A 72,089-nucleotide genomic window follows, 5' to 3' on the forward strand; every position below is an offset into this window, starting at 1 on the left:
TTTAAATCTATCGGAAGGTGAGATCTGCACAAAAGCATATCTAAGGCACTGAAAGACATCACACTAGTCTCTGGATGCAGAAACTTGCTTCTTGCATCCCCTAATACTGCTTCGGGTGAGACTGTGAGCCGCGCTATGCAGGTTGTTGCCGAAAGGACCATCAATGTAGGGTTTTTTTGGTTGGCGTAACTTACTCCGAACCTGGGTTAGGACTGCTTAAGCCAACAAAAATTATGTTCATTCGATGGTATATGCGACCTATAAACAACTGTGAGCCATAACAAAAAGTATTTTATAGTTGGACATAAAATATATATATATATATATATATATATATATATATATATATATATATATATATATATATATATATATCTTAAATGAAATTGTAATTTTAAAATTTGTTTTTGATGTATAAATGAATTCAATGACCTTAAAAACCATTGGGGCAGATATTGTACTCTAGCAAATCTAACCATTCTAACAAACTTAGTGGGATGTATGGCAAAATTGACTAGAAAATATGTCCCAAAAAAGAGTCAAAACTTAGAAGAGTTAGGGTATGACTATATATAAAGAGCAACTGAAAGTAAAAAATTGTTTATAATTAAAAGATTTCAATAGTGTGTTACTCACTATGACAGAAAAAGATGTGTAATTCTTTCTATGCTCAACATGGAGTTCATTTGTGGCATATTAAGAATGAACATAGATCACAATTCCAGGAAATATTTATAGCTCCTAGGATTTAATTCTTCTTGGTGCATTGTGGTTTAAATATTTTAATAATGTGTTGCTCAGTATGAAAAAAATGTGTAGTTTCTTTTGTGCTCAACATGGATGTGACAGACTACTTTTTAAAGACTAGCATAAATCCACCTTGACTTGGAATCCATCATGTGCCTAAAGGGATCAAAATTTAAGGAAATGTTTGCACCTCTAAGGATTTGATCACTCTTGATAAATTTAGAATTAAGATGTATATACCCTAGTAGAGATATAAAAGCCAAGATAAATCAAAACAAAGAAGAATTTTCAAAAAAACACATCACTGAGATTATAATTTTTTTAATGACCTTATCAATAAAGAATATACTCAATACAATCAAATCTATTTTATGAAGTAGAAAAATACACAATGTACATACAAAGAACCAATAAATTGTCACTTGGACATAGCTAAGATGGTTGAGAGAAATATTGTTGTGTTTCTCACCCTAATTTAATATCAAATGTGATATGTTTGAGTTAATAATAATTATATCCTTATAATATTTTCAAGCCTTACTATTTAACCGTGTCCTTTTCAAGCCTTACTATTTAACACTTCCTAAGAAAACATATGTATTCCTCATATGCAATATAAATACTATTTAAGTTTTAAAAAACCATCATTTATTATTTTATTTTTTACATTCAGATATTCAAAAAAATTCAGATTCTTCCCATCCAATACAAATATTATTTAATTTTTAAAAAACTATTATATATTATTTATTTTTTCTACATTCAAATACTCAAAAGATTTCATAATATCCAATCATATAAAATGCAATGACCAAAATTTCTAAAAGATTTCATAATATCCAATCATATAAAATGCAATGACCAAAATTTCTAACCATTCTTCCCAATCCAAGCATATAAAATGCAATGACCAAAATTTCTAAGCTTTCTTCCCAATTCAAGCATATAAAATGCAATGACCAAAATTTCTAAGCTTTCTTCCCAATCCAAGCATAAAAAATTAATGCTAACTGCCCTCCGAACGGTTACTATAGTCCCTGCCGGATGCCAGATGGCGGGGACTAATAATAAGTATGCCTACTTTCGAGGGTAAGTTAAAGAACAAGATATATGCCATCCAAAAGTTGTAGGCCCTTGGAAATATGTATGCTGGGAGTTAATAAATAGAAGTCCTGTAATAGGTTCTGAAATTTTATTAAAGACGAAATGATGTAACGTGACGTCAATGTTACGAGCTAGGCTCACTTGCAATTCAGTTCCCTTTGGAAAAGATTTTGCAATCCATTATAGAGATTTGGTGAAATCACTAGTTAAAAGATTTTGCAATCCATTATAGAGATTTGGTGAAATCAGTAGTTAATATATATGTTGGTGGGGCACTCGTGAATTTGCAAGAAATGTCTTAAGGTACATGTGCAACTGAAACAAAAGTTACAAGAGAGTTAAAAAATAGTATCCACAACACAAAACCTTTGTATTAATAAAAAGCATCGGATAACATTTTTAGTAAAAGCTGGATTAATAGCCCCCTCATCGCATTTCATCATTCACCCACATCCTCTACTCACAAGCTGACATTCATTCCAACAAAAGTGATCAAGAAAAGTGTCTAACACGGCCTGGGAGGATAAGAAACAGGTAGAGCGGAACTTGAGTTTCAGAGAGGCTGCTCTTTCTCTTAACTGGGCTCCATGCTCGCTTTCCATTAACGACTTCACTCCATGTCCGATTTCCTTTCTGCTCACAAGCCCATGCTGTGTTGGCTTGTTGATCATGGCCGCAATCTGGAGGTCCTTGACGAGCAATTTGGCATTGTAGTGCTGATCTCCTCTGATGGGCCATGCCAAGATGGGAACACCGTGGCCGATGCTTTCTACTGTGGAATTCCACCCACAGTGCGACAGAAATCCTCCAGTGGAGGGGTGCGAGAGTATGAGCAGCTGAGGCGCCCAACCACGAATTATCAAACCCAGTCCTTCGATTCGATCTTCGAAACCCTCGGGAAGCATATCCTCTGCCCCTTCTCCTTCAGTATTACCCTGATCACAGGGAGGATGATCAGGAGGGGGAGGACGATCATGGTAGTGATCCTGTAAGACCCAAATGAATGGCTTCTGCGCAGCTTCCAGTCCAAGAGCGAGCTCTCTGGTCTCTTCAAGAGAGGGTCCGACTTCGCTACCGAAAGAAACGAAGAGAACAGATGCAGGCGCCTTGGAATTCAACCATTCCAGACATTGCTCTTCATCGATACTGCTTTTCTTGCCGCGGATTGCGCTATCATGTGTTACAGTGGTGCCTGACCCCGACTGATCTAAAAAAGACGAAGCGGGCAGAAAAGGCCCTGCCGCCCAGATGGGTATCTCTATTTCCTTACCTATGTATTCAATGAACGGAGATTCCAGCTCCTCGCACGTGTTGACCAAAATCCCCACGCAGTCTTTGATCCCATTCATCCATGGCGGAGAATGAGATTTCGACCCAGGAGGACGAGGCGGAGGCCTTCGTCCTGGCGGAAATTTGGGCTTGGAACCTCGAGGCCCACCTGCAGGAGGAGGTGGATGCCCTCGTCCAGGCGGCGGAGGAGGACCACCACCTCCGGGAGGAAAGGGAGGAGCGATATGCTGCAAATCGGAGGGAGTAATAGACATGGAAGGAGGGAAACCAGGGATTAAGAATGCGGCCTGCTTGTCATCATGCTGAAGTTGATCAAGGGAGCTTCGGTGCTTCCAGATTGCATATTCGAAGGCCAAAGAACAGGCCCCAGAAGTGAAGAACGAGACTCTGGGAATACCCAATTTTTTGCACAATTCGGGTACCCATCCCATCATAACGTCGCCAATGATGCAGAGAGGTGGAGTTGAGAGCTTCTTCTGTAGAATCTCTTCAATGGCCTTCTGCTGCTGCTGCTCCATATGATCGTGACCATGATGATCAGGATGTGGTGCTGAATCCCCCAATTCCTCCTCCTCCTCCTTGGATTCCAATTCGATGAATGTGATGCGAAGGCCCGAGGAGGAGGACTGATCAGCGACAGTGCGTAAAGTAGCAGAGACTGAAGAGTCCGCTATAATTGTAATGTGCAGCCCTCGAGCTGCAAGTCTCTTGCAAAGCTCAATGCAGGGGAAGACATGACCCTGCCCGTTGAAGGGAATCGCCACTATTTCAGCTCCTCCTTCCGCCATATTTTTGGAGATCGATAATGGTTTTTACCTTACATCCATACATATATATTCTGATGGACTGATTGATCCATGAAGGCTTAAGGACGAAGCAATGTGTGGAAAGCGTGTTTCCATGGGCTGCCTGGGGAATTTTGAATGGCAGGTAGAGAATTATATATTCGTTGAGAGCGGTGGAGTCGAGATACCATCTACACGTGTAGCGGCAGTTCGCAGGCCGTGTTGCTTCCGACAATAGGTGTTCTAGTAAAAAGGTCTCCGACGTACACCACAGCTTGACCGGCACATGTTTGTATGGTTTGATGACATTCGATGAAAAATGCCAAACAAGGCGTTCCTTTCAAAAACCTAATTTGGAAACGGTATGGATAACTATCTTTTGTCTTTGAAATTTGAGTCCTTCGTCATGGATAATTAACTTTTGTGTGGACCTATCTTCGAAATTTGAGTCCTTTTTAATTTGAAATTTTGTTCTAAAGTCTTTTGATATCTATCCACTTATTTTTTAAATTTGAGTCCTACCTAGTTTGAAATCTTGGTCTATAGTATTTTGGGTATGACTTCGTATTTTGGTATAAATTCTTATTATTTTTCTCGATTGGTTATAACCGAAAATAAAGTTACAATAAAATTGTACATTAATAAGACAAAACATTGAAAATCTAATAAGATATATTTCATAACATAAGCTAAAACTTCATCCAAAATAATTATAATGAAATATGAAATTTTCATATTACTGTTTTAAAAAACTAATTTAAAAATTAGTTATAAATTTTATTTTCTATAGAATATATTACAGCTATAAAAAAAAATTAAAATATGTAATTTTATTATTTATATTATAATATTTTTTAATTAAAAAAACACTATTTTAAACTTTTCAAAAATAATAGTTACAGTGAAATAATAAAAAATTAAAATTGATTTAAAGATTACTCATAAACTGTATCTTTCATAGAATATATCTATGGAAATATAATGAATCGAATTTGAACTTTTTATCACTTGTACCTTGATATTTGATATTAAGCAAAACCCCTAACTCCTAAACATTTTGCTATCTAAACTTAGAAAAAAAAATTATCATGGAAATTCCAAAATATTTAAATTAAATAAACAAAACCCTTAAATTAGATATAATAAAACAAATTCCCTTCACTGATATTATTAACTACAATGTGAAGCTTAATATGTTTATGTAACTTCGTTTATATATAAACTTTTAACCTCACCTACTGGTTAATACACAATTAAATGTTAATTTTAATAACGCCAAATAAGAGGAATTCACTACGTGTTTAAAGTGAACAAAGTTATATATGTTTGCTTTCTTGATTTATTGTTCGCTGCTCTTTTAAAGTTTTACAAGAGTTTGTGATGTAAATCTCAACCTGCAAAATGTATTACTTATTTTGTTGATGCCACATTTGAAAAGATAAGTATTTTCTATTTAACTTGTTAGTTGTTTGTTTATATCGTAAATTATTTTAATTTTAGTTATGTAGAACCTGACCATGAGTGTCATTGTGATATTTTGTTTATTATTATTTATGGTATAAATCTGAGGAAAAAACCATGATAGATTAATGAATAAGAAATGATTATTATTTCTGATGCCAAAAAGGATGATCTAATTTTGGATTTTGGTTATTGTTTTGTTGGTTGATTTGCTAATGAATGTGTGAAGATTTTATTGTATTTGAGTAGACTTTGAAATTTATTAATATTTATATTGAGTTTATGGTTAAGTATTAATTTATTAAGGTATTTTTTATTTGTTCATTATATCATACAATTTAGGTTGGGATTGATTTTTTATCTTACACATGTGATAAAAAAATTTTAAAATATTTTCTAGTTTGGAGTGTTAGTGGTTAAGTTTATTTTAAAAGATTTTGATACTTATTTAAAGTTAATAAAAATTAATATTTTGTTAATAATGCAATTTCAAGTTAAAAATAGATTATTTTCTTAATAAATGTTTTTTAATTTAAAATATAAAGAAGATAGTGTAATTCTTTAAATGTTTAAATATGAAGATAATATGTAACATTTAATGCTACGAAGATTGTTGAAACCTTTAATGTGCAGTCATGTTATGGAAAAATGCTAAAAGGATACTTTGCAGCCAAACACTGCCACCGTTGATGAGGGAGCAATACCATTCAGTCTGATATTATGACGAGAGAGAGGGGACCTACGTTGGATGGTGGAGAAGTGTTGATCGGTTGAACATTAATAACAACAAGAGCATCAATGATATCCTCAGAGTCAAAATCAAAATATGACAACACATACTTTTCCACCCTTTGCAAAAGCGTGAGTATATAATCCAAACATAAGCGAACATTCCTTAGGAGGCGTTTTATGTCCTTCCGTCCTGCAAAAATCTTGTAATTATCCACATGTTTGTCTCGGAGTACCAAACGAAATAGAATGTCCAATTGTTGATTTACTGCGACATAATGCAATTTAAAGTTAATAGCCATGTGTGGTGACACAAAATTTGTTGAACATCTAATTATTCTTATCATTTTAAATATGCTAAATATGGTCATTTAAATTTTGAATTTGCTCAAGTGCCTTGGTTTGTTGAGATGATAGAGAATGTTCATAACTTGAATGATGAAAATTGATGAAATATAAATTATGAATGCAAAGTGACAATGCAACAGTGTTAAATGATAGTAAATGTGAATAATACGAATTTAGTTGATTATAAATAGTCTTGATTATGATCAATCTCAAACTATTTTCCTCTACTTTTTTTATTGTCACACCTGTTAGTTTTGCCATCTTTTCATATCGATCATATGAAAAGGGTTGTTGAAATCACAAACCATTCAAATCTTTAACTTGAACTATTGTAGTAAACGTAATACTTTGCCTCTCTTTCTCTCCAATATTAATAGTATTTTTCTCCAAAGTCAGTCATTATGACAAATGGAATGTTAAACCTCAAGTAAGTTTCAATAATAGTTGTTTTCTATTATCTTGTTTGAATGCAAAGTGACTAACAATGTTGAATGATGGAAAATAGGAGTAATAAGAATGTAGTCAATTACAAATAGTTTACAATTTCAAGAAGCAAACATTCCAGGTAAGTGAACATTTTATTTAAGATGAAAATTCAAGTATTTTATTTATGGTTGAATTATTGTAACCTAGAAATCAAAGCACATCATCAATAATATTTTTGTGCTTACACTGAAATCAATGCACATTATTACTCTAATTACTTTTAGTGTACATCATACATCTAGTTACATCAAATTATAAATCAACATCTACACTGAAATCAATGCATCTAGTGCAAGTTGTTGAGAAATCAATGCAAGTAGATTAGGGTTTGATTCCTCTTGTTTGATAATTACTTGTGAGATGTGTTGGCTTATTTTACTTATTTATTATCTTATCTTTCATCAATCAATTACCATATTACGTGTGTATGAAAATCACAAAACAAGAGACACAAGATGTAGGCACTATGCCAGGGAAAAACCCCCTTCGAGGGGAAAACCTAGTAAAAAATTCTCTTCCTTTCAATAGTATTCTTTAAGACCCTTCACCTAGAAAAATACCAAATATTTCCTCCACGCCAAGTCAGCCTCTTAGATCTTCGACCCCTTTCCAGCAACACTTCCTTTCCACCAACTTCGACTATGTAGTAACTTCTGACATCAGGTAGCAACAAAATTTGGAAGACTTTGATCTCCCATACTAGGGCATACAACAGAGAGAGAGAGGCTCCAACATTTTGATTTTCTTATTCCCCTTAGACTTTACCCAACTCACACTTCCTTTTGCTTCCTTTTACCCACTACGCACTTCTCCAATTTCCTTAGAGATATCGAACTAGCTTGAGTTGAGATGCTCCAAATGAATTCGACTTCCTTCTATTTATAGGCTCCAAGTGAGGTCGAATTGGTGTGCTTAGGCTGACTTGATCTCTTCTAGGCCGAATTGATGTGAAGGTTACATAAATTATATTTGACTCAATAGTAAACCTTTTTACATGATTCAAAAGCCCAAGAAAGGTCTATTTGAATGTACAATGACTCTATAAATTCAATAGTAATCCGGGTCCACAATGGGGAATTTGACTAATATAATGATGACCCAAGCATGAAACCCATGCTTTAATAAGTCATTGATACAATAATAAAAATTCTTTTCTTTATTCTTTTGACAAGTACATTTCATGATGACTCAAATACATTAATGAAGACTGAACCTAGTTACATTTTCCAACGCTCCCTCTTAACTAGGGAGGTATTCATAATATACAAATACAATGGAAGATCTCAAACTATATGAACAATGAAGAACTTTAGGCACCGCAATGCCATGGACTAGATTCCTAACGAGGGAAATCTATCCATTGGTCTCTCATCAATTTAGGCACCGCAATACCATGGACTAGATTCTTGACCAGGGAAATCTATCCAAGTGGGAACAAGGTGGACTCAAGCTTTCACCCTCTCTAGGTACCATCAGACTTACTTTCTAACCACCAACCTAGGGACCTAGGTGTGTATCCATGGTCAAATCTCTATGACCCATGCCACCCTCCCTACTTTGGGACCTAGACATCAACACAAAATGTTGGCCAGGTGTCCTCCCAGGCAATGCTTCACTCGCAAAGCCTCAACAAATATCTTTCAATCTCTTATCATCAATACAATCAACAATATCTATTAAACCAAGCAAGTTCCTTAGATATTTAAACTTCTTATTAGGAATATCCTTTGTCAGTATGTCTACTACGTGTTCATCTTTCGAGACATACTCCAACTTCACGATTCCGTCCTGCACCTAGTTCCTAATAAAGTGGAACTTATTGTTGATATGCTTCGTTCTAGCATGAAACATGGGATCTCCAGACATCTTGATACAAATTTTATCATCACAATTAATCATAGTAGGATCCAGCGAATTCTTGAGCAAATCTATCGGAAGCTTCCTTAACCAAACAACCTCCTTTCCTACTTCACATGCAACCACATATTCTGCCTCAGCAACAGTTAAAGAAAAAATATCTTGCTTCCTACTCATCCATGAGATCGTAGCAGCTCCCAGACTAAAACATCCTCTGATAGTGCTCCTCCCATCAGTCTCACTGCCACCCCAATCAGAGTTTATGAAGCCAATTAGCTTTACTTCCGTACTATCATACTTTAGGCAGTGATGTATGGTTCCACGAAGATACCTCAATATGTGTTTGGAAGCTATCCAGTGATCATGATGAGGCTCCAACTGAAACTGACTAAGAATGTTTACTGCAAAGCATATATATGGCCTCATATTTATCAGATACATTAGGGAACCCACCAATTGATGATAGGAGGTAGGATCCATGAGACTAGCATCAAAGCCCCTCAATTTCTTGAGATTGGTGATCATAGGAGTAGTCATCGGTTTGGAATCCATCATCCCAAATTTCTGCAACAACTTGATGATGTACTTTCCTTACCCCAAATATATCTCCCCATGTCTCTGCCATACTTCTAGACCCAAGCAATAGTGCATCAATCCTAGATCCTTCATTTCAAATTCAGATACCAACATCTTCTTGCATTCTTGAATTCTACGCTCCACACCTATGATGAATAGATCATCCACATATAGTAGAAAATGACGGGCTCATTATTCACAACCTTGATGTGGAGATTCTGATCACCATAACTCTTTACGAACCCAATTCTAAGTAGATATGCATCCATCCTTGCTTACCATGCCCTAGGTGCTTACTTCAAGCCATATAGGGCCTTCTTAAGCCTGCAAATATGAAAGTCCCTATTATTAACTTCAAAGCCTTCAAGTTTTTCGATATACACTTCCTCATCTATGGTCCCATTCAGAAATGTGGTCTTCACATCCATTTGACGGATATTCCAACCCATTGTAGCAGCCAATGAAACCAAAGATCTCATGGTAGTGTACCTTGTTGTGGGTGCAAAGGCTTCTTCATAATTAATGCCTTCCTTTTGAGAGAAATCCCTTGCAACGAATCTAACTTTGTACTTGTCTATACTTCCATCAACAACATGTTTGATCTTATAGATCCATTTGGAGGTGACAACCGATTTGTCACTAGGTATAGGAACGATTTACCAAACCCCATTCTTCATGATGGATTGATATTATTCTTGCATTGCTTTCTTCCAAAACTCTTGATGAGAAGATTCCTTGAATGTATATGGTTCAATTTCAATTAACTTTGTCATATATGCAACATAACCAAAATATATTTTCGGTCTCTTACTTTCCCTAAAGGTTCATTTCGCAGCTTCATGTACTTCAACATCTTCTAATGTAGCTTTCAACTAATTTGGCATTTTCTTTGTGGTTGGGATGACCAACGATTGAATAGGCTCAATGGTCCTTCTTCTTCTTATTGATTTTTAGTAGGGTTTTCATGATAAACTTCTTCTTCTTCAAATATGTTCAATTTCAATTAACTTTGTCATATATGCAACATAACCAAAATATATTTTTGGTCTCTTACTTTCCCTAAAGGTTCATTTTGCAGCTTCATGTACTTCAACATATTCTAATGTAGCTTTCAACCAATTTGGCATTTTCTTTGTGGTTGGGATGACCAACGATTGAATAGGCTCACTTGGTCCTTCTTCTTCTTATTGATTTTTAGTAGGGTTTTCATGATAAACTTCTTCTTCTTCAAATATGGGAACTTCTTCGTCATCATAATTAATATGAATATCCTTTGATTTATTGTATGCTTGATTTTCATCAAATATGACATCCCTGCTCACTTCAATATGTCTTCCTTCCTTAATGTAGATTCTATATTCTTTTGAGAAGAGACTATATCCAATGAATATTCCCTTGATACTTGTAGAGTCCAACGTATTTCACTTGTCCTTTGGAACATGGATGTATGTTGGACTTCCAAAGATTCAGAGGTGATCCACACTCTGCTTCTTCCTTGTGAATACTTCTTCAGGTGTTATATTATTAAGACTTCTATGAGGACTTCTATTTTGAATGTACACAACTGTCATTGTTGGTTCTCCCTATAATAATTTTGGTAGATCTTGATCAAGGAGCATAGTTCGAATGCCTTCTTCAATTGACCTATTCTTCCTTTCGTCCACTCCATTTTGTTCGAGATAATAGGGAACAATGAGCTCCCTCTTAATACTTGCTTCCTTACAATATGCAATCAATTCCTTAGAAGTGTATTCCCCACCATTGTCGGACCTTAGAGTTTTTATCTTTCTTTTGGTTAGGGTTTCCACTTCGGACCTAAACTCCTCGAACTTATCAAATACTTCATCTTTTGTTTTGAGAAGGTAGAGGCATGTCTTTCTAGAATGGTCATCAATGAATGTTACATAGTAGAGATGACCTCCAAGTGATTTGTCAGACATGGGCCCACACACATCACAATGGATGAGGTCCAATATCTCTTTAGATCTAGTTTCACTATTCAGAAATGGCTTTCTTGTATGTTCTCCCAAAGAGCGTCCCTTTCACACACCTTCATGAAATAACTTCATATTGGGGATACCATGAACTAATTGACTAAGAGTAGGGATGACCTTATAATGTAGATGACTATACCTCCTATGCCATAGCTCAATGGGATTGATTTCCATATGAACCAAAGCTTGAGGAGGTGGTGTAATGACTCTATAAAGGATTCCTTCATGAACTCCAATAACCCGAGCTTTATAATTGCTAGAGTATTTTCCCCAAACCAATACTTTTCTATCAACAAAAGAAACTATTTCTCCTTTATCTTCTAAACAAGAAATCGAAACCAAATTCTTTTTCAAACATGGAACATATACAATGTTGTTGAGGTGCAACTTCGATCCGTTTTCCAACTTCAACAATGTTGATCCCAGGCCTCTAATAAGATATCTTTTGTTGTCACCCAATTCCACTTCTTGAGAAGATGGCTCCTTTGATAGTGTATGAATTTGTTTACTTTATCTTTCCATGTGTCTTGATTCTCCACTATCAATTATCCATGCATTGTCATCACTAAGAGAACTCGTAAGAGCAGCCAAGAATCCTTGACTTTTGACCTTGTGAATAAGTAGTGGATGAACTTCTTGATCCAGCTTCCAGCTGTGTTGATACCCATTCTTATGTAGTTCATCAAAGAGGTAGAATCCATGCCAACAAAGTGATCTTCAACTTTTCCTGACCTAAGCTCTGATACCATTTTGAGAAATCAATGAAAGTAGATTAGGGTTTGATTCCTCTTACTTGATAATTACTTGTGAGTTATGTTGACTTCCTTTACTTCTTTATTATCTTATCTTTCATCAAGCAATTACCATATTATTTGTGTCTGAAGATCACAAAACAAGAGACACAAGATGTAGGCACTATGCCAGGGAAAAACCCCCTTCGAGGGGAAAACCCAATAAAAAATTCTCTTCCTTTCAGTATTATTCTTTGAGACTCTTCACCCTAGAAAAAGACCAAACCTTCCCTCCACACCAAGTCAACCTCCTAGATCTTCGACCCCTTTCCAACAACACTTCCTTTCCAGCAACTTCAACTATGTAGCAGTTTTTTGCATCAGGAAACAAAACAACTTGGAAGGCTTTGATCTCCAAAACTAGGGCACGAAATAGAGAGAGAGTAGCACCAAAACTTCGATTTCTTCCTTCTCCTTAGACTTGATCCAACTCGCACTTTCTTTATACTTCTTCTTTCCACTTCGCACTTCTCCATCTTCCTTAGAGATATCAAACTTGCTTGAGATGATATGCTCCAAATGAATTCGACTTCCTTTTATTTATAGGCTCCAAGTCAGGTTGAATTGGTGTCCTTAGGCCAACCTTATCTCCTTTAGGCCGGTTTGGTGTGGAGGTTACATAAATTATATTTGACTCAATAGTAAACCTTTTTACATGATTCAAAAGCCCAAGAAAGGTCTCTTTGAATGTAAAAGGACTCTATAAACTCAATATTAATCCTAGGAGTCCACAATGGGGACTTTGACTAATATAATGATGACCCAAGAATGAAACCCATGCTTTAATAAGTCATTGAGACAATAATAAAAATTATTTTCTTTATTCTTTTGACAAGAACATTTCATGATGACTCAAATACATTAATGAAGACCGAACCTAGTTACATTTTCCAACACAAGTAATGAAATAGGATTAGGAATCAACATCTACGCTGAAATCAATGCATCTAGTGCAAGTAACCAATTAGGATTAGAAATCAACATCTACAATGAAAACAATGCATCTAGTGTAATCAATTAAATAGGATTAGGAATCAACATCTACACTGAAATCAATGCATCTATGTCAGTGAAAAACAAAAATATTCACGCCTTTCTAAATCCAATTTCTTTTACCTTTTGTAAAATCCTTACTTCTTCTTCCTTTATGGTTAATAATGTTAAATATTATGTAATATTTTTATATGTATCTGTGTTGTCTTTTTTCTTCTTCCCTCTCTCTCCTCCCTCCATCTCTGTGTTTATCTCTCTCCTTCTCTCCCTCTCCCTTTTTCCCCCATCTCTCTCTCTCTCTCTCCCCCCCACCATCTATATCTATATCTCCTTATTTGTCTCTATATCTCACCTCCCCCTAAACACACATGCTTTGTCTCTCCATATTTATCTCTCTTTTCCTCCCTCCCTCTCTTTGTCTCTCATTTCTTCCCTCTCTCCCCCCTCCATCTATATTTCTATCTCCTTCCATCTCTCCTTATTTTCCTCTCTATCTCACCCCCCACGAATTCACAGTCTCTCTCCATAGCTATCTATCTCTCTCTCTCTCCACCTTTCTCTCTCTATACATTTCTTCTTACCTCCCTCTCTCTCCCCCTCCAACTCCATCTCTCTCCCTCTCCCTCCCTCTCTCCTTCTCTCTCTAAAGTCCTCTCTCTCTTCCTTCCTCTCTCCGTTATGCTCTTGACCTGCGAGAAGATACCGGAATACCAAATATGCGAAGAAATATATCTAGAACACAGAACAATAAGAAATAACAACATATATTTTATTATTCAGAAAGGAGAGCAATGTTCACTTGCCTCTTCGAGCGGGCAACCTCTAATAGAGCTGGGTTCAATTGCAAAATAAGACACGACACTCCTCAAGGGGAGTCTCTATCCTTTATATAGGATTCATACATGCAATACCATGGGTCAGTACCATGGTTCTTATTAATACCATCTATCTAATACCATGGCCCATTTGCAACTAACTGTGGCCCCTTCTTTAAATGCGGGTCAACCACTTACAATTATTAATATGGGATTTATTGACTCTTTAACTAACTATAACTATGACTCGACCCTATTACATAAATAAGGGGGTTAGGGTTGGACCCTAACACTCTCCCTTTCTCTCCAACCTCCCTCTATCTCTCCCCCCATATCTCTCTCTTCGCCCTCCAATTCTATCACTATCTCCCTCCCTCTCTCCTTCTCTCTCCCCCCTCCATCTCTGTGATCTAGGTGGATATTGGTGGCCATGCACCTATTCCACTTGGATCCCCAACATTTTTTCTTTCAGTTTCTTTAATTGTAGCATAATTTATTATTTTTGGCATTTTTTTGGATCCTAAACTTTCGGAGCCGTTTTGAGGCCCTAAACATCATTTTCTTTAGAAAATGGGGAGACTCAAAACCTATAATAAGGGTTTGCAGTCGAAATGTGTAATCTTCAGATAGATCTTTCTTACGAGGTATCGTACACGTCAAACGAAGATCATATGCCAAAGTTACAACCCTAGAAGTTGATGTACCAATTTATCCCAAGGGGGCCCATAGACTTTTAGCACTTTATCTCCTACGATTAGGTTTTTAGATGTTTAAGGTTTTCCATTATTTCTCAATAATAAATAGGCCTCCAAGCCTCATTGTAACATAGTTTAGAAGGCATGTATCCGCACATCTATTCTCAAAGATAAGCTACCATCACCCAAATCTAATATATTTCCATTTTGCATGTAAATAATTTTTAGTACCTTGTTATTAATGAATTAAAGTTATGTTTTCACTATACCTTTGTGTTTATGTTCATATCTATATTTCATTTCGTTCCTTCATAAATCTATATCATTGGTATTAGAGCAGTTTTATCTTTGTTTTCTTTTTTGTGCATGTCCCCAATGACGTCAGGGTATAAGGAGTTAGGGATTGAACTGGTTGAACCTTTGCAAGACTGGCCTCGCCAACCCCGATGGGATCCCATGAAGGAAGAAAATAAAGACGATGGAGCATGAGATCCTTTCAAAATATTTCTCAAAGAATCCCTCAAGCGACAATGAAATGAGATGATGGACAAATTTTCCTAGATCCTTCGGCGAATGCCCACAGGTAATGCATCTTCATCTAGCAACCACCTTGGAGGCGCCACTCCATTTAAGTTACAAGTCAACTTTGACACCTTCACCTACACCTCTACCTCCACCTCCACCATTCATCATGGCAAACACAATGAAGATGCCAATCTTCAAAGGAATAGGAAGTGAAGATCTGGAGCAATTCTGGTTTGTTGCGAACACTGTATGGATAATATAAAGAAGGCGCAATTGGTTACCACCTTGTAGGATCATGCACTAACCTAGTACATTAAGTATTGTGCTGATAATCCTCAGGCATCGTTAGTAGAGACTCGGACAATTTTAAACAAACAATTTAGTAAGCCTAAATCTGAGGCGCAGTCGGTAATTGAATTTAAGGAGATCCGAATGAGAGTCGATGAGACACCTTGGGGCTTTGATTGGAGGTTGAAGTGCCAAATTAGGCAGGCTAACATGCAAACCTTAGATACCCAGCATTGCGACTTGATTATAGCATCGCTTTTTCCACACTTAAGAATAACTATGTCACAACAGAAGAAAGCAATGCAAGCAAAAGCCTTGGAGATCACGATGACTCTGCATGCATCACCTATTCAAGATACAAACTTGGGGGTACAACAAATTCAGTCGCAGTTAGAAAGCCTACACCTAGAATTACAGAGTCTAAAGAAAGAGAAGTAGACCAAGCCAGAAGTGTACGCAGAGGTTTGGTGCTTGAAGTGCAAGGGCCAATCCCCCTGAATCCAGAAGCCCCAGTCAGGTCGAGCATGGGAGCTTCGCCATGGTGTGCCATTTGTCAAGTTATTGGGCAACATGCGATGGATAACTGCCACTTACTTCAGAAGTTCGTTCAGACACCCCAACAACTGTTTTGCAATTTCTGTAAATCTGTGGGCCATGATGAGCGCCATTGTCGAAGTTATGAGATGATGATGGAAAGAACCCCTACTTACCATATGCAAGCATAAACTTGGTCTCCATATCAAGGCGCAGGAGGATCACGCGTGGTTTTTCAAGGTCAAGGACGAGGACAAGGAGGAGGGCCTGGTATAGTTTGTGGTTAGGTCATCTACTACAACTGCGAACAACTGGGGCACTTCGCGCGAGATTGTTCAAATCCTACACACCCTTCGTGTCAATATTGTAGACAATTCGACCATGCAATAAAAGACTGGTTGGTGCTAATAGCTAAAATGTAAGAAAATAAAATTCAGCCTCAGTAGCCTACGCAAAATTTACAAATGATGAGGGATGAGCCCCACGAGGAAGATCGGAGCATTAATATTGTACTAAGAAGTGGTATGACCACTAGTGCAGATAAAGGTAAGTAGCTTGAAGAAGATGGATGGGTCTGCAAAGCTCCTAAGAAAGAATTCTCCTTTGACCTTAATCACGTTAAGGAAACATTCATGGAAGAAAAGAAGAGTTTGACTGAGGCCTCCACCTCAGGAAGCCATGAAAAGACACCAAAGACCAATGCGATGCAAGAGGTTAATCCTTTCGTACTCACTACTTTCTTGAAGACCTGCATGAAGTTACTGCGCGATATAAAGGTTGTGGAAGGATTGCAAGAATTAATAAATAAATGCACCAATAAAGAAAAGATCCTTAATGAACAACATGTGGTAAGAAACATCGGTAAGCATAAGGCACGAATAGGACGCGAGATGCGGCTAACAACGCAGATAGGCGATTACGAAATGGACCAAGTATTTTTGGATTTGGGGTCCGATGCAAATGTTCTGCCAAAACAGACAAGGGAAAGGATGGGGAGGCCTGTGCTACAATGATCTCTGATTCAACTCCAAATGACGAATCAACATAAAATCAACCCCATGGGACGATTGTATGGAGTGACGGTTGATATTGAAGGTGTGAGTGCATTAACAGACTTCGAAGAGGGATTATTGTCGATGACATTAATCCCTACCCCACGCTCCTGGGAATTGTCTGGGTTATTGATATGAACAGGGTCATTAATTTGAAGAAGATGAAAATTACCTTTGAAAAGAAGTCGCTTAGGGTCGTAGTGCCACTGGATCCTACAGAAGGAGCACACTATACTGAACCTGTCCACGATTATGTAGAAAGTGACAATGAGTTGGATCAAATATACAAGATAACAACACAAGATTAGGATTGGATCAATCCAATGGTAGATGGACAGATCGCATGGGATCGGGAGAGTTCATGTACTTCTGACTCAGATGAGGAATTAGAGAATTGACAGAACCACTTACATGAAGTATCTACATTGCGATGCAATATGATGATGAAGTCATTGCGTTGTGTTTCGTCGGAGGTAAGGAAACTACCTTATTATGATGGTCTAAATGACGTAGATATGTTTTTAGATGAATTTGAGTGTGAAGTCCCTGAAGACCACAATTTTCAAGCATTAGAGTTGGCATTGTGTGCTACACCTACGCGATGGTGGGGTATGCACAAGGAAAGTTTTGTTGGATGGAGGGATTACAGGCGAATGATGAAGTTACGATTTGGGTATGCTTATACTAGAATCACTGAGAAGTATAGTCGGAAGGATGATCCGTGCGATCACCTGGCGAAGTAGACTAAGGTGTGGGGGATGGAACCACAACTAGAATGGGTACATATATTTTTCCATACCTTGGATACAATCCCCATGAATTGGTATCTTGAAACAGAGCTCCACCATGGCACTGCGGAGTGGGATGCATTGAGAGAAAGTTTCCTATTGACTTTTAGCTTCGAGGACGGGTTTGCAAGCATCGAAGGAGTGCTTCAAGAGATTAAAGCAGTTATCTTTAGGATGCCGAAGGATGCTATGGAATGGACCCAACCTGATTGGAGCACCTAGCTGCGCCACGCATTGGAATGCTATAATGTGACTGTTGAAGAGGAGGAAGAAGACTCGAGGAATATCAATATTCCAGAAATAGAAGGGCATCGCAAAATAGAAGGACCACAAGTAGAGAACCCAGACATCTATGCACCTTTGAAAATAAGACAGGTAAACATTGGCACTGAGGAAGAACCAAATTTCATGAATATTGGAGATTATTTTGACGATGCTACAATAGAAAAATTTGTTGAATTACTTCGCGAGTACCAAGATCTCTTCCCCACTAAGTTTTCATATTTAAAGGGCATACTTGGTGATTTGGGTGTTATGCAGATCACATTGAAACAGAGGCCTTATCGCCTTAATCCTAAGTATAAGGAGAAGGTTCGCCAAGAGCTGGATAAAATGTTGGATGCAGGAATTATAGAACCTGTTGAAGAGTCTGATTGGGTGAGCTCGATGGTAGTCCAAGAGAAGAAACAAAAGGGCGAAATAAGGATCTGCGTAGATCTGCAGAAGCTGAATGATGCATGTGTTCATGATCCATTTCCAACGTCATTTACAGATGAAGTGTTAGACAATGTTGGAGGGTAGGAGGCCTATTCCTTTACTTATGGGTTTTCCAGTTATCACCAAATTAAGATTGCACCAGAGGATCGAAGAAAAACCACCTTCGCGACAAAGCGGGGTTGCCTTTAGTACACTATTATGCCTTTTGGATTAAAGAATGCGCCTGCAATATTTTTCCACGTAGTCATAGAAGCATTTAAAGAATTCATTCATAAGTTTCTGGAAGTATACTTCGATGACTAGATCGTGTTTGGATTGGTAAAATGTCATGTAGCAAGTATGTGCCTTATGTTGGATACATGTCGAAGATACCAGATTGCGCTGAATTTGAAAAAATGTAAATTCTATGTTACTTTTTGGATCTTGATGGGTTATGTCATGTGCAAGCAAGGATTGATGGTGGACCCTGTAGAGATCATTGTAAATGTGAACTTGGAGGCCCCTAGGAATGTTAAGCAATTGCGCATGACGCTGGGACACACTGGATACTATATAAAATTCATTAAAGCCTATACTCAAATCATTGCGCCTATGGAAAAATTGCTGAAGAAGGATACAACATTCTGTTGGGATGAGGAATGCCAATGTAACTTACATGTGTTAAAAGAAAATATGGTGACTGCGCTAATCCTAGTATTTTTTTATTGGAAGAAGGAGTTTCATGTACATGTGGATGCTTCTTGCATTGCGCTCGGTGCAGTACTAAAATAGACAGGCGAAGGCGAATTGGACCATCCTATAGCCTTTGCAAGTAGGAAGTTATCAAAGGCTGAAAAAAATTATTCAACAAAAAAGCGCGAGGGGTTGGCCATGGTCTATGTGCTATAGAAATTCAGGCATTATCTATTAGGGGGACATTTCAAAATGTATACAAATCATTCTACCTTAAAGTACGTGGTCAACAAGCCTGTGTTGGGGGGAAAGATTTGTAGGTGATTGTTATTATTTCAGGAATATGTTTTTAAAGTTATTGTGAAGCCTGGTCGGTTGAATGTCGGTCTAGACCACCTATCAAGGATTGAAATAGGTGAAGAACCCAATAAATTGAAGGAAGGGTTGCCGAACACGCAACTCTTTATAGTACATGTCGCAGATGACCATTTTGCTAAGATTATTTAATTCTTAACTACAGGGATAGCACTTCAAGGATATCCAACTCAGGAGAAGAAAGAATTAGTCATTCACGCAACAAATGTTTTGGTCATTGCGAGACATTTGTACAAAATCGGGGCAGACAAAATAATGCGGAGATATGGGCCAGAATTTGAGCGTGATAGTATTCTTGTTGAATCTCACAGGGGAACTGCGGGAGGCCATTATGCAGGGAAATCAAATGTGCAGAATATATTTCACGCAGGATTATGGTGGCCAACATTGCACAAGGATTCCAAAGCATACTGTAAGGCGTGCAATGCATGTCAATGAACTAGCAAACTGTCGCGGAGGGATGAATTACCGCTACATACTCAAGTATCTTTGCAGGCATTTGAGAAGTGGTCAATCGATTTTATTGTTCCAATTCAGCCACCTAGAAATAAAATAGGCGTGCGCTACATTATCACTGCCTCGAAATATTTAACCTGATGGGCAGAAGCACAACCAGTGAAGGATTGTACAACGGCTACTGCAGCAAAGTTCTTATTTGAATATGTCTTAACACAGTTTGGATGCTAGAAAGTACTAATGAGTGAAAGCGGAACACACTTTCTGAATGAAATGATTAGCGCAATGACAAATGAATTTCAAGTCTACCATCAGAAGAGCACACCATATCACCCGTAGGCAAATGGAACAGTTGAAGCTTTTAACAAAATTTTGGAGAAGGCATTGAGAAAGGTATATAATGTGCAACAAAATGACTGGGATTTGCGTGTACCTGCAATAATATGGGCCTATAGGAGAACCTGTAAAAAGATGACAGGATAAACGTTGTTTAGATTGGTCTATGGTGTCGAAGCAGTGATGCCTATGGAGTACATTGTACCTATTCTACGCATAGAATCTTTGACAAATATGGTGGATCACAAGGCCTTGGGGGAATGGCTCACGTAGCTAATGGAGTTAGAGGAGGACCTATTTCTAGTGGGATTCCACCAACAAGTGAAGAGGGAACATGAAAAAGCATGGCATGTTCGCCATATCAAGCTTCACACTTTCAAGATAAATGACCTTGTGTTGTTATACGATAGCAAGTTCACCAAATTTTCGGGTAAATTCTAGATGCATTGGTTAGGACCGTATATTGTCAAGGAAATTACAGAGGGTGGCACAGTTTAGCGTGCAAAGCTGAATAGTGAACCTTGTTAGAAAATTATATATTACAGAGAAATGGGACACAAAATATATTCCAGAAATATAAACACATAAAATAAGAGAGACATAGATATATGTGGTTCACCCAATTCGGGCTACATCCACAGAGAAACACCCAGTATTTCCTTTATATTATCCGACAAAATGAATAAATACAACCTACAACATATCCGTTGTCATTCCCTCTTCGTTCTCACACAATCCCCTCTCTCTTTCTCGCTCAGAATACACATGTGCATAGATGCAATACAATTCCCTCATATATAGTGAGGGGTTACCTTTTAGGGAAAAAACCCTAAATTAAACATAGCTTCTACCGTCATATTTCTGCCTAATGAATGGTTGATATTGACTACGAAATAACACCATTTTACAAGGCAATTTTACATCTATTTTTAGCCTCGGGGGCACTGCCCCCGATCCCCCACCAAGGGGGGGCTCCAAATAATGGTTGTCACCCCCCTGGCAGCACACATAAATGGGCAACGTTGCCACCACATTACGAAATGGAGTCCAATGCGACGATACCTCTGAATAAAGAAGATAATAAGGTTCCACACCCAACAAACTTTTTTCGGGAAAAGTAAATGGGAGCTTGCTCAAGTTGTATATGGGGGATCCTGCCCCTGTGCAATGAATATATGAATGCATGATAGTCTTAGTGCTCCTGACAGTTGCAAGGGAGCACGGGACCATAAACTACACTGCCCAGCTAGGGGGACAAGGGTGCAATAGATGAAGCTGCACTCGGGATGCTATGCCATAGAGGAAGGTATCGTGAAACCTAGGCCAAAAATATCCATTGGGGTCATTGTAGCTGATTGGACTGAGAAAATCCCATTAGGAGGAGCAAGTAGGCATAAATTAAGGAGAAAATCTTTGAAATTTTTCCGCCAAAGGTGCATTTATGACAAAGTTATGGAGGGAACGGTAAGATTTGAATCTGAATTCATTCAAGCCTATACTCAAATCATTGCGCCTATGGAAAATTTTTTGAAGAAGGATACAACATTCTGTTGGGATGAGGAATGCCAATGTAACTTAGATGTGTTAAAAGAAAATATGGTGACTGCACTAATCTTGGTATTTTTTTATTGGAAGAAGGAGTTTCATGTACATGTGGATGCTTCTTGCATTGTGCTGGGTGCAGTACTAACATAGGCAGGCGAAGGCGAATTGGACCATCCTATAGCCTTTGCAAGTAGGAATTTATCAAAGGCTGAAAAAAATTATTCAATGAAAAAGCGCGAGGGGTTGGCCATGGTCTATGCGCTGTAGAAATTCAGGCATTATCTATTAGGGGGACATTTCAAAATGTATACAGATCATTCTACCTTAAAGTACGTGGTCAACAAGCCTGTGTTTGGGGGAAAGATTTGTAGGTGATTGTTATTATTTTAGGAATATGTTTTTAAAGTTATTGTGAAGCCTGGTCGGTTGAACGTTGCTCTAGACCACCTATCAAGGATTGAAACATGTGAAGAACCCAATAATTTGGAGGAAGGGTTGTCGAACGCGCAACTCTTTACAGTACATGTCGCAGATGACCATTTTGCTAACATTATTTAATTCTTAACTACAGGGATAACACCTAAAGGATATACAACTCAGGAGAAGAAAGAATTAGTCGTTCACGCAACAAATGTTTTGGTCATTGCGAGACATTTGTACAAAATCGGGGCAGAAAAAATAATGCGGAGATATGGGCCAGAATTTGAGCGTGATAGTATTCTTGTTGAATCTCACAGGGGAACTGCGGGAGGTCATTATGCAGGGAAATCAACTGTGCAGAAGATTTTTCACGTGGTATTATGGTGGCCAACATTGCACAAGGATTCCAAAGCATGCTGTAAGGTGTGCAATGCATGTCAATGAACTAGCAAACTGTCACGGAGGGATGAACTACCGCTACATACTCAATTATCTTTGCAGGAATTTGAGAAGTGGGCAATCGATTTTATTGGGCCAATTCAGCCACCTGGAAAGAAAACGGGCGCATGCTACATTATCACTGCCTCGGAATATTTAACCTGATGGGCAGAAGCACAACCAGTGAAGGATTGTACAACGGCTACTACAACAAAGTTCTTATTTGAATGTATTAACGTAGTTTGGATGCTAGAAAGTACTAATGAGTGATAGGGGAATACACTTTCTGAATGAAATGATTAGTGCAATGACAAATGAATTTCAAGTCTACCATTGGAAGAGCACACCATATCACCCGTAGGCAAATGGAACAGTTGATGCTTTTAACAAAATTTTGGAGAAGGCATTGAGAAAGGTATATAACGCGCAACAGAATGACTGGGATTTGCGTGTACCTGCAATACTATGGGCCTATAGGACAACCTGTAAAAAGATGACAGGGTAAAAGTTGTTTAGATTGGTCTATGGCGTCGAAGCAGTGATGCCTATGCAGTACATTGTACCTATTCTACGCATAGAATCTTTGACAGATATGGTGGATCACAAGGCCTTGGGGGAATGACTCACGTAGCTAATGGAGTTAGAGGAGGACCTATTTCTAGCGGGATTCCACCAACAAGTGAAGAAGGAACGTGAAAAAGCATGGCATGTTCTCCATATCAAGCTTCACACTTTCAAGATAAATGATCTTGTGTTGTTATACGATAGCAAGTTCACCAAATTTTCGGGTAAATTCCAGATGCATTGGTTAGGACCGTATATTGTCAAGGAAATTACAGAGGGTGGCGTAGTTCAGCTTGTGAAGCTGAATGGTGAACCTTGTTAGAAAATTATATATTACAGAGAAATGGGACACATAAAATATATTCCAGAAATATAAACACATAAAACACATAAAATAAGAAAGACATAGATATATGTGGTTCACCCAATTCGGGCTACATCCACAGAGAAACACCCAGTCTTTCCTTTATATTATCCAGCAAAATGAAGAGATACAACCTACAACATATCCGTTGTCATTCCCTCTTCGCTCTCACACAATCCCCTCTCTCTTTCTCGCTCAGAATACACATGTGCATAGACGCAATACAATTCCCTCATATATAGTGAGGGGTTACCTTTTAGGGAAAAAAACCCTAAATTAAACATAGCTTCTACCGTCAGATTTCTGCCTAGTGAATGGTCAATATTGACTACGAAATTACACCATTTTACAAGGCAATTTTACATCTATTTTTAGCCTCAGGGGCACTGCCCCCGATCCCCCACCAAGGGGGGCTTCCAAATAATGGTTGTCACCCCCCTGGCGGCACGCATAAATGGGCGGCGTTGCCACCACATTACGAAATGGGGTCCAATGTGACGATACCTCTGAATAAAGAAGATAATCAAGTTCCACACTCAACAAACTTTTTTCGGGAAAAGTAAATGGGAGCTTGCTGAAGTTGTATATGGGGGATCCTGCCCCTATGCAATGAATATATGATTGAATGATAGTCTTAGTGCTCCAGGCAGTTGCAAGGGAGCACGGGACCATAAACTACACTGCCCAGCTAGGGGGACAAGGGTGTAATAGATGAAGCTGCACTTAGGATGCTATGCCATGGAGGAAGGTGTCGCGCAACCTAGGCCAAAAATAGCCATTGGGGTCACTGTAGCTGATTGGACTGAGAAAATCCCATTAGGAGGAGCAGGTAGGCGTAAATTAAGGAGAAAATCTTTGAAATTTTTCCGCCAAAGGTGCATTTATGACAAAGTTATGGAGGGAACAGTAAGATTTGAATCTGAATTCACTATAATTATGTCATGTTGGTCTGCAAAGAAACACTTTGTTGTCTACGAATTTCTTGCATGCATCAAGAAGATTGGGAGGTTTTTTTCAAGCAACCAGGGCTCGCTCATTATTCTGATACATTGTGCCGAGTTTCTTTGGAGAGGATATCTGAGCCTATGGGTTCTAAGGCCATAGTGTGTGAGGCCCTAGATCCGGAAGCAGTGGGCATAGAAGCTACACTAGCAGTACCTATAGTGCCAAGGTCGCCTAAGCCAAAATAGTCTACTTCTAAGCCAAAGCAAAAGAAGTAGACTATCCTAAAAAGCATGATGGAAGTAATGTCGTCTTCAAATAAACCAATTTGCACTTATACTTCATAACAATGTCATCTTCAAATAAATGTCATCTTCAAATAAACCAATTTGCAGTTATAGTTCATAACATTATCATGTCAATTCCGGATAGCGTGAAACATAAGACAGTAAGATGCACACCCCACAACACAAAACCTTTGCATTAATAAAAAGCATCGGATAACATATTTAGTAAAAGCTGGATTAATGGCCCCCTCATCGCATTTCATTATTCACCCAGATCCTGTACTTACAAGCTGACATTCATTCCAACAACTTCGGACTGCTTCGGTAAAAGGTGATCAAGAAAAGTGTCTAATACGGCTTGGGAGGATAAGAAACAGGTAGAGCGGAACTTGAGTTTCAGAGAGGCTGCTCTTTCTCTTAACTGGGCTCCATGCTCGCTTTCCATTAACAACTTCACTCCATGTTCGATTTCCTTCCTGCTCACAAGCCCATTCTGTGTTGGCTTGTCGATCATGGCCGCAATCTGGAGGTCCTTGACGAGCAATTTGGCATTGTAGTGCTGATCTCCTCTGATGGGCCATGCCAAGATGGGAACACCGTGGCCGATGCTTTCTACTGTGGAATTCCACCCACAGTGCGACAGAAATCCTCCAGTGGAGGGGTGCGAGAGTATGAGCAGCTGAGGCGCCCAACCACGAATTATCAAACCCAGTCCCTCGATTCGATCTTCGAAACCCTCGGGAAGCATATCCTCTGCCCCTTCTCCTTCACTATTACCCTGATCACAGGGAGGATGATCAGGAGGGGGAGGACGATCATGGTAGTGATCCTGTAAGACCCAAATGAATGGCTTCTGTGCAGCTTCCAGTCCAAGAGCGAGCTCTCTGGTCTCTTCAACAGAGGGTCCGACTTCGCTACCGAAAGAAACGAAGAGAACAGATGCAGGCGCCTTGGAATTCAACCATTCCAGACATTGCTCTTCATCGATACTGCTTTTCTTGCCGCGGATTGCGCTATCATGTGTTACAGTGGTGCCTGACCCCGACTGATATAAAAAAGACGAAGCGGGCAGAAAAGGCCCTGCCGCCCAGATGGGTATCTCTATTTCCTTACCTATGTATTCAATGAACGGAGATTCCAGCTCCTCGCACGTGTTGACCAAAATCCCCACGCAGTCTTTGATCCCATTCATCCATGGCGGAGAATGGGATTTCGACCCAGGAGGACGAGGCGGAGGCCTTCGTCCTGGCGGAAATTTGGGCTTGGAACCTTGAGGCCCACCTGCAGGAGGAGGTGGATGCCCTCGTCCAGGCGGTGGAGGAGGACCACCACCTCCGGGAGGAAAGGGAGGAGCGATATGCAGCAAATCGGAGGGAGTAATAGACATGGAGGGAGGGAAACCAGGGACTAAGAAGGCGGCCTGCTTGTCATCATGTTGAAGTTGATCAAGAGAGCTTCGGTGCTTCCAGATTGCATATTCGAAGGCCAAAGAACAGGCCCCAGAAGTGAAGAACGAGACTCTGGGAATACCCAATTTTTTGCACAATTCGGGTACCCATCCCATCATAACGTCGCCAATGATGCAGAGAGGTGGGGTTGAGAGCTTCTTCTGTAGAATCTCTTCCATGGCCTTCTGCTGCTGCTGCTCCATATGATCGTGACCATGGTGATCAGGATGTGGTGCTGAATCCCCCAATTCCTCCTCCTCGGATTCCAATTCGATGAATGTGATGCGAAGGCCCGAGGAGGAGGACTGATCGGCTACAGTGCGTAAAGTAGCAGAAACGGAAGAGTCCGCTATAATTGTCATGTGCAGACCTCGAGCTGCAAGTCTCTTGCAAAGCTCAATGCAGGGGAAGACATGACCCTGCGCGCTGAAGGGAATCGCCACTATTTCAGCTCCTCCTTCCGCCATATTTTTGTAGATCGATAATCGTTTTTACCTTACATCCATATATATATACTCTGATGGACTGATTGATCCATGATGGCTTAAGGTCGAAGCAATGTGTGGAGAGCGTGTTTCCATGGGCTGCCAGGGGAATTTTGAATGGTAGGTGGAGAGCGGTGGAGTCGAGATACCATCTATACGTGTAGCGGCACTTCGCAGGCCGTGTTGCTTCCGACAATAGGTATTCTAGTAAAAAGGTCTCCCACGTACACCACAGCTTGACCGACACATGTTTGTATGGTTTGATGACATTCAATGAAAAATGCCAAACAAGGCGTTCCTTTCAAAAACCTAATTTGGAAACGGTATGGATAACTAACTTTTGTCTAAAAAGTCTTTGAAATTTGAGTCCTTCGTTATGGATAATTAACTTTTGTGTAGACATATCTTCGAAATTTGTGTCCTTTTTAATTTGAAAGTTTGCTCTATAGTCTTTTGATATCTATCCACTTATTTTTTAAATTTGAGTCCTACCTAGTTTGAAATCTTGGTCTATAGTATTTTGGGTATGACTTCGTATTTTGGTATAAATTCTTATTATTTTTCTCGATTGGTTATAACCGAAAATAAAGTTACAATAAAATTGTACATTAATAAGACAAAACATTGAAAATTTAATAACATATATTTCATAACATAAGCTAAAACTTCATCCAAAATGATTATAATGAAATATGAAATTTTCATATTACTGTTTTAAAAAACTAATTTAAAAATTAGTTACAAATTTTATTTTCTATAGAATATATTCCAGCTATAAAAAATTAAAATAATAATTTTATTATTTATATTATAATATTTTTTTAATTAAAAAAACATTATTTTAAACTTTTCAAAAATAATAGTTACAGTGAAATAATAAAAAATTAAAATTAATTTAAAGATCACTCATATACTGTATCTTCCATAGAATATATCTATGGAAATATAATGAATCGAACTTGAACTTTTTATCACTTGTACCTTGATATTTTACCTTAAGCAAAACCCCTAACTCCTAAACATTTTGCTATCTAAACTTAGGAAAACAAATTATCATGAAAATTCCAAAATATTTAAATTAAATAAACAAAACCCTTAAAATTAGATATAATAAAACAAATTCCCTTCACTAATATTATTAAACTACAATGTGAAGTTTAACATGTTTATGTAACTTCGTTTATATATAAACTTTTAACCTCACCTAATGGCCTAAAAGTTCATTAATACACAATTACATGTTAATTTTTCTAACGCCAAATAAGAGGAGTTCACTACGTGTTCAAAGTGAACAAAGTTATATATGTTTTGCTTTCTTGATTTATTGTTAGCTGCTCTTTTAAAGTTTTACAAGAGTTTGTGATGTAAATCTCAACCTGCAAAATGTATTACTTATTTTGTTGATGCCACACTTGAAAAGATAAGTATTTTCTATTTAACTTGTTAGTTGTTTGTTTATATCGTAAATTATCGTAAATTATTTTAATTTTAGTTATGTAGAACCTGAGCATGAGTGTCATTGTGATATTTTGTTTATTATTATTTATGGTTTATAAAATATGAATCTGAGGAAAAAACCATGATAGATTAATGAATAAGAAATGATTATTATTTCCGATGCCAAAAAGGATGATCTAATTTTGGATTTTGGTTATTGTTTTGTTTGTTGATTTGCTAATGAATGTGTGAAGATTTTATTGTATTCGAGTAGAATTTGAAATTTATTAATATTTATATTGAGTTTAGGGTTAAGTATTAATTTATTAAGGTATTTTTTATTTGTTCATTATATCATACAATTTAGGTTGGGATTGATTTTTTATCATACACGTGATAAAAAAATTTTAAAATATTTTTTAGTTTGGAGTGTTAGTGGTTAAGTTTATTTTAAAAGATTTTGATACTTATTTAAAGTTAATAAAAATTAATATTTTGTTAATAATGCAATTTCAAGTTAAAAAAAAATTATTTTGTTAGTAAATGTTTTTTAATTTAAAATATAAAGAAGATAGTGTAATTCTTTAAATGTTTAAATATGAAGATAATAGGTAACATTTAATGCTACGAAGATCGTCGAAACTTTTAATGTGCAGTTCATGTTGTGGAAAAATGCTAAAAGGATACTTTGTAGCCAAACATTGCCACCGTTGATGAGGGAGCAGTACCATTCAATATGATATTATGACGAGAGAGAGGGGACCTACATTGGATGGTGGAGAAGTGTTGATCGGTTGAACATTAATAACAACAAGAGCGTCAATGATATCCTCAGAGTCAAAATCAAAATATGACACCACATACTTTTCCACCCTTTGCAAAAGCGTGAGTATATAATCCAAACATAAGCGAACATTCCTTAGGAGCCTTTTTATGTCCTCCCGTCCTGCAAAAATCTCGTAATTATCCACATGTTTGTCCCAGAGCACCAAACAAATTAGAATGTCCAATTGTTGATGTACTGCAACATAATGCAAGAAGTGTTGTCTCCTTCTAAATTTCTTAGGGTTGGGAATCCACATAAGATCTTGAACACCCACCTTTGAATCAAGGAAATAGGCCTTATCGTCAAACTCTCTCGATTCCAGGTGTCGAATCTCCTTTCTAATATCCTAAGGAACTGAGTCCAACAAAGTTTCTATTGAATTCCATCCAAATAAATATCCGTGATGAGAAATAGAACTACTATTGGCACCTCCCCATTGGCTTGCATTCTCTAGCGAGGTGGCATAGTCACAAAGAGGTACGTAGTATTGACGCTAACTTGACTAACCCCAAGACTTGTAATTTGACTCTTAGAACAATAAATTGGACAACACCCAAGTAGAAATATATTGTCCCCAAAACTCACAATAAATACAATTTTACAATCTAGTGACCCCTTACAAAACACAGACCCAAGCATAGTTATATCATCCCCAAGACAAAAAGGAAAGTCGAATTTATGTTCTGGTGACCCTTGAAAAATCGCAATTACTTGTGACAGAAGAACGACAAGGAAAATGACTATAGAGTTTGAATTATACACTCTTAGAAACTAGGACAACTGAAATTCCTTGATCTTGTGGATACAAATTGATAAAACGAGACTACCCACAAAATACGATAGCAAATAATCATCGACTACAAACTGAATTTTGTTGCCAGACACCAACGTCAAACAATATAGTCCAAAGGTAACAACAATAAGCCATAAAACTCTCAATTTCTTCTTTAAAATGTCAAGGTAGAAGATATTGCTAAAACCATATAGAAAAAATCCTAGGATACCATACCCACAAAACAAAACAAGACAATTAAATGAGAAACCTAGAAAATCAAAACAGTGGAGCATTGATGAGGGAAGCATGACCACCAACTCAAAGACAAACCCTGAGGCTACATTGTGAAGAAAGAGGATAAATAACATTGACCTCTTTCAAGAATTCAAATACCTTTGAAAGCATAATCTCTTGAAACCTTCATTCCCTCCTTTAGGTGACTATGTTTCAATTTACCAACAAATGGCCTCCAAAACACCCAACGCACAATGAAAAACATGACATAGTAAACTAACCAGCAAGGGCAATAAAACCTTTCTTCACCTCCCAAGATTACGTTGTACCCTTGCCACCCTATGACTAATCTAGGACATTTATAACAATGGGAGGAGGATGAGTACCAAGAGGGCAAAATACCGTTTATTTGTCAGTAAGGACATAGAGAGCACAAGTGTTAATGTTGGCACACTTGTTAAGGAATACATTCCCTCTCTATTGCAGCGAGAAATGAATGAGCTCTGAGCTTGCATCATTCCCTCATATGGCTAAATGCATCAGAACCATTATCAAAACACCAGAAACCATGAAAAAACAACAAGAAATCTCGTCCCTCTCCCATTAACCTCAACCATCTTTGAGAAAGCACTGTCGGTTGTGGCATTCTTTCCATTTACTGTTGTGCTTCCACATATAGACACCTGGTGGTAGCATTACCCGTTTCAAGAAATATTAGGTTGTGAACACGTTCTCACCCTCATAGAGGAAGAAAGTATTCCAATGTCTTTGTTAAGTAAATATATCAATATTATTAGAAAGTTAAAAAAAAAAATAAAAAATCCTATTAAGTGGAAAGACACTTTTTACAGCCCCATGTGAGGAAAATGTATAACTCCTTTCATCCTTAAACCTCTTTTTTTAGTGCAAAACTTGAGGAAAGGTTTGCACCTCGAGATATTTGATCCCTCTCGATGCTTGATAGATATGAGGTTAAGATTTATCTAGGTTGGTTTTAGTCATGTGTGGTGACACAAAATTTGTTGAACATCTAATTATTCTGATCATTTTAAATATGCTAAATATGGTCATTTAAATTTTGAATTTGCTCAAGTGCCTCGGTTTGTTGAGATGATAAAGAATGTTAATAGCTTGAATGATGAAAATTGATGAAATATAAATTTTGAATGCAAAGTGACAATGTAACAGTGTTAAATGATAGTAAATGTGAATAATAAGAATTTAGTTGATTATAAATAGTCTTGATTATGATCAATCTCAAACTATTTTCCTCTACTTTTTTTATTGTCACACCTGTTAGTTTTTCCATATTTTCATATCGATCATATGAAAAGGGTTGTTGAAATCATAGACCATTCAAATCTTTAACTTGAACTATTGTAGTAAACGTAATACTTTGTCTCTCTCTCTCTCCAATATTAATAGTAGCTTTCTCCAAAGTCAGTCATTGTGACTTATGGAATGTTAAACCTCAAGTAAGTTTCAATAGTAGTTGTTTTCTATTATCTTGTTTGAATGCAAAGTGACTAACAATGTTGAATGATGGAAAATAGGAGCAATAAGAATGTAGTCAATTACAAATAGTTTACAATTTTAAGAAGCAAACATTCAAGGTAAGTGAACATTTTATTTAAGATGAAAATTCAAGTATTTTATTTATAGTTGAATTATTGTAACCCAGAAATCAAAGCACATCATCAATAATATCTTTGTGCTTACACTGAAATCAATGCACATTATTACTCTAATTACTTTTAGTGTACATCATACATCTAGTTACATCAAATTATAAAGCAACATCTACACTGAAATCAATGCATCTAGTGCAAGTTGTTGAGAAATCAATGCAAGTAGATTAGGGTTTGATTCCTCTTGTTTGATAATTACTTGTGAGATGTGTTGGCTTATTTTACTTACTTATTATCTTATCTTTCATCAGTCAATTACCATATTATGTGTGTATGAAAATCACAAAACAAGAGGAACCATTGAAGAGACACACCAGAGTTGAATGGCTGGGGGGGAGCGGATAGCGGAGGGCGAACAACGATCAGCGCAGACAGTGGCAGACAGAGAGCCCTATGAAGGGCGGTAGAGGAGGGGGCTCCACTCCCTCCTACAAGGAGGCCATGGCCAACAGAGGCAAGAAGCCTCTAGAAAATGCTAGGGGAACAGGGGTGGAAGGAAAAAGAATTACGGAAGAGGAAACAGAAGAACCCATAGATAAGGATCAATATGGCACAAAAGACAAAGAGGTAGAAGACAAAAAACAGGGAACTAAAGACAAGAAAAGCAAGGGACCCTGCAAACCCAAAGCAGATATAACTCCCAGGGTTATTTTAAATAATCCAGAGCTACAGGCGCACAGGGAGCACATGGGGATGTATGCCATCATCTGTAAGTTCATGGGACTATGGCCCACTGAAAAAGCTTTACAGTCGTGGATTAAATACCACTGGAAACCTAAAGGGAGCATAGATCTTCATCTCAGGTCTAAGGGATTCTTTACGGTGGTGTTCACAAATATTGAAGACAAGGACATAATATTTGAAGGAGGGCCTTACTTCTATGCTGCCGCAGGGCTCTACATGAGACCATGGATGATGAACTTTGTTCCAGAAAGGGAAACTTTTACTTCAGTACCGGTTTGGGTAAGGCTCTATTCTCTACCTCTTGATTACTGGCAAAATGAATTGTTAGCAGCCATAGGCAATAAATTAGGTCACTATTTTAAAGCCTCTGAGGCCACTAGAAGGGGAAAATTTGCTAGGATATGTGTGGAAATGGATCTATCAGGAGCTCTACCGGATGAGGTGATCTTGGAAGTTTTTGATGAAGAATGGGTGCAAACAGTAGATTATGAGCACATTCCATTCAGATGTCGCAAATGCCATGAACATGGACATCTTTTCAGAGACTGTCCGCTCAACAAAGAAATAAACAAAAGCAAAATCAACACAATGAAAGAATCAGATAGCTTCCAGAAAGAGGTTAATCGAAGTAAAGGAGGTAAAAGAGGACCGAAAAATCAGCAGCACGAAGGACAACAGTTCAGGCAGAACAGTTTCCAGGTGCTTCAGGAAGAGGAAGAGATTACTAAAGAAGATCAAGCAATGGAAGGGAGTTCTGCATAAAAGGAGAAGGAAGAAAACCTAGAACAAACACAAAATATTGAGTACTAGAAAGAAGCCACTATGAGCGATGCTGAACAAGAAATGGATCAGGAAATGACCTAGAATGATATGGACCCATAGGACCATGAACTACTAGAAATTCTTGACAAAGAAAACCTAGACCTAGAAGGATTCTTGAGGCAGGGAACTACGGGGGAGTGGATTCACTACCTCAAGAAGAACTCAGCAGAATACAACAACTGTTTCTATGGAAAACGCAGACTGAGGAGCTAGAGCGAGGGAACAACATAGATAAGTAGGACAACCGAGGTGTGAAAACGATGAAAACTACTATGGGACTAGCTACTAGAAACCCAGGCAAGAAAAGAGGTAGGAAAAAGCAGAATGAACTCTTGATGGAGTGTGGAAAGCTGATGATTGATTCAGGTAAGATGAAAGATCTAGCCAGCTACTCCTTTACAAATCTTTTATAATGAAGTTGACATCTTGGAATATTAGAGGTCTAAGGAGTAAGAGAAAGCAAAGAATGCTTAGTAACAGAATGAAACAAGAAACGCCGGATATAATGTTCATCCAAGAAACGAAATGTTCCATTCAAAAGGTAAGAAAAATTCACAGCAAATGGCTCAGCAGCTATGAGTTTCTTGAAGTAAAAGCAGAGAATACAACAGGGGGCATACTCACTCTATGGAATCCCCACAAAATAGGCATTCTGGATGCTGAGGCTTCCAAAAATTATTTATCGGTTGTTATTCAACCGGTTGGAGAAAGGGACACCTTTCTGGTCACAAATGTTTATGGTCCTCAGAGAATAGATGACAAACTTAGGTTTCTAGACACCCTGGTGGATCTCAAGGACAAACATGCAGATATACCCTGGATCATGGGAGGGGATTTCAACATGATCAAATCTCTTTCAGAGAAAAAATGAGGAACAAGATCTCTAAGTAAAGACTCCATGGCTTTCCAAACCTTTTCTGACAATATAAATCTTGTTGACACTAATTGGAATACTGGCCTCTTTACTTGGAATAACAGGAGGGGAGGAGATTCCCTTGTTGCCTCAAAGCTAGACAGATTCTTCATCTCTGAGAATCTTATGCTGAATGGTAAAGAGGTAACAACGCGAGTTCTTCCCTTTGGAGGCTTAGACCACTGGCCAATTCAATTGGAAATCAAGGGTATAGGCACTCCTAGGAACAAACCTTTCAGATTTGAAAATATCTGGTTGTCACACCTAGACTTCACAAGCAACATTGAAAAATGGTGGTCAGAAGACTTGCAGATTCAGGGGACCAGAATTTATCTTCTTCACAAAGACTAAAGCACATCAAGCTCCATCTTAAGGAATGGAACAAGAAGGATTTTGGTAATATTTTTGAAGAAAAGAGAGTAGTTGAAAACAAAATGCAGGTTCTCAACCAAGCTCTAATCAAGGAAGGCTTTGATAAAGATATTAGTGATCAAGCAGATAAACATTATCAAGAATGGGAGAATCTATGTAAACAAGAGGAAATATTTTGGAGACAAAAGTCCAGAGTTCAATGGCTCAAAGAAGGAGAGCGTAACACTAAGTTTTTTCATAGAACCACCATGGCCAATAGAGCTCACAACAGAATCTCTTCGATCAAGAATGAAGTAGGGGAACTTCAGATCTCCCATGAGGCTATCGAATCTGTGTTAATCCACCACTTCCAAGGTATAACACAGGAGAACAATTCAGATAGAGAGCAATCCATCAGGGAAGTTACTAGTAATGTACCAAAACTGGTGTCCAGAGAGGACAATTTCAACCTTAATAGACCAGTAATGGAAGGGGAGCTAAGTGAAGTCCTCAAAGACATGCAGAATGGCAAAGCACCGGGCTTGGACGATTTCAATGTGGACTTTTTCAAAGCTTGCTGGAATATTGTTAAGCAGGACATTTTGAATGTTGTGGAGGACTCTAGGTCAAACAAAACCATTCTGAAAGCGCTCAATACATCCTTCATCGCCCTGATCCCCAAACAAGAGATTGCTCATACACCGGATAAATACAGACCCATAGCCCTATGCAACGTAATCTATAAGATTATATCCAAGATTGTTGCTAACAGACTCAAGCCTTTGCTTCCGGTTCTTGTTTTAGGGGAGCAATCAGGTTATGTGGAAGGCAGACAAATTCTTGATAACATCATTCAAGCACAAGAAGTGGTGCACTCTTTAACTAGCAAGAAGTAGGCGGGTATGATCATGCAATTAGATATTGCCAAAGCTTATGACAAGGTAAATTGGGTCTACCTCAAGAAAATGCTGATTGCATTTGGATTTGATCATAACTGGGTTAGATGGGTAATGGCACTGGTGACCTCCTCTAGTTTTTCTATATTGGTTAATGGCTCTCCCTCAAAGATTTTCAGTCCCTCAAGAGGCCTCAGACAGGGTGACCCGCTCTCCCCCTTTCTTTTTATCATCATGATGGAAGGACTGGGTAGAGCTATAAAGCAGGCGAAATCATCAGGAAAGATTAAAGGTCTGCAGCTTACTGATAATGGTCAGGCCCTGACTCACCAACAATTTGTAGATGATACCATGTTACAGGGAATCCCCACAGTCCAAGAAGCTTCAAACTACAAAAAAATTCTGAATCTTTTTGCCTCAGCTTCAGGTATGGAAGTTAATCTCTCTAAATCAAAAATCTTTTTCTTCAATACCAATATTGCTATTCAGAAAAACATCTCCAGAATTCTTGGCTTTCAAAGGGATTCCCTTCCTTCAAAATATTTGGGAGTCCCTCTAACTGCAAAACCAATGCTCAAAAGTATATGGGAACCTTTGATCAACAAGTTGCAAGACAAAGTCAGTAAATGGACCATCATATCTTTAAACCTTTCTATCGAGTTAGTTCTTACAAAAGCAGTTCTTCAAGCAATCCCTATTTTCATGTTATCAGCCCTCCCAGCTCCAAAAGGAGTCCTTCAACAATTTAGAAATATTCAAAGAAACTTCCTTTGGGGCAGGGAGGAGACTAAGAGGAAATGGGCCTTGGTGTCTTGGGAAAAAATTTGTAAGCCCAAGAACCACGGAGGGCTAGGATTGGATGATCAGGAGATTCTCAGCAAGGTTCTAGGGGCCAAACTTTGGTGGCGCTAGGTTCAACATCCAGAGACTCAATGGGAAAATATCTGGAAAGAAAAATATGCTAGTTCCTGGCAGAACAGTGATCTTATAAGAATGTCAAGAAATATAAAGGGTTCATATATTTGGAACAAAGCTTGGGAGAATAGAAAACTAGTACAAGAGAATAGCTTTTGGGAAATTAGAGAAGGAAATCTTGTTCTTTTCTGGGAAGAAAAGTGGCAACAAGAATCAATTCTATTAAAAGAAGACTTCCTTGATTTTAAACAGGGGTTAGATTCCCAAGGTTTAATAAAGGTTAAGGATTTCTGGAATCATTCTCATCTTACGGATAAGTGGAGAATATGGAGAAACATAGATTGCAGAAATAACAATCTCCTGAAAACAAAAGCAGAGGAGCTCAGGAAAATAGTAGAGCAAAGGAAAATCTTAGTGGCAGAGGAACAAGACCAACTGAGATGGGGAAATAACAAAGAGGGCACCTTTAATCTTAAGGAAGCAAAAAGCATTCTCCTTGAGCTGGATCCCCTGGTTCCGGACAAAATATGGCAAAACCTTTGGAGGCACCAAGGGTGGATGAAAATCAAACTCTTCATGTGGGTAGTATACCACAAGAAAATTCTGACTTGGGATAAAATAAAGAAGAGAGGTGTTCAGGGGCCTTCAAGATGCTTTCTCTATGAGGCTTAAGAAGAAACTTTGGAACATTTACTCAACAACTGCATTTTCACTTCCTGGTTATGGGACTTATTTGCTACTATCTTTCAACAATTTAATAGAGATAGAGGAAGCGTCATTAGTACCCTCATCAATTGGAGGAAAAAAAAATCGGATAACGAAATTCTTAACTCGGCGTGGACTCTTACACCAAGCTTCATTATATGGAACATTTGGATGGAGAGGAACAAAAGAATTTTTAAGGAGGAAAAAAAGCCCCCACAACACCTGCTGGAGATAATCCTGAAACAGCTCAAGGAGACTGTGGGAACCACTGTTCGCAACTTCCCTAATAAACCTCCCTCAGATGCAGATTTAAATATTCTCAGGCAGCTGGGGATGCAGGGGCTCACCCTCCTAGGCCTAGACAGGAAGGTTATTTCTTTGGATACGGAGAAGGAATTTTGGCATCCTCCTCCGGAAGGCTATTTAAAATATAACATTGATGGGGCTTCAAAAGGGAACCTGGGAACAGCAGGGTATGGAGGTGTCCTCAGAAATGCAAAGGGAAGTATTGTTTTCATCTTCCATTGCCACCTACGTACATCCACCAACAACATGGCTGAAATAATGGCTATGGAACAATGCCTAGATTTTCTAAAGCAGGACAACTGTCTCAATGTCATGATAGAGGCAGATTCAGAGTTAATTATCAACTCAGTGCAAAAAATACATAATGGAACTGCGCCAGATAAAGTCTCTAAGCATTGGAAATTAATTCGGGTCTTCCAAAGAATTCAAAGCCATCTTCAGGGCCTGCGCACTGTCAGTTTCCACCATGTTTGCAGAAAGGCAAATAAGCTGGCAGATCTTCTAGCCAACCAGGGAGTTAGCTGCATAGAGAATAATGTGTCGATGAAGTGGCAGGAGTTGTGTCCAAGCAGACTGAGAGCTCTATGCTGCGAGCAGGCGGAAGAAAATAGGGAAGTGTTTAGACTCAAAATGATGGAGACTAGCGCGACATGATTTTCCCTTGCATGTGTCTTCAATTTCTGAGTTGCTGGTCACTGAAGAGAAGAGAACCTGTTCTGGTCGCCCAGACTCAAGGAGTAAGCGTGATGAAGATCTCAGTTCATCATGGGAAACGCTTTGATTCCCACAAGTCTTTGCTCGGTGGAAAGACTCTTACCCTCACAACATCCCAAATCAAGGCGAGGAAGTTTAACATTTGCAAGAGGAATCCGGTTATTCAGCAACTGGTGTTTTCAGATTTCGGGGTCCAGATTTGCAAAACTGCCTCCCAAGCGGTTTTCAACTAATCGCGCCGCTCTCTAGTAGTTTTGGTTTTGACGTTTTCGCAGTGATCCCATTCATCCTGCGACATGTGGCAGGGTGGGGGCTCCGAAAACCGCCCTCCATCGCTGACTAAAGTTGCTCCTTCTTGTCCCGCGTGAAATCATTCTCATCCGTTGGATTCGGTGGTAGTGAATCAACAGTTGACCTAGATTGAGCAACTTGGTGGGATAGGACCATTAATCATCGGTCTCTTTGGCTAAGCGTCTTTCTCCTCTGCCGTCGATCTTCTTGATTTGATGGGACGGATCTTTTGGTTTGGGTTTTCCGGAGGGGGGCTGCGCGAAAGTTCGCGGGCTTTCCGAGGGATAGACTTTAGTTTTGTTAGTTAATTCTTAGGCTCGAATTTTTAGATGTAAAGCTGTAAGGTTTAGCCCTTGGTGGCTTAAGCTTTTATTTCTTTTCTGTTTCTTTGGCGTCAGGTGGATGTTTGTATATACTGTACACTATTTTTTTGACTCAATGATATAGAAGGATCCATACTTGCTTCAACAAAAAAAGAAAATCACAAAACAAGAGACACAAGATGTAGGCACTATGCTATGGAAAAACCCCCTTTGATGGGAAAACCTAGTAAAAAAATCTCTTCCTTTCAATAGTATTCTTTAAGACCCTTCACCCTAGAAAAATACCAAATCTTTCCTTCACGCCAAGTCAACCTCCTAGATCTTTGACCCCTTTCCAGCAACACTTCCTTTCCACCAACTTCGACTATGTAGTAACTTCTAACATTAGGTAGCAACAAAACTTGGAAGACTTTGATCTCCCATACTAGGGCATACAACAGAGAGAGAGAGAGGCTCCAACATTTTGATTTTCTTATTCCCCTTATACTTGACCTAAGTCAAACTTCCTTTTGCTTCCTTTTACCCACTACGCACTTCTTCGATTTCCTTAGAGATATCGAACTAGCTTGAGTTGAGATGCTCCAAATGAATTCGACTTCCTTCTATTTATAGGCTCCAAGTGAGGTCAAATTGGTGTGCTTAGGCTGACTTGATCTCTTCTAGGCCGAATTGATGTGAAGGTTGCATAAATTATATTTGAGTCAATAGTAAACCTTTTTACATGATTCAAAAGCCCAAGAAAGGTCTATTTGAATGTATAATCACTCTATAAATTCAATAGTAATCTGAGTCCACAATGGGGAATTTGACTAATATAATGATGACCCAAGCATGAAACCCTTGCTTTAATAAGTCATTGATACAATAATAAAAAATTCTTTTCTTTATTCTTTTGACAAGTACATTTCATGATGACTCAAATACTGAACCCAGCTACATTTTCCAGCACTCCCTCTTAACTAGGGAGGTATTCATAATATACAAGTACAATGGAAGATCTCAAACTATATGAAAAATGAAGAACTTTAGGCACCACATTGTCATGGACTAGATTCCTAATGAGGGAAATCTATCCATTGGTCTCTCATCAATTTAGGCACCGCAATACCATGGACTAGATTCTTGACCAGGGAAATCTATCCAAGTGGGAACAAAGGTAGACTCAAGCTTTCACCCTCTCTAGGTACCATCAGACTTACTTGCTAACCACCAACCTAGGGACCTAGGTGTGTATCCATGGTCAAATCTCTATGACCCATGCCACCCTCCCTACTTTGGGACCTAGACATCAATGCAAAATGTTGGCCCGGTGTCCTCCCGGGAAATGCTTCACTCGCAAAGCCTCAACAAATATCTTTCAATCTCTTATCATCAATACAATCAACAATATCTATTAAACCAAGCAAGTTCCTTAGATATTTAAACTTCTTATTAGGAAGATCCTTTGTTAGTATGTCTGCTACGTGTTCATCTTTCGAGACATACTCCAATTTCACGATCCCATCCTGCACCAAGTTCCTAATAAAGTGGAACTTATTGTTGATATGCTTCGTTCTAGCATGAAACATGGGATCTCCAGACATCTTGATACAAATTTTATCATCACAATTAATCATAGTAGGACCCAGAGAATTCTCGAACAAATCTATCAGAAGCTTCCTTAACCAAACAACCTCCTTTCCTACTTCACATGCAGCCACATATTCTGCCTCAGCAACACTTAAAGCAACAAGATCTTGCTTCCTACTCATCCATGAGATCGTAGCAGCTCCCAGACTAAAACATCCTCTGATAGTGCTCCTCCCATCAGTCTCACTACCACCCCAATCAAAGTTTGTGAAGCTAATTAACTTTAATTTCGTACTATCATACTTTAAGCAGTGATGTATGGTTCCACAAAGATACCTCAATACGTGTTTGGAAGCTATCCAATGATCATGACGAGGCTCCAACTAAAACTGACTAAGAATGTTTACTGCAAAGCATATATATGGCCTCATATTTATCAGATACATTAGGGAACACACCAATTGATGATAGGAGGTAGGATCCATGAGACTAGCATCAAAGCCCCTCAATTTCTTGAGATTGGTGATCATAGGAGTAGTCATGGGTTTGGAATCCATCATCCCAAAATTCTCCAACAACTTGATGATGTACTTTCCTTACCCCAAATATATCTGCCCATGTCTCTGCCATACTTTTAGACCCAGGCAATAGTGCATCAGTCCTAGATCCTTCATTTCAAATTCAGATACCAACATATTCTTGCATTCTTGAATTCTACGCTCCACACCTATGATGAATAGATCATCCACATATAGTAGAATAATGACGGGCTCATTATTCAAAACCTTGATGTGGAGATTTTGATCACCATAACTCTTTACGAACCCAATTCTAAGTAGATATGCATCCATCCTTGCTTACCATGCCATAGGTGCTTACTTCAAGCCATATAGGGCCTTCTTAAGTCTGCAAGCATGAGATTCCCTGTTATTAACTTCAAAGCCTTCAAGTTTTTCGATATACACTTCCTCATCTATGGTCCCATTCAGAAATGTGGTCTTCACATCCATTTGATGGATATTCCAACCCATTGTAGTAGCCAATGAAACCAAAGATCTCATGGTAGTGTACCTTATTGTGGGTGCAAAGGCTTCTTCATAAGTAATGCCTTCCTTTTGAGAGAAATCCCTTGCAACGAATCTAACTTTGTACTTGTCTATACTTCCATCAACAACATGTTTGATCTTATAGATCCATTTGGAGGTGACAACAAATTTGTCACTAGGTATAAGAACGATTTACCAAACCCCATTCTTCATGATGGATTGATATTATTCCTGCATTGCTTTCTTCCAAACCTTTTGATGAGAATATTCCTTGAATGTGTATGGTTCAATTTCAATTAACTTTGTCATATATGCAACATAACTAGAATATATTTTTGGTCTCTTACTTTCCCTAAAGGTTCATTTCATAGTTTCATGTACTTCAACATCTTCTAATGTAGATTTCAACCAATTTGGCATTTTCTTTGTGGTTGGGATGACCACCGATTGAATAGGCTCACTTGGTCCTTCTTCTTCTTATTGATTTTTAGTAGGGTTTTCATGATAAACTTCTTCTTCTTCAAATATGGGAACTTCTTCGTCATCGTAATTAATAGGAATATCCTTTGATTTATTGTATGCTTGATTTTAATCAAATATGACATCCCCGCTCACTTCAATATTTCTTCCTTCCTTAATGTAGATTCTATATTCTTTTGAGGAGAGACTATATCCAACGAATATTCCCTTGATACTTATAGATTCCAACGTCTTTCACTTGTCCTTTGGAACATGGATGTATGTTGGACTTCCAAAGATTCAGAGGTGATCCACACTCTGCTTCTTTCATGTGAATACTTCTTCGAGTGTTATATTATTAAGACTTCTATGAGTACTTCTATTTTGAATGTACACAACTGTCATTGTTGGTTCTCCCTATAAGAATTTTGGTAGATCTTGATCAAGGAGCATAGTTCGAATGCCTTCTTCAATTGACCTATTCTTCCTTTCATCCACTCCATTTTGTTCGAGATAATAGGGAACAATGAGCTCCCTCTTAATACCTACTTCCTTACAATATGCAATCAATTCCTTAGAATTGTATTCCCCACCATTGTCGGACCTTAGACTTTTTATCTTTCTTTCGGTTAGGCTTTCCACTTCAGACCTAAACTCCTCAAACTCCTCAAACTTATCAAATACTTCATCTTTTGTTTTGAGAAGGTAGAGGCATGTCTTTCTAGAATGGTCATCAATGAATGTTACATAATAGAGATGACCTCCAAGTGATTTTTCAGACATGGGCCCACACACATCACAATGGATGAGGTCCAATATCTCTTTAGATCTAGTTTCACTATTCGGAAATGGCTTTCTTGTATGTTCTCCCAAAGAGCGTCCCTTGCACACACCTTCTAGAAATAACTTCCTATTGGGGATGCCATGAACTAATTGAGTAAGAGTAGGGATTACCTTATAATGTAGATTACTATACCTCCTAGAGCTCAATGGGATTGATTTCCATATGAACCTGTTGTGGCCAGCAACAACCCCCCCCTTTTCGTTCAATCTAGTATCAGCCACGATGCTAGAATGAATGGGGACCCTTAGTTAATTTTTGGAAAAGCAAAGATTTCATTCTAAAGTACAAACATGCACTTAGAAAAGGTTTCTTGAGTGACTTAAGCCTAAACCAGTGTTCATGGAAGCAAATCTTTAAGGTTGCATCACAAAAGAATGAGAAACACCTTCATTTCCCTTCTAAAGACCAATATGCGCACCGCCTTAGTATTAATAACAACATCGCATCGCAACATGCTAGTACCCATAAAGAAAAGCTTACAAACCTGCCGATTTGCGATATTGCGATCGCGCGATCGCATATCGCAGAAATGAGGCAGGCGAAGATTAACAAGCATTGAGTTATTGCGATCTGCGATATGGCGATCTGCGATATTGCGATCACTATTGTTTGCGATTGCGCGACATGCAAGGGTACATTGGCAGATCATAAAAGCACCTTAATACGAATCCCTCGGGCACACCACCCAAAGAAAAGCCACTTACTATAACCTGACTTGGAGTTATGCGCTTTTAATGATAGTAATAAATCGGTTGTCAGTTATTAAGTGGAATAAAGACGCGTGCCTTAATGCGGATTTGCTTCACGTAAGGTGGCGTATCTGATTTATCTCTTGCATTTAAAACTCTCCCATCACCTTTCTGATCAATCTTTCCATTTTACTCATAACCTGCAGGAGCAAAGTGTGAAGGCAAAATCAGATAGAAACGCTAAGCGAAATGGGGAAGAAGAACAAAGCTCAAAGCTCAGAAACAAGAGAGAAGACCAAGGAGATGGCGCCCCTGTACACAGATACTGCATGCAATAAAGATGCAGGTATATCAACATGGGAAGGCATGTATAGGCTGTTAGAAGAAGAGAACCCTAGAATAGTCAAGGTAACTGTTGCTGTCGCGGGTGCATCACATCCTTCAGAGGCATCCCTGGAAGACCTGGCGTGTTCTTTCCTCCATAGAATAGCAGCAAGGCCGAAGATTCTACCGTATACAGACATGATCAAATGGGTTTTAGATGATGCGGAGTTACATCATAGACAATTCAAAGTCCAGGGATATGGGCTCGTGGGATCGTTTGCTGCCTCAGACCTGAAGCTCATGTATCATCTTCCTGAACCACAAGCGACCTATAATGCAGAGTTTGTTAGGAAGTTTGCAGTGGAGAATCCGGACCTATCAGACACTACTAAGGAATGGTCAAGAAGAGATGAGTCGTTGAAAAAAGATAAGAACGGTATGTATAGCACTGGTTCCCTCACCTCTCCATATTGTTTTGTTGCAGCCATGCTCTGTAGGCTTTTTGGTAAGCCTGATATCAATAAGTTCTCATCTGAATGGTTACCGTTAATTGATGCCGCGACTAGTTCTGAGATAGTGGATTGGGCCAAAATCCTTTCTGACACTCTATACACGGTGGTTCTCCACTACCGTTCTAAGAGATCCTTCTCCCAAAGGACCTATCCTCCTTTTTATCTGTCTGCCTATATAATAGAATCTGTCTGTCTTGTATCGAAATTCCCTACTATGGGTTGGAAATGGACTACCCAAGACCCATTGCCCATTCACGTCTATCATAAAGTTTTATGGGATTCCCAGTTTGCCCCCCATTTTTACCAGATTTGCCATGGGCTCATATTGCCCATACATAGAATGATATATGATAAGGACCCCCCAAGGTGCTCTCCCGAGGCCCAAGTTGACATCCTCCCCATCGCGAGATGGTTTGGGGAAGAATGGTTTACCTATATTCGAGTTTTTGGAAGCACTGTACCTCCACATGTCCTACCTTTGTATGTTCCTGATAAATTGTTGGCCCGGGAAATTGCTTATCAAACTTGTTCTGAAGGCGGCTTAACAAAGGAACTAAAGGACAAAAAGAAGGCCATTTGGCCTCCATTTCCCGTCACTTGTGGGGTCTTCTCTTTGTTCGATGTGGGACACGCTTTTGATGAGGTGGAGAATGTGACGTGTCTCCAACTATTTAAGTTCTCATCGAGACCATTCGATCCACATAAAGTGGCCCAGGAATTTACAACCAATCTCAAGACAAGGGTATTCTTTGGGAAGAAAGATCTGTTTGATGATCTCTTCCTGAACAAGGACTCGCTCAAGGAAGTTTTGCAAGAAGCTCAGTCAAGATTGTCTCCAGACGACCTTCGGAAATTCACATTGTTCAGAGAGAGAAGACTGGCTAGTATTCCACTGGAAGGACTGCGAGTAGCTACTAGAGAACCGACTCCGAGCATCAGCCTTAGCGGAAATTCCAGCGCTTCCAGATCTAAGTCCAGCGCCGCAAAAGAAATATCTAAACATCCGAAAGAGTCTGTGCATGACAAAGAACTGAACGAAGAAACAATCAAAGACACAGCTCAATCAAGTGCGATGGCTCAGCAGCAAGTTATCGCCTCGCCACCAAGAGAGGTTCCCCCTCCTGTCGTCGAAACACCTCTTGTCACAGTAGAGTTGGATAAAGAATGGGACACCTTCAATGAATTAATTAATCTTGAAGGTCAAACCCCAAAGACACCTGTGAGCAATACACAGGTGGTGCAAGAGGCCGTCTCAACCATAGTCAGTAGTGCCGTAGAAACGGAGCATCTCCCTATATCTCCATCCTCAGAACTTCTACTCAGCATAGAAGAAATTCCTCCACTGGACGTATTCTACAGCCCCCAGCACAAAGCAGTTGTAAGGAGACAAAGAAAGAAGAGGAAACTTGAGAATGCACTATCTCAAGATGCTGAACATCTAGATGTCTTGTGGAAAGACCCGAATAGTAATCCAACCGAGAATCTTACGAAACTGTCTCAGATTGCAGGAGCATATGCTTCTGCAACCATCGACAAGGCCTCTGAAGTCCAGCAACTTCTAAAAGAAAATGAAAATCAAATACAACTGCTACAACAACAGTTGCAGCAAGCCAATGCGAACACTGAAGCCTCCAGACAGCTCGAAAAGCTACAAGAAGACTTTCGCCAGATGCAGGTGAGCTATCAAAGAAGTCTTGAAGAAAAAGAAAAGCAGCTGCAGACGGTGCAAGAAATGCATAAAGATGAACCTAAGCTGTCAGAGTTCATTTCAGAGTCCATCGGCTTGAACGACCAACTGTCACAGCAACAGGAAGATATGGTACGTAGAATATCACAATGGAGGCATTTTTGTGAAATAAGCGACAAGATCACCAACCAAGTGGTGGAATTGCGGAACGACTATGACCAGGCCAGCAAAAGAGTAACAGAATATCTAACTTGGCAAAATGATGAGGAAGGGAAAAGAGCAGGAGCACCCAAGATTAATGAAAATCATAAGGAGCTGCTCTTTAACAAATGGGACGAACAAATCACATAGGCGGAGCAAGCAGCAGAGACAGCGGCGACACAAGCGAGCATCCTTATCGACTGTGTAAATGAAAATTTACATAGGGCTAATTTGATTTCAGAAACCACCCCATGGTACCTACCGAGCACGTTGCAACTGGAAGCAGAATGGAGACAGAGAACGCAGGCAAACGGGAAAACAATCCAGGCATTGGTTAGACTAAATTGGGAAAGTTATTGGACTTACTTAGTTAAGCCACACAGCCAATGCATGACAGTAAGATGCATCATGAACGCAGCCGAGAAGGTAGCGCCAGCTCTTATGGATGCCGTTTTCGCAGCCCAGCTAAGCACAGAAATCAGCCAGCCTACTCTTCTCAAGCCTATGCTTGACAGCTGCAACTTCAGAGACCAAATTCAGAAGTAGTTTCATTTAGAATGTTGTTTTTTCCTTTTTTACTAAATTAGAAAAAGGGCGGTCATTTGAGAACCGTATCCTCAATTTTGTAAACATACTATTATTAAGATTAGGTAGTAGTATTTCAACCCTTCTCATTGCATTGGAGAAGGGTCCAGAAATTTGTCAAAAACTTGTCCTCAGAACATGCACTTCTGCACCTCAGAGGAGGGTTTGATGAATGGAAGGATCGGATTTATTTATATTTGCATTTTAATGTCTGCTACTGATGTTGCATTTCTGTACTCTTAGTAGGCGTTCGAAGTAAGTAGAAGTAGATCATTATTGCTTGAAGTTTGTGAGTAGAAATTAGCCATAAATGGTACTTTTATCTCTTGACGAATTTCTATTGATTTGCTTAAAGAGATATGCAGCTGATGTTATTTGTATGTTAATGTATAGATTTATGGTTACCATTTGGCACTTTTGTACGGTGGAATCATCTATTTACGTTTGACATATGAATGATTTATCATGTGATATGAAGTCCACAACTGTCCTGTTTAACTTCTTATGCAGAATGGTTTATCTTAAATGGTTTATATTCTTATAGTAGCTGAATAATCTTCATTACCAGTTATTATATGAAATCTTTTTAGATCGCATGATGGAAAAGATATATCCCGGGTTAGCGTAGGTTGTATATGTTATTTTTATTCTGATTTTAGCAGCTTATAGCCAGATGATGAGTTAGATTAAAATTAGTTCTCAAAAGCTCTCTAGAAACAGCATAAATCAAAACTTACACACACACACACCCCTTGCATCGGGAAGCTGGTCCCGTTATCCCCAGTCAGACCCGCTACTCCAAACGGGCAAGGAGCCACCAACCAGGCTCCGGACCGGGTGGGTATCCCCCTTGTTGTCGACCCGATTTCGGGGCCCTCAACATATTTGGCGCTAGAAGGAGGGCCTGAGCACATTGTCTGATTGGAATGTTTTTAATTATAAATCTTGAAACGGGATGGCTACTCACAGAATTCCTATTTGGAGTTGCATCCATGTTCCTGCCTTTTCCAACACTCCACCAGATGTGGTAAGGCTATTGTCTCAGGTAAAATTCAATGGTAAGAATAATTCTTCTGCATTTCATCATGCCCTGCAATCCATTCAAAGAGTTTTGAGTTCTGATATTCAAAAAATTGACGAAGGCGTTTTGTGCAGGATTTTTACTCTTACACTCACAGTGGAAGCTAGAAAATGGTGCAGAAGCCTCCCAGTTGCATCAGTTCACAGCTGGGACCAATTCATTAGGATTTTCATCTTGGAATTTGATTGCTATGAATACGACCAGGTATATGATGAAATCGACTATCTGCGGAAAGAAGACGAACCCGTAAGGGATTTCAATATGCGATTTCATCTTAAGTGTCTACAATATGACCTCGAGAACGAGCTCACAGATGAAGAATCTTCAGATTATGATGAGTATTTCCTACCCCCTGTACCTGACCAAACAGAATTCAGCCTAGGAATATTGCATGCTCTGATACCCGAAAATACCGAAAGGGAAAATACCTTAGCACCAGAAGATGACTTCGACATCGAGTCAGACAATATCATTTCAAATCAACAAATGCTAATGCCAAGGTTAGATCCCCCTACTGTTTCTCTTCCGAAAAGTATCGGCACAAAAAGGTATGATCTAAAACTCGATGCTTATAGTGAATCTGATGAACGAGATTTAGTTGATTCTGTTAAATGCGTTGTTCCATATTTACATTTTTCTCTTTACCCCAATGTTTTTAGTGATGACGATTTTTCCCCTCTTATTATTAAGCATATTTCAACGGACACAGAGGGTTATTCAAACGAACCATCATTGGGTTTTCAAAATAAAGAGACCACTTTAACACAGCCTTTGTCCCATATTAAACGAGAGCTGCCTCACCTCCCTCGTCTGAAAACATATAATGAAAAAGAGGAACCTAGGGGACACTGTAAGGTCTTTTGTGATAGTTGCTTTGCCGATCGTGATGATGATGAGTTATCACAAGTAACTCAACTAAGGTCAGACGATAAAAAACATCTTAGATCAGGAATTATACCAGCTGACCCTCACCTCAAAGCAAAAGCTCATTTGAATAATTTTACTATCCAAGACGATACTCCAATCTATGATTCATATCAAGATGAAAGTTTCATCCCTGTTCGCGATCATAACTCAGTTCCTGATTCACAAAACTTGGCCAGTTCTTGTGAAAAGCAAAAAATCACAAATAACTCCCAGTTGTGCGATACCACAATTTGTATAGATACCCAATCATTTCTTTCTCACTTAAGTTCATTTTGTACAAAATCCAATCTCTTTTTAAATTTTCAAATTTTTGATAGATTAGATTTCAGCGATTTACATATAAGAACTTTCATTTCAAACCAAATCGCTAAAAACTCAACGTCAACAAGCAATGGGTTACAAACCATCGAAACTGAAAAACCCATTTCACAATTTGACTTGTTATCCCTCCTATTGAAAGATCACCAAATCACAAAAGAAATCCATCCCGATTTTTATGATCCAATAGGTACTCAGTTAGAAGAAACCTCTCATGAGAAAATAAAATCAGACAGAATTCCAATTGAGTTTGTAAGTTCTTATTCCCTAGCCAACAAATTCAATCCAAGAGAAATTCGATTCTTTTTACCAATGCTTGGAAAATTCATGCGGCTAGGGATAATAATGAATCGTTGGTTCCATTGGAAATATCATTTTACTTAGTTATTTCCTGTATATAATTAGAATAGGAGTAGGAGTAATTTAGCTAGGTTATTAGTTTTGCTTTCAAAATAATTGATAGGCAAAGTTAGTTATATTCTCTACATGAACCTAGAGAATGTTTGCCTCTCTCAAATAAAGTTTGTTCTGACTAAACAATATTTGACATTTACTAAAGACGCCTCGTCTCTGTTTAAGATTTTGAACTTCGGCTCCTATGAACAACAAGTCTTTTGAGAATTTGATCTTTATTATCAATAGAACTTTAACCCAGAAATGTTGATAGTTTCGGCTCCAAAAAATTAAAAAAAAAGCTATCTCAGTAAAGAATTCGTTTTAGGTTAGCACAATGAAAGGTATCAATATTAAAATAAAGATTCTCTGTGAAAACAGCCACTACCAAAAGCAACCCCATCATTGTCGCCCAGAACTTTCTTAAGGAAAGAGAATTTGATTTCCTCCCTGCTGAAGGAAAACATGACATTCAGAAGAATGACCTAAAAAGATGCTATATCTCAAGGAATAAGAGGTCTCATCACGAGCCGACTTATCATGATCACAGATATTATAACTTGCTGACGTTGTCGAAACTGTCTACCAAAACAGGGCAATGACTCAAGATTGTTGCAATCAAAAGACAAGGGGTCTCATCACGAGCCAGCTTGTTCAGCAAAAGTGTAAATCAAGTGAATGACTGTGTCATAATTTGGCCACCAAACCAAGACATTGTTCTTTAGAGAATAAAAAAGGAAAAGGCATCAAGAAAGGGATTTTTTCTGAAAGAGTTGTAAATAACCTTAAGCAGGATAAAGGATCATTCCTGGATAATAGGTAACCTTGTCGAGGCTATGGACGCCTGCTGGCAGCAGTGGTTCTACCTGCGACAAAGGAGCATTCTTAAAAAGGGTTGATACATAGAGAACACTTTATTTTTATGTTTTTTACAAGACCAAGTAATAACTGACCTGAATTCGAAAACAATCTGGGAATGCAAATAATTGAAATAAAATGGGGCTGAAACAAAACATCATGGACGCTTTGAAGTATCATTTGTTTTTATCTTTTTATAATAAAGTTCAAAATTCCCGAGAAATTTTTTTTTTTAGGAGTCTGAAGACGTCAATAGAAGAAGAACAGAGATAACTGGTTCTCCCAAGTGAATCGCCAATTGTTGTGGCCAGCAACAACCCCCCCCCCTTTTCGTTCAATCTAGTATCAGCCACGATGCTAGAATGAATGGGGACCCTTAGTTAATTTTTGGAAAAGCAAAGATTTCATTCTAAAGTACAAACATGCACTTAGAAAAGGTTTCTTGAGTGACTTAAGCCTAAACCAGTGTTCATGGAAGCAAATCTTTAAGGTTGCATCACAAAAGAATGAGAAACACCTTCATTTCCCTTCTAAAGACCAATATGCGCACCGCCTCAGTATTAATAACAACATCGCATCGCAACATGCTAGTACCCATAAAGAAAAGCTTACAAACCTGTCGATTTGCGATATTGCGATCGCGCGATCGCATATCGCAGAAATGAGGCAGGCGAAGATTAACAAGCATTGAGTTATTGCGATCTACGATATGGCGATCTGCGATATTGTGATCACTACTGTTTGCGATTGCGCGACATGCAAGGGTACGTTGGCAGATCATAAAAGCACCTTAATATGAATCCCTTGGGCACGCCACCCAAAGAAAAGCCACTTACTATAACCTGACTTGGAGTTATGCGCTTTTAATGATAGTAATAAATTGGTTGTCAGTTATTAAGTGGAATAAAGACGCGTGCCTTAATGCGGATTTGCTTCACGTAAGGTGGTTTATCTGATTTATCTCTTGCATTTAAAACTCTCCCATCACCTTTCTGATCAATCTTTCCATTTTACTCATAACCTGCAGGAGCAAAGTGTGAAGGCAAAATCAGATAGAAACGCTAAGCGAAATGGGGAAGAAGAACAAAGCTCAAAGCTCAGAAACAAGAGAGAAGACCAAGGAGATGGCGCCCCTGTACACAGATACTGCATCCAATAAAGATGCAGGTATCTCAACATGGGAAGGCATGTATAGGCTGTTAGAAGAAGAGAACCCTAGAATAGTCAAGGTAACTGCTGCTGTCGCGGGTGCATCACATCCTTCAGAGGCATCCCTAGAAGACCTGGCGTGTTCTTTCCTCCATAGAATAGCGGCAAGGCCGAAGATTCTACCGTATACAGACATGATCAAATGGGTTTTAGATGATGCGGAGTTACATCATAGACAATTCAAAGTCCAGGGATATGGGCTCGTGGGATCGTTTGCTGCCTCAGACCTGAAGCTCATGTATCATCTTCCTGAACCACAAGCGACCTATAATGCAGAGTTTGTTAGGAAGTTTGCAGTGGAGAATCCGGACCTATCAGACACTACTAAGGAATGGTCAAGAAGAGATGAGCCGTTGAAAAAAGATAAGAACGGTATGTATAGCACTGGTTCCCTCACCTCTCCATATTGTTTTGCTGCAGCCATGCTCTGTAGGCTTTTTGGTAAGCCCGATATCAATAAGTTCTCATCTGAATGGTTACTGTTAATTGATGTCGCGACTAGTTCTGAGATAGTGGATTGGGCCAAAATCCTTTCTGACACTCTATACACGGCGGTTCTCCACTACCGTTCTAAGAGATCCTTCTCCCAAAGGACCTATCCTCCTTTTTATCTGTCTGCCTATATAATGGACTCTGTCTGTCTTGTATCGAAATTCCCTACTATGGGTTGGAAATGGACTACCCAAGACCCATTGCCCATTCACGTCTATCATAAAGTTTTATGGGATTCCCAGTTTGCCCCCCATTTTTACCAGATTTGCCATGGGCTCATATTGCCCATACATAGAATGATATATGATAAGGACCCCCCAAGGTGCTCTCCCGAGGCCCAAGTTGAAATCCTCCCCATCGCGAGATGGTTTGGGGAAGAATGGTTTACCTATATTCGAGTTTTTGGAAGCACTGTACCTCCACATGTCCTACCTTTGTATGTTCCTGATAAATTGTTGGCCCGGGAAATTGCTTATCAAACTTGTTCTGAAGGCGGCTTAACAAAGGAACTAAAGGACAAAAAGAAGGCCATTTGGCCTCCATTTCCCGTCACTTGTGGGGTCTTCTCTTTGTTCGATGTGGGACACGCTTTTGATGAGGTGGAGAATGTGACGTGTCTCCAACTATTTAAGTTCTCATCGAGATCATTCGATCCACATAAAGTGGCCCAGGAATTTACAACCAATCTCAAGACAAGGGTATTCTTTGGGAAGAAAGACCTGTTTGATGATCTCTTCCTGAACAAGGACTCGCTCAAGGAAGTTTTGCAAGAAGCTCAGTCAAGATTGTCTCCAGACGACCTTCGGAAATTCACATTGTTCAGAGAGAGAAGACTGGCTAGTATTCCACTGGAAGGACTGCGAGTAGCTACTAGAGAACCGACTCCGAGCATCAGCCTTAGCGGAAACTCCAGCACTTCCAGATCTAAGTCCAGCGCCACAAAAGAAATATCTAAACATCCTGAAGAGTCTGTGCATGACAAAGAACTGAACGAAGAAACAATCAAAGACACAGCTCAATCAAGTGCGATGGCTCAGCAGCAAGTTATCGCCTCGCCACCAAGAGAGGTTCCCCCTCCTGTCGTCGAAACACCTCTTGTCACAGTAGAGTTGGATAAAGAATGGGACACCTTCAATGAATTAATTAATCTTGAAGGTCAAACCCCAAAGACACCTGTGAGCAATACACAGGTGGTGCAAGAGGCCGTCTCAACCATAGTCAGGAGTGCCGTAGAAACGGAGCATCTCCCTATAGCTCCATCCTCAGAACTTCTACTCAGTGTAGAAGAAATTCCTCCACTGGACGTATTCTACAGCCCCCAGCACAAAGCAGTTGTAAGGAGACAAAGAAAGAAGAGGAAACTTGAGAATGCACTATCTCAAGATGCTGAAAATCTAGATGTCTTGTGGAAAGACCCGAATAGTAATCCAACCGAGAATCTTACGAAACTGTCTCAGATTGCAGGAGCATATGCTTCTGCAACCATCGACAAGGCCTCTGAAGTCCAGCAACTTCTAAAAGAACATGAAAATCAAATACAATTGCTACAACAACAGTTGCAGCAAGCCAATGCGAACACTGAAGCCTCCAGACAGCTCGAAAAGCTACAAGAAGACTTTCGCCAGATGCAGGTGAGCTATCAAAGAAGTCTTGGAGAAAAAGAAAAGCAGCTGCAGATGGTGCAAGAAATGCATAAAGATGAACCTAAGCTGTCAGAGTTCATTTCAGAGTCCATCGGCTTGAACGACCAACTGTCACAGCAACAGGAAGATATGGTACGTAGAATATCACAATGGAGGCATTTTTGTGAAATAAGCGACAAGATCACCAGCCAAGTGGTGGAATTGCAGAACGACTATGACCAGGCCAGCAAAAGAGTAACAGAATATCTAACTTGGCAAAATGACGAGGAAGGGAAAAGAGCAGGAGCACCCAAGATTAATGAAAATCATAAGGAGCTGCTCTTTAACAAATGGGACGAACAAATCACATAGGCGAAGCAAGCAGCAGAGACAGCGGCGACACAAGCGAGCATCCTTATCGACTGTGTAAATGAAAATTTACATAGGGCTAATTTGATTTCAGAAACCACCCCGGGGTACCTACCGAGCACGTTGCAACTGGAGGCAAAATGGAGACAGAGAACGCAGGCAAACGGGAAAACAATCCAGGCATTGGCTAGACTAAATTGGGAAAGTTATTGGACTTACTTAGTTAAGCCACACAGCCAATGCATGACAGTAAGATGCATCATGAACGCAGCCGAGAAGGTAGCGCCAGCTCTTATGGATGTCGTTTTCGCAGCCCAGCTAAGCACAGAAATCAGCCAAGCTACTCTTCTCAAGCCTATGCTTGACAGCTGCAACTTCAGAGACCAAATTCAGAAGTAGTTTCATTTAGAATGTTGTTTTTTCCTTTTTTTACTAAATTAGAAAAAGGGCGGTCATTTGAGAACCGTATCCTCAATTTTGTAAACATACTATTATTAAGATTAGGTAGTAGTATTTCAACCCTTCTCATTGCATTGGAGAAGGGTCCAGAAATTTGTCAAAAACTTGTCCCTAGAACATGCACTTCTGCACCTCAGAGGAGGGTTTGATGAATGGAAGGATCGGATTTATTTATATTTTCATTTTAATGTCTGCTACTGATGTTGCATTTCTGTACTCTTAGTAGGCATTCGAAGTAAGTAGAAGTAGATAATTATTGCTTGAAGTTTGTGAGTAGAAATTAGTCATAAATGGTACTTTTATCTCTTGACGAATTTCTATTGATTTGCTTAAAGTGATATGCAGCCGATGTTATTTGTATGTTAATGTATAGATTTATGGTTACCATTTGGCACTTTTGTACGGTGGAATCATCTATTTACGTTTGACATATGAATGATTTATCATGTGATATGAAGTCCACAACTGTCCTGTTTAACTTCTTATGCAGAATGGTTTATCTTAAATGGTTTATATTCTTATAGTAGCTGAATAATCTTCATTACCAGTTATTATATGAAATCTTTTTAGATCGCATGATGGAAAAGATATATCCCGGGTTAGCGTAGGTTGTATATGTTATTTTTATTCTGATTTTAGCAGCTTATAGCCAGATGATGAGTTAGATTAAAATTAGTTCTCAAAAGCTCTCTAGAAACAGCATAAATCAAAACTTACACACACACACACCCCTTGCATCGGGAAGCTGGTCCCGTTATCCCCAGTCGGACCCGCTACTCCAAACGGGCAAGGAGCCGCCAACCAGGCTCCGGACCGGGTGGGTATCCCCCTTGTTGTCGACCTGATTTCGGGGCCCTCAACAGAACCAAAGCTTGAGGAGGTGGTGTAATGACTCTATAAAGGAATCCTTCATGAACTCCAATAATCCGAGCTTTATAATTGCTAGATTATTTTCACCAAACCAATACTTTTTTATCAACAAAATAAACTCTTTCCCCTTTATCTTCTAAACAAGAAATCGAAACCAAATCCCTTTTCAAACATGGAACATATACAATGTTGTTGAGGTGCAACTTCGATCCGTTTTCCAACTTCAACAATGTTGATCCCGGGCCTCTAATAAGATATATTTTGTTGTCACCCAATTCCACTGCATGAGAAGATGGCTCCTTTGATAGTGTATGAATTTGTTTACTTTATCTTTCCATGTGTCTTGATTCTCCACTATCAATTATCCATGCATTTTCATCACTAAGAGAACTCGTAAGAGCAGCCAAGAATCCTTGACTTTTGCCCTTGTTGAATAAGTAGTGAATGAACTTCTTGATCCAGCTTCGAGCTGTGTTGATACCCATTCTTATGTATTTCATCAAAGAGGTAGAATCCATGCCAACAAAGTGATCTTCAACTTTTCCTGACCTAAGCTCTGATACCATTTTGAGAAATCAATGCAAGTAGATTAGGGTTTGATTTCTCTTACTTGATAATTACTCGTGAGTTATGTTGACTTCCTTTACTTCTTTATTATCTTATCTTTCTTCAAGCAATTACCATATTATTTGTGTATGAAGATAAAAAAACAAGTGACAAAAGATGTAGGCACTATGCCAGGGAAAAACCCCCTTCAAGGGGAAAACCCAATAAAAAATTATCTTCCTTTCAGTATTATTCTTTGAGACTGTTCACCCTAGAAAAATACCAAACCTTCCCTCCACACCAAGTCAACCTCATAGATCTTCGACCCCTTCCCAACAACACTTCCTTTCCAACAACTTCAACTATGTAGCAGTTTTTGGCATCAGGAAACAAAACAACTTGGAAGGTTTTGATCTCCAAAACTAGGGCACGAAACAGAGAGAGAGTAGCACCAAAACGTCGATTTCTTCCTTCTCCTTAGACTTGATGCAACTTGCACTTTCTTTAAACTTCTTCTTTCCACTTCGCACTTCTCCATCTTCCTTAGAGATATCAAAATTGCTTGAGATGAGATGCTCCAAATGAATTCAACTTCCTTTTATTTATAGTCTCCAATTCAGGTTGAATTGGTGTCCTTAGGCCAACTTTATCTCCTTTAGGCCGATTTGGTGTGGAGGTTACATAAATTATATTTGACTCAATAGTAAACCTTTTTACATGATTCAAAGCCCCAAGAAAGGTCTCTTTGAATGTAAAAGGACTCTATAAACTCAATATTAATCCTAGGAGTCCACAATGGGGACTTTGACTAATATAATGATGACCCAAGAATGAAACCTATGCTTTAATAAGTCATTGAGACAAAAATAAAAATATTTTCTTTATTCTTTTGACAGGAACATTTCATGATGACTCTAATACATTAATGAAGACCGAACCTAGTTACAATTTCCAACACAAGTAATGAAATAGGATTAGGAATCAACATCTACAATGAAATCAATGCAAATAGTGCAAGTAACTAATTAGGATTATAAATCAACATCTACAATGAAAACAATGCATCTAGTGTAATCAATCAAACAGGATTAGGAATCAACATCTACAGTGAAATCAATGCATCTATTTTAGTGAAAAACAAAAATATTCGTGACTTTCTAAATCCAATTTCTTTTAACTTTTGTAAAGCCTTACTTCTTCTTCCTTTATGGTTAATAATGTTAAATATTATATAATATTTGTATATGTATCTATGTGTCTTTTTCTTCTTCCCTCTCTCTCCTCCCTCCATCTCTGTGTTTATCTCTCTCCTTCTCTCCCCCTCCCTTTTGCCCCCATCTCTCTCTCTCTCTCTCTCTCTCTCTCTCTTCTTCCCTCTCTCCCCCCCCACCATCTATATCTATATCTCCTTATTTGTCTCTATATCTCACCTCCCCACAAACACACATGCTTTGTCTCTCCATATTTATCTCTCTTTCCCTCCCTCCCTCTCTTTGTCTCTCTTTTCTTCCCTCTCTCCCCCCTCCATCTATATTTCTATCTCCTTCCATCTCTCCTTATTTTCCTCTCTATCTCACCCCCCAAGAATTCACACTCTCTCTCCATAGCTATCTATCTCTCTCTCTCCCTCTCTCTCTCTCTCATGTCTCTCTCCACCTTTCTCTCTCTATATATTTCTTCTTACCTCCCTCTCTCTCTCCCTCCCTCTCTCCTTCTCTCTCTAAAGTCCTCTCTCTCTTCCTTCCTCTCTCTGTTATGCTCTTGACTTGCGAGAAGATACCAAAATACCAAATATGCGAAGAAATATACCCAGAACACAGAACAATAAGAAATAACAACATGTATTTTATTATTCAAAAAGGAGAGCAATGTTCACTTGCCTCTTCGAGGGGGCAACCTCCAATAGAGCTGGGCTCAATTACAAAATAAGACATGGCACTCCTCAAGGGGAGTCTCTATCCTTTATATAGGATTCATACATGCAATACCATGGGTCAGTACCATGGTTCTTACTAATACCATGGCCCATTTGCAACTAACTGTGGTCCCTTCTTTAAATGTGGGTCAACCACTTACAATCATTAATATGGGCTTTATTGACTCTTTAACTAACTATAACTATGACTCGACCCTATTACATAAATAAGGGGGTTAGGGTCGGACCCTAACACTCTCCCTTTCTCTCCAACCTCCCTCTATCTCTCCCCCCATATCTCTCTCTTCGCCCTCCAATTCTGTCACTATCTCCCTCCCTCTCTCCTTCTCTCTCCCCCCTGCATATCTGTCATCTAGGTGGATATTGGTGGCCATGTGGCTATTCCACTTGGATCCCCATTATTTTTTCTTTCAGTTTCTTTAATTGTAGCAAAATTTATTATTTTTGGAATTTTTTGGATCCTAAACTTTCGGAGTCGTTTTGAGGCCCTAAACAACATTTTTTTTAGAAAATGGGGAGAGTTAAAACCTACAATAAGGGTTTGTAGTAGAAATGTGTAATATTCATATAGATATTTCTAACAAGGTATTGTACACGTCAAACGAAGATCGTATGTCAAATTTATGACCCTGGAAGTTGATGTACCAATATATCCCAACGGGGCCCATAGACTTTTAGCACTTTATCTCCTACGATTAGGTTTTTAGATGTTTAGCATTTTCCATTATTTCTCAATAATAAATAGGCCTCCAAGATTCATTGTAACATAGTTTAGAAGGCATGTACTCGCACATCTATTCTCAAAGATAAGCTACCATCGCCCAATCTAATATATTTCCATTTTGCATGTAAACAATTTTTAGTACTTTGTTATTAATGAATTAAAGTTATGTTTTCACTACACCTTTGTGTTTATGTTTATATCTATATTTCATTTCGTTCCTTCATAAATCTATATCATTGGTATTAGAGCAGTTTTATCTTTCTTTGCTTTTTTGTGCATGTCCCCAATGAGGTCAAGGTATAAGGAGTTAGGGATTGAACTGGTTGAACCTTTGCAAGACTGGCCTCGCCAACCCAAATGGGATCCCATGAAGGAGGAAAACAAAGACGATGGAGCAGGAGATCCTTTCAAAATATTTTTCAAATAATCCCTCAAGCGACAATGAAATGAGATGATGGACAACTTTTCCCAGATCCTTTGGCAAATGCCCATAGGTAATGCATCTTCATCTAGAAACCACCTTGGAGGTGCTACCCCATTTAAGGTACAAGTCAACTTTGACATTCTCATTTTTTAAGGTCCGACAGATACAAATGTCATAAATAAATGGTTAAATATATTGGAAGGATACCTTTTGGTTCATGATTTTTCCAATAGGTAAAAGATCACTTTTGCACTCTTGAAAGCTGAACCCCATATCAAGGACTGGTGGGAAACCTACTGTGAGCAAAGAGATGAGAGGGAACCCTCACTGTTTTTGGCCACACCCACTTGGAATTATTCTTGGGAAGTCATCAAAGAAAAATATTATCTTGTTGGGAGCTATGAAGATAAGTACATAAAATGGACCACATTGCGACAAGGAAGGAACCAAGACATGCCGCAGTCCACAAATATCTTTCATAGCCTTTTGCACGAAGTTGGGTATAAAGGATTTTGACTGGAATTTGGTACTCAAGTACCATGATTGTCTACACGAATACATCTAGGATGAGATGGAGTTCTTGGACATCTCCTTGGTTGAAGCCACATACCACTACGTTGTCAAGGTCGAGCATAAATTTAAACAAAAGAAGCAATACTTTGGATCTGCGAATCTAAAGCAAGGAAAATGCACCCCCAAACCATAGAACAAAGGAAAAATCCAAGGCATGGCGACCTAAGACAACCCATCGAAGCCGCCAACAAAAGATAACACCACGAAGATGAAGGACACAGGAAAGTAGTGTGAGTTCCACAAGAGCCCCACTCACATCACAAGTGAGTGTCACGCCAAGTAGTCACTAGTGGCTGAGTTGAAGGATTCAGAGTCAAACAGATGTTCAAACTCTGAGTCAAACCCCATTAAGGGAAATGACAAAGGGAAGAAGATTATTGATGCAGATCCCAAAGCCATCATTGCCACCACCAAGGTGCAGAAGATTGAGCCCGAAGATCCAGAGGAAGGGGAGTGTCTCTTCCACTCATATGTGGGTGAAGGGGTCTCCATTGCATTTCAGTATTAACAACAGGAGCCAAAGGAACCTCGTCTCAGTAGAGTTCATTAAGCATTTGGGCCTATCGACGACACCACAATCGCAACCATACACCATCAGGTGGCTCCACGATGGACGAGATATTTGTGTCAGCCAACAATGTCACCTTCCCTACAACATCAAACCTTTCACAGATGAGGTGCTCTATGATGTTTCTCCTCTTGAAGTTTGTGATGTATTATTAGGCCAACCATACTTGTGGAAGTGTCAAGCTATGTATGAATCTATGCCTCACACTATTATTATTACTTTGGGTAATAAGTTATATAAAATACTAGAGGTAGCCCCACATACCGCCATCTTCTTTTTCATCTCTGCTAAGCAATGTAGTAAGATCATCTCCCAGATCGGGAAATTTGTTTTCTTTTTTATTCACTCTCAAAGTAACGGAAGATCGTGGAAACATCCATGCCCCCCAGGAAGGGTTCCTCCACGCAGTCGAAGCAAGTGGATAAGGCCGTGGATGAATACATGGACATCTTCTCCTCACCCATAGGGGTGTCCTTGCACTATCAGGTCAAGCATTTGATCAATCTGACCCCTGGAGAACCTCCACCCAATAGACCAATATACTATCACTCCATTATGAAAATGAAGAGATCAAGCAAAAGATCTAGGAGTTACTGCAAAAAGGGCACATCCAACCAAGTTCCTCACCTCGTGGGAGCCTGATTGAACTTGTACAGAAGAAGGATGGAACCTAAAGGCTTTTCATTGATTATCGAGCACTGAACAAAATCATTTTCAGGAACATGTATCCAATCCTGCGGATTGATGACCTTCTTGACTATCTCAAGTGGGCTAAGTATTTTAACAAGATCGATATGAACTCTAGCTATCACCAGGTTCTAATAGAGCCCACAGATGTATGAAAGATTGCCTTAAATTCCAAGGAGGGCCTTTTTGAATGGTTGGTCATGGCTTTCAGGTTGAAAAATTCTCTTGCAACTTTTATGAGGCTAATGGATGACATTTTGCGGTCTTTCACCAACTCGTTCATGGTTGTATATCTAGACGGAATTCTTATCTTCAACAAGAGTTGGGAAGATCACCTGAAACACATTCGGAAGGTCTTTCAAACCATGCAACATAACAAACTATTTGCCAACCTGGATCCATGCACCTTTGGCATGAGCCAGGTCTAATATCTGGATTATGTCATAGATGAGTAAGGCGTGCATGTAGATTAATCTAAGATCCAAATAATTGGGGATTGGCCAATCCCGACCACTCTAACAGAGCTTCCCAACTTTTTGGGCCTTGCAAATTTTTGTCGGAGGTTCGTGTTGGGATTCTCCCATTTCACTTGGCCTTTGAGTTAGATTACCAAGGACAGAGTGAAAGAAACTTTTTCCCGATCTGAGTCCCAATATAAGGCATTCATTGAGCTGAAACACTGCCTCTACTCTGAACCTGTACTCATATTGTCAGACCTACAAATTGAAATTGAGACAGATGCCTCTAATTATGATATTGGTGTAGTTCTCACCCAATAAGGGCATCTGGTGGCCTATAACAGTGAGGCACTTTCCAATACAATTGGAAATACCCCACCTATGATAAAGAGATGTATTCTATCATGTAGGCTTGTCAGAAATGGAAACATTACATTATGGGGAAGGAAATAGTCATCCACACAGGTCACTGACCTCTTTGGTTTATACAAACATAAGGAAAGTTGCAAAACGATCACCATCAGAAGTGATATACATATCTACAACAATTCCACTTGAACATTAAATATAAGAAGGACAACACCAATCATGTTGAAGACTGCCTCAATGAGCCCCCAGTTGCAACATTAACTACTATGCTCAACTCTTGTGGCCATGAAACCTCTAGATGGCCCCCACTATACAAGAATGATCTAGAGTTCTCCACCACATAACAGGTGATAGTGGATGGAAAGCAAGTTCTATATTTCCACCTCTAGGATGCATTATTATGATATCTGGGCCACTTTTTTGTTCCTTCAAGCAATCGTGCCAAATTGATTTGAGAGGTGTACTATAGTTAGGTCGCAAGACACTTTTGTGTGGAGAAAATTGTGGTCGTACTACAAAAGTATTTTTATTGGCCAAAACTTCGACCAGATGTTGGAAAATATATCAGATCATGCACTTCATGTGCCATCGCCAAGCCAGCCATCAAGAAAAAAAGCATGTACACTCCTCTGGCTACTTTCAACCAGCCTTGGGAATCCATCTCTATGGATTATCTATCTAGCCTCCCTTCTACCAAACATGGCAATGATTATGTATTTGTGGTCATGGAAATTTTTTCTAAGATGGCTATATTGGCAGCTTGCAAGAAAAGTATCATAACAAAGGAAACTGCCAAACTCTTCTTCGAACAAGTGTGGGTACATTTTTGGATCCCTTAAACCATTATATTAGATCAGGATAGTAGGTTCTTGATCACATCATGGTCGATCCTCTGGACATTATTGGACACCAAACTCACCAAGTCGACTGCATTCCATCCCCATACTTATGGCCAAACAGAGGTTGTCAATAGGATGATAGTGCACATACTGCACATGTAAAACTCCAAGCATCCATGAACCTAGGATGAGAACCTTCTTTATGTGCAACACAATTATAACAAAGATCTCAATAGCTTGACTAGTCGCGGTCCCTTTTAAGTGGGTTTGGAATTTTAACCATCGTGTCAGATTGATGTTGCCATGCCTCATGTGACTACAAATATAGAATATGAACATGTACAGTTTGAGGCTGATAAAGCAGCCAAGTTTATTGAACACATTCAAAAAATTCTCTAGCAGGTGCATGGCATCTTGGATAAGTCCAATTTCAAGTATAAGAAGCGACATGATCAACATTGGGTGCCACATAAGTTTTAGGTGGGCGACAAAGTTTGGTTGCATTTGTAGAAACAATACCTTGTCGGAGCCCATCGGAAAATATAATCACTCTGATAGAAGCCTTGCACCATCACCAAGGTTGTGGGAGATAATGCTTTCAAGCTCAACGTTCCCCCATTCCTCAACCTGCACCTGGTGTTCAATGTGGACTGCCTTTGACCATACTTTCCACCATTGTTGGACACATCAGACATTGCAAAACAACTAACACCAATAGAGCTCAACCCAAACTGCATGGAACATAACATAACTGATCAAATCATGGACTCATAGATCAAGAACACTCGCCAATAGAAAATCCAACTGTATAGAGTTGTCAAAGTTGTCCAACTCCTGCACGAGGGCAAGTGACTCACACTCAACGCAATGGGGACCATTGTTTCCGAAGGGGGGAGGAATGATCCAGGTGGATACTTGTGGCCACCCGCCTATTCCACTTGGACCCCAATATTGATTCTTTCAGTTTCCTTAATTGTAGCACAATTTACTATTTTTGGTAGTTTTTTTTGGGTCCTAAACTTATGGAGCCGTTTTGAAGCCCTAAGAATTGGCTTTTTGGAAAACAAGTTAACCACTAGTCTATTATAGGATTTTGAGTCAAAATTTGAAGTCCTCAGATATATCTTTCTAATGAGGTATCGCACACATCAAACAAAGATCGTATGCCAAAGTTACGACCTCGAAAAGTTGATGTAACAATTTACCCCAATGAGACCCATAGAATTTTGGCGCTTCATCTCCTAGGTTTAGGTTTTTGGATGTTTAGGGTTTTCCACTATTTATCAATAATAAATAGGCCTCTGAGCCTCATTGTAACACAGTTAAGAAAGCATGTAGCCACACATATCTTCTCAGAGATAAGCTATCATCACCCAAGATAGTTTATTTCCATTCTACATGTAAACAATTTTCAATACTTTGTTATCAATAAATTGAAGTTCTATTTTCATTGTAGCTTTGTGTTTTTGTTTATTTATGTATTTCATTTTGTTTCTTCGTAAATATGGATCACTCTATGTCTCCCTCTCTCTCTCTCTCTTCGCCTTATCTCCCTCTCTCTATCTCCTCTCCTTCTCTCTCTTCCTTCCTTCTTTGCTCTCTCCCTCACCCTCTCTCCATCTCTCCCTTGTCACTCCTCTTTGTCCACCTCTATCTCTCTATGTCTTTATTCTTCCCCCTCTCTCTCCCCCCATATCACTCCCCCGTATCTCTCTCTCTCTCTCTCTCTCTCCTCTCCTCCCTCTCTCTATCTTTCTCTTATTCCCTCTCTCTCCCCACCATCTTTATTTATATCTCCCACCATCTCTTATTCTTTGTCTCTTTAGATTAGTCCCCCAAACACATTACCTCTCCATATCTATCTATCTCTCTCTCCCCCCCCCCCCCACAATCTATATCTATATCTCCCTCTGTCTCTCCTTCTTTTCCTATATATCTCAGCCCCCAAACATACACACTCTATCCCCAAACCTATCTATCCCTCTTACTCCCTCTTTCTCTCCCCCTCTCTCTTCCCCTTCTCTCCCTCTCTCTCTCCTTCTCTCTTTCTTCCCTCTCATTGTCCTCTCTCTCTCACTCTCTCTTTATATCTCCCTTGTCACTCCCTCTCTCTATCTCCACCTTTCTCTCTCTATGTCTTTCTTCCTCCTCCCTCTCTCTTCCCTCCAACTCTATCTCCCTACCCCTCCCTCTCTCCTCTCTCTCAAGTCCTCTTTCTCTTCCTTACTCTCTCTCCCTTTCTCCCCCCCATCACACACTCTCTCTCTCTTCCCTCCAACTCTGTCACTATCTCCCTTCCTCTCTCCTTCTCTCTTTCCCCCTTTCTCCTCACTCCATCTTTGACTCCCTCTCTCTCTCTTCCCCTTCTCTCCCTCTCTCTCCTCTCCTTCTCTCTCTCTTCCCACATCTCCTCTCTCCCTCACTCTCTCCCCATCTCTCCCTTGTCACTTCCTCATAAGCTGCTTGACTAACAACCACGTACTATGCTTTTGCTAACATGAGTGCAACTGATCTCTTCTTTCTCCTGTACCAAGAAATTTTTGTTGAACAAATACTAAAGATTCCCCTTGATGTGCTCTTTTTGTCGGATGGACTCCCTGCCCAATCTGCATTTGTGAAGCCTTGAAGCTTCACTCCCTCTATCCGTTTGTATCCAAGACCAAACTAAGTGGTGCCTCTGAGGTATCTCAACACATGTTTAATTGCCTTCCAATAAAGTTTGGTTGGCTTAACAATGGCTTGACTAATCTAGTTAACTACAAAACACATGTCTAGTCGTGTGTTCACCAAATACATAAGTGAACCCACAATTTGTCTATAAATAGTAGCCTCCACTACTTCACTTGAAGAAGCATCCTCCTTCCTCCGGTTACCTCCTAGAGGAGTCTCCATGGGTTTGCTTCTCTCCATGTGGAACTTCTTCAGTATTTTGTTGACATATTTGCCCTGAGAGACAAATAGTTCCCCATCTCCGTGCCATAGTTCCATACTAAGAAAGTAATGCATGAGCCCCAGGTCCTTCATCTCAAATTCTCTTGCAAGATCCTCTTTGCAAGATTTTATCAGCTTCTCATCACCTATTAGAATCAAATCATCAACATATAATACTATAATCAACAATTTACCTTCAACCACAATATGGTAAAGGTTCGCATTTGCTTCACTTTTGGTGAAGCCCAACCCGATGAAATAATTGTCAATTATGGTGTACCAAGCACAAGGTGCTTGTTTCAGTCCATATAGTGCTTGCTTGAGTCTGCACACATGTGATTCTCTGTTAAAGGTCTCAAATCCTTTTGGCTACTCAATATACACCTCTTCCTTAATCATACCATTGACGAATGTTGTCTTCACATCCATTTAATGTATCTTCCATCCCATCTGCACTGATAGTGCTAGAATAGATCTGATTGATGAGTACCTTGCTACTGGAGCAAAGGTCTCATCATAATCAATTTCCTCCACCAGATAATCCTATAGACACAAATCTAGCCTTGTATTTCTCCACACTCCCATTTGTTGCTTGATTTACCTTGTAAAGCTATCTAGAACTCACCACTGACTTGTTTGCTGGTGTTAACAAGGTTAATCCTCTCTACGGATAGAAACGATCCCTCTAACCCAATGAGTGGGTCTGGAAACTGAAGTGACAATCAACTAGACATATTCCTAGATTATAATTGAAAAGTAGAACGAGAGAGATGACCTACGTCGTTATGATGCTAATCTGATTTCCTTTGTTGAGAGCCTTTGCCAGACACTTTCTCTACTCTGCCAGATACTGAGCATCACCCGGCTTAGGAATATCTTTGTCTATGAATTTCTTAAGCCCGTTGTCTTTCAACATTTCCTCCATCCTGTCCTTCCAAGTAATATAGTTAGAACTACTCTCAAGGGCATATTCGACTATCAATCCGTAGAATGACATCTTGTTGGCTCTGAAGTATGATACTGCAAATTCGATTTTTCCTGCACTAGACAAACTCATATTCTCCTCTTCTATAGAGATTTCAAATTCGATACCATGTAGATTCAAATTTCATATTGTAATATGTTAAAACATTTGACTTGAACCTACTTTACTCATCAGCGGAAACAATAATTGATCGATGAAATCACAAAGCATAAAAGAGAAAGAATTCAATCACACATAACACAATAATTTTCTAGGGTAAGCCACAACTTAAAACCTTTTCTATCTGTATATTTCATTAATTAGAAAATATGAGAAGATTACAATGCTTTTCTCAAGGCCGAGCAACCTCTGCACAATCTCAATCTATCTCATTGCTTCACAAACAAGCTCCAACCAATACTCAACTAAATTTGCTGCCTGCCAAGCTCCTATTTCCTTGCGTAATTTCCTAGGGAATTAGCCTGTATTTAATTGGGAAATTCCTCATCCATAACCGTGCAATCCATCATAGGCCTTCCTCTAATTGCATGCACCATCAGTTTACTTTAAATGATTTTACAACTGATAGTACACTGTCCCTGAACTCAAATCTTAGCTGGGTCTTTCTCTGATCTGACATGCATGAGTTAATTATGAATGAATCTTCAGTTTACTAGTTTAGAAGTGTTGGTTACACTCCACTACTGCAAGTTACAACCCACTACTGGATCTCCCACTAATTTCTCCATCTGTTGGAACTAGTTTAACTGAATTTAATTCAGTTAAACTAAATTTAATTCAGTTAAACTAAATTTAATTCATTTAAACTGAATTAAATAATTAAAACTCAAAAGAACTCAACCCGAGCTCCTAAAATTTATGAACCACTCTACATGACTCTAGATAAACTCCCAACTTGAATTAACTAAGTTAACTAAATCAAATTAACTTAGTTAACTATTACAAGTTGCTATGAGTACCAGAATACAAATTTTGGATTATGAAGGAGTCCCCTTCAGGTGTCGAAGATGCCACAAAGTTGGACATTTATATAAGGAATTCCCTCTGGTGCGAAAGGACAAGGAACCCTCTGCAGGAGCTGAGGAGGACACAGGGCCGCACGCTAAACCCACCTCGGGACCTCCTGCATCTGCTGTTGCGACAACTACCAGATTGACACACTCTTTTCCTCTGGACTCTCACAGCGGACCTCGTCCACCCTCCCCGCCGATGACCAGATCACGGGCTGCTGCTGAAGCTGCTCGTACATCGGGTACTCCCTCTTTCCCTATCTTTGATTTTATTTCCTCATATGCAACCTCTGCATTGCATGTGCATGCTACATCTTTGGGAGACACTCTTACCCCGATTCCATGTCCCGTCACTCCTCCACCCCCTACTTCCTCCACCACCCCCCCATCCTTCCCTCTTGATCCCCCCTTTGCCCCCCAACCTCCTCATCCCTCCCCCCAGTCTCTCCCCATCCATACAACCTTAGATCCCGCCTTGTCACTCCATAGGACGACAGATCCAACCTGGGCCTAATACCCTCCTCTCTGCATCATAAACCCATCCGGGGTCGAAAATCTCATATATCCAAAGCTATCCTGATAGCAGAGGTGGAAGTCGCCTCCGGCAGACAAACATCACTGGACCGGGTTCTTAGAGCATCGAACACCCCTGCTCAACTGCCTCCATGAAGTGCCTATCCTTCAACTGTAGGGGCTTGGCTAGTTCGCCCAAAAAACTAGCCCTAAGAAGACTTCTCGACTCTGAATCTTTAGACATCATCCTCCTTCAAGAAACCTTGGGAGAAGCTGACCTCATCTCTCGCACTCTCGGCTCTCTAAAGCCTGGCTGGATTTTTCAATCCCTGGATGTTATCGAACGATCTGGAGGTTTGGAAATAGGATACAACCCTTGCACCATAAACTTGAGAAACTCATGGGGTGGGGATAGTTTCATGGGTATGGATATCTATGCTTCTGATCTAGGAGTGGACTTGCGTATTGTCAATGTCTATGGACCATGCCACCACAAAGAGGCTTATTGGAATCGGCTACTCAACCTATCGATTATGTCCTCAAATAACCTTATCATTGGGGGCAACCTAAATTTCTCTATTGGATATGGAGAATCCTGGGGTACCAATGCACAAGTTGACAGGCTCACTGAATTAATGGAGAGACTGCTGGAACAACACCATCTGACGGACATTCCCATGAACAAGCCCCTCCCCACGTGGAGAAATCGGCGTACAGGAGAAGCAGCTTTAGCTAGAAGGCTGGATAGATTCCTGATAAAGGACTCTCTGATACAAAATCTATCTCTCTATAGATAGTGGGTGGGATCTGGTGGTATCTCGGATCATTCCCCCATATTCATGGAGATCTCGGGTCCACAAAAAAACCAGGGGCACCTTACAAATTTAACTCCACCTGGTTAAATGACCCATCCTACATTCAAATGATAAATGAGTTCTGGAGACTCCATCCCCCATCCAGAAGCAACACTTGGGCTGAAGGTTTCTGGTGGAATCTCAAAATGCTAAAAAATCTCTCTATTAAATGGGCAAAGGAAAAATCCAAGAGAGATGAGAACACCCTCATTACAGTGGAGCTTTCTCTGGCCTCACTTCAGGATGAGCAGAACAGAGGGTTTACATCTACTGAAGCCAAGGATCAGCTAATTGCTCTAGAAAATCAGAAGATCAAAATCCTAAAGGAAAGAGAAGAAACTTGGCGACTCTGAAGTCGAGAAATCTGGCTATAAGTAGGGGATGAAAACACAAAGTTCTTTCAAAACTATGCTAAAGGAAGGATAATATCAAACACCATCTGGCATATGCCCCAGGAAGATGGAAGCATGGCATCCACTTTCAATCAACTCTCTCGGTTAGGTTCCACAAACTTCATAAATCTCTTCAGGGCTCCCCGTCATTGCCGAAATTGTCCAAACAACTGGACACTTTCCCAGCTTTGCTGATGAGGATTCTTATGAAGATCTAAATGCTTTGATCACTCTAGGGGAACTGGAAGGAATGCTAAAATGGTTCAAGAGAGACAAGAGCCCTGGTTCGAATGGTTGGCCCATAGAATTCCTCCTTTCTTTCTATGACCTTATCGACACTTACCTACTTAAGGTGGTGGAAGAATGCAGATTAACAGGGCGCATGTATGATGCCATCAACACTACATTCATTGCCCTAATCCCAAAATCCGACTCCCCAACTTCTTTCAATGACTTTCAGCCCATCTCACTCTACAACAACTTGTATAAAATCATAGCCAAGATCATAGCAAACTGGCTCCGTCCTATCCTGTCCAGACATATATCCTCTAAACAATTTGCCTTCCTACAGAACAGACAAATTCACGAAGCCATCGGCACTGCACAAGAAGCCCTTCACTCTATCAATCATAAAAAGATCAAAGGTGCCATTCTTAAAATCGACCTAGCCAAAGCTTTCGACAAGGTCAGCTGGCTATACATTAAAATGATCCTCACCCACCTTGGGTTTCCTCCTCCCTTCATCAACTAGATCATTTGTTGCATAACCTCTGCCACCTCCAGTGTCATCATAAATGGCCTTGCTTCGCATTTCTTTCATGCTGAGAGAGGCCTTCAACAGGGATGCCCACTTTCCCCTCTACTCTTTCTTATTGTTATGGAGGCCCTGAGCAAGCTTCTCACAGCAACGAAAAGGGAAGTTCGACTACATGGACTACATTTGAATGTTCTCTACCACCTCACCCACATTCTCTTTGTCGATGATATACTCATCTTCCTCGATGGTAGTCAAAGGGACTCATCAACCTTCCATGACATCCTCAAACTCTTTGCAAAAGCCACTGGCATGGAAGTAAACCACTGAAAGTCTACCATCACTCTTTCCTACACTTCGCCCTTGGAAGCTAGATTTGCAGCCCATCTCTTTCCTTTCTAGTAACATCTTATGGAGGATGGGCTAAAATGCCTGGGCTTCAAGCTTAAACCTCACAACTATCATATTGCAGATTGGATCTGGCTCATTACAAAAGTTGAGAAAAGGCTAAAAACTGGAACCATCGCTTCCTTTCAAGAGCAGGCCAGTTAGTGCTCATAAAATCTATTTTGGAAGCCACACCCATGTACTGGATGACTTTGTCATGGATTCCTAGAGGGATACTCGCTCGCATCCAACAGATCTGTTGTCGATTCCTTTGGAATGGATACAAAGAAGGCAAGCCCTATGCATGGGTGGGATGGAATCAAATCGCCCTACCAAAAAAATGGGGTGGGTGGGGATTAAAAGACCTCCATGCCTTTGCACATGCTCTTGTAGCTAAAATGGGATGGTCCTTACTCACTACTCAGAATCTCTGGACCAAGGTCACTTATCATAAATACATGTGGCCTCAACACCTCATGGACTGGATCCGTAACCCAACCTGGCCTCGAACTGGGATATCAATTGTTTGGAAATCCATTCTCCATACCATGCCCAACATCCGAGAGGGACTTGCTTGGAAAATCAAAGAAGGCAACATGGCACGCATAGGTCTGGATCCATGGTCTAGTGGGGGCAATATGCATCGCTTACCTCCTGATCTTATACTATTCCTAAATCAGAGGCAGATTAAAACGATCAGACAGATCGCAGACAGGGGTAGCAGCTCCATTTTCGAACAAGTCTAGTACACTGCTCGGCACCTGGGCATACTCGAACCCTGGCATCATTTCTGGGAGGGATATATACATGCTCTAAATGAAACACATGTCCACATAACAGAGGGAACTGACGAACTAATCTGGTCCCCAGCAGAGAATGGGAAATACTCTCCAAAAATAGGATATCAACACCTGATATGGGATCGTCAACCACCAACTCTCCTTGAATGGTGGTCAAAAATCTGGAAACTGAAAGCCCCCCCTCGAGCCAGACTTTTCATGTGGAATGTGCTGCGCAACAAGACACCAATGGGAGAAAACCTCATGCACAGATCGCATTTTGGGCCGCACAGGTGTGTCCTCTGTACACAGGCAACAGAGACAAATGAGCACCTTTTTTTAACCTGCCCTCTCACTGTATAGCTATGGCAACAAATAATTCACCTCCTCCAAAAACAGGGCAGCTGGCATGGTCTGTCGATCACTGAGGCTTGGACAAATTGGAATAGAATACACATAGACAGCAAGACCTGATGCATACCCCTCCTCGTATGCTGGAAGATCTGGTTGGCTAGAAACAAAATCATCTTCCAAGGTTCTCCGGCTTGATGGCCTCTCATCACTGCAAAGGTTATTGCTGCTTATCATGAAATACCTGAAGAGACACAACCCTCTACAACTTGCCTCATGCCCCTGGAATTATTGATCGAACTACCCCATGGGCATACTTCGATGGAGCAGCCCAATCTCATGGATGTGGGGGAGGATATCTTCTATACCTGTCTGACCAACACTATTACAAAATAAAAATGGAACTGGGGGAGGGTACAAACAATTATGCGGAACTAATTACTCTCAAACATTTATTGCATTTTGCACTTGCACACTCATGCAATAACATTCAAATCTTTGGGGACTCACAAATCATCATAAACTAGTTCAACAACAAAAATACATGTCATGCACATTCCCTCAGAAACATTCTGGATGAGATCATGGTTTATAAGGCCCAATTTAACTCTATTATTTGCCAACACATTTACAGGGAATATAACGAGGCTACTGACAAGCTATCCAAGGAGGCCACGACACAACCCAAAGGACTATGGATGATAACAG

The 72,089-nt window shown here is 39.5% G+C and overlaps 2 protein-coding genes across 2 annotated transcripts; both read right to left on the reverse strand.

Annotated features, from left to right (window-relative positions):
• Positions 1 to 2,197: 2,197 nt before the first annotated feature.
• LOC149233722 (UDP-glycosyltransferase 73C6-like) lies at positions 2,198 to 4,054 on the reverse strand. Its single transcript, XM_089379836.1, has one exon. It carries the CDS (start codon positions 3,927 to 3,929, stop codon positions 2,295 to 2,297), a length of 1,635 nt encoding a protein of 544 aa, XP_089235962.1. The 5' UTR covers positions 3,930 to 4,054; the 3' UTR covers positions 2,198 to 2,294.
• Positions 4,055 to 24,745: 20,691 nt separating this feature from the next.
• Positions 24,746 to 27,004, reverse strand: LOC149233723 (UDP-glycosyltransferase 73C6-like). Its single transcript, XM_089379837.1, has one exon. It carries the CDS (start codon positions 26,887 to 26,889, stop codon positions 25,258 to 25,260), a length of 1,632 nt encoding a protein of 543 aa, XP_089235963.1. The 5' UTR covers positions 26,890 to 27,004; the 3' UTR covers positions 24,746 to 25,257.
• Between the last annotated feature and the right edge of the window lie 45,085 nt (positions 27,005 to 72,089).

Source organism: Pinus tabuliformis, chromosome J, assembly GCF_031772625.1.
Source record: "Pinus tabuliformis cultivar Carrire ecotype Pingquan chromosome J, CPIR1, whole genome shotgun sequence".
Classification (NCBI taxonomy): Eukaryota; Viridiplantae; Streptophyta; class Pinopsida; order Pinales; family Pinaceae; genus Pinus; species Pinus tabuliformis.

What these genes read in the sequence shown, in the direction of transcription:
- LOC149233722 (XM_089379836.1), bottom strand. Translation starts at nt 3,929, where the DNA reads ATGGCGGAAGGAGGAGCTGAAATAGTGGCGATTCCCTTCAACGGGCAG.
- LOC149233723 (XM_089379837.1), bottom strand. Translation starts at nt 26,889, where the DNA reads ATGGCGGAAGGAGGAGCTGAAATAGTGGCGATTCCCTTCAGCGCGCAG.